This window comes from Toxotes jaculatrix, chromosome 12 (assembly GCF_017976425.1).
Source record: "Toxotes jaculatrix isolate fToxJac2 chromosome 12, fToxJac2.pri, whole genome shotgun sequence".
Lineage (NCBI taxonomy): Eukaryota > Metazoa > Chordata > Actinopteri > Toxotidae > Toxotes > Toxotes jaculatrix.
Genome location: NC_054405.1, coordinates 12,897,455 through 12,953,786, shown reverse-complemented (window position 1 = coordinate 12,953,786; position 56,332 = coordinate 12,897,455). Strand labels below are relative to the sequence as shown.

Here is a 56,332-nt window from a genome sequence, read left to right as displayed (position 1 = left end):
TACTTTCTGAAGTGGTCATTTCTTTGTACTAATTTCCTTAAGATCAGTTACCTTTGCAAAGAAAAAAGATAAACACATTTTCAATCAATGTGGAACAGCTGTTTGAATTTGCAAAATATACAGCAAATCCTAATATTCAAATACTCTATGGTACCATATGGCCTTATCAGGCTATGCATTTTCTGAGAAACACACATCTAAATGTCCCTTTTATAAAGTGACAGTATAATATGTACAAGCTGTTGGCATAATTGTTTGCAGCATGGCGGAAATTATACTGTTTCAAACCAAGGTTCAAGTATTACAGGTCGCATACAACAAGCCCAGTGGCCAAACAGAAAGGATAAACATACACAGTCAGAAATAAAAGTAACTGATCAGTCCCTCATAAGGCATCTCTACTGAAATTACATTTAAACATGATACAGTTAATGGAAATCTGCGATTGATAGTAATTTTATGAATTGCCCAACAAGTTAAAGGAGATGACCACAGAATACAACATGATGGACAGAGAAAAACTTTAACAGCACACAGTGTCTTTGTAGCTACAGGGCACACTTAGAAGTTGTTTGTTAAGCAAACATCTCTGCCCCAGTGCATTTCAGTCCTACAAATGAAAAGCCAGATATCTATTGATTGGAATCTATTTATATCTGATAGATTAATGTATCCATTAGCACTTTTCCTCAGAAACCCTTCACATAGCAAGGCACACCCACAGAAAACCGTTCAAATGACATGAAATTGCTGAGCTGTCAGTATTTTCATCACTAACACTACACTGAATCAATGGAATAATTGATGAAAAGGGCGTCTTGCCAGTGAAATTAACTTTTTTGAATGCAGTTATTATATATTTGCTTTCAAGTCCAAGTTAGTGATTCACTCTAGTCTGCAGCAAACATGTAGTAAAGTACCATCACTTGTGCTGATGCTACGATTTTCTTAATGTGCAATAACATTCAAGTCGACAGCTTTGGACTTATCTTTCTCAGTCACGTGCAGTTAGAAAGTCCCAGTTAAAGATAAAAAGGAGTAAAGGGAGTCACCTCATTGCCAAGAGAAGAAAATGTTAATTAACAATCTTGTGATCAGACCTCGCTTTGAATGATAAATCAAATATCAGTACATGCATGAATAGCATTACCTGGAAACTGAATTTTTGAAGTGTTACAAATTAGGCCGTCATGAAAATTAGATGGTCATGCCTTTCCCAGCAACACACTGAAACAGATTTAAAGACTTAAGAGGGCATGTGGGAAGGCAGAGGTACAAATGCAGTCATCAAATCTTTGAGCAGGCTTTATTACTCCAGCAATGGGACTGAACTGGGAAAATTAAAGGCTCTTACCAAGCTACTGTCAGTTAGCAATAGTGTTTTTTTTTTCCTAAATGTCTTTAATCAAAACCCTGATTTTTTTTCCCTTCACACATCCAGACACACTTTCTCTCCCTGACTCTATTTCACATGTGCTCATCCTGCACACACTTGTCCTTGTAACAAGAACTGGAGATTAAACAAAATCTTAATAATAATAGCAATTTCCATGATTAAATGCTATGTGATTAGAATATAGGAGATGTTTTGTTCATATTGCAAGTCGTGGGTTACAGTTCTTTTTTTTTTCTTTTTTTTTTAAAGTCAATTTCTATGGCTCTATTTCCATAAATATAGTGACACAGGGGCACATACTCAAAATGTGACACCCCATAAGTGTTTGCATGTGTGTGGGGAAGGAAGAGAGAGAGAGAAGGCAAGCGAGAGAGGAAGAGAAAGAGGTTAATGGACTACTGGATGCTAAGTTTATTTGAAGATGAAGGTGACATGCCAATGACCTTTGAGTCTGACATGGGACTGACAACACCCCCAATGAGGTTCTTGTTGCAGTCACCTATGTTGCCGTCTGAGGACAGTTTGGGGTAGGTGACACTGCCCGTCAGGTCCATCAGATCTTCCAGAGCGCGGGTGTTACTCATGCCACTGTGCTGGATTTCATTGACTGGTGAAAACTCTGGGATTGAAATCAGTTCTTCCTTCGAAGCTGGGCTGAAATATACCAATGAAAACAGCAATTACTTATGATATCCAGGTCCTTTCATTTGGCACGTAAAATCACTGGTGGTAAAACTATGTATCTATCTATCATCAGATTAACTTTTCCCAGTCTGGATCTTAACAAAAAAGAGTTACCTGATGACTCACCTGACCTCCATGGACTGCACCTCATCACATGACCCTGTCCCCTTAACATCTAGTGGCTCCAGTTTGATGACAGGCGGTGATGGGTGTCTCACCGGCAGGGGTGTCACTGAAGGTCTAATAACCTCCATCTGAGACCCTCCTTTGGCCTTTCCCTCAGCTGTTGACACATGCGGGCCTTGTTGTTTGCTTCCCTCAGCAGTTGGACGGCTACTCATCAAGGCACTTTCTTTCCCCTTCACCGCTCCATTCATCAAACCACCCTCCTTTTGGTTGACTTTGGCATCTGCTTTCAGCTTTGTTGGCTCTTTATTTATTTGGTCTGCGGCTTTAACATTTGCTCTGTGCTGCTTGTTTACATTCATTTCCTCCTCTTTTCCCTGCTGCTTGAGAACACAGGCTTTGCTTTCTTTGTTAAGTTGGCTGCCATGCTCTTCACTGGTTTGTTTGTTGTCCGGTCTCTGGTCAGGAACACCGTGCGTTGGTGTTACTTGGTGAGTGTTGTTTTTAACTTGCACAATCTTCTGACTGTTCATCTGTGCTGCTACTGCTGCTTCTTTCTTTACCAGAGCAGAGTCCTTTGTGTTGACCTGGACCGTGACCTGCTTCTTAACCTGAAACTCAACATTTTTGGATGCTTGCTCTTTCACCTGAGCATTAGTTTGAACAGTCTTTACATCCCCTGTGGAGAGTAAAAACAAAATCACAGCGGGCTTCACTTTATGTGGACTGTCCAGTTAACATGAACTGAATTTCAGAAGAAACTATTAATTTGCCCAAAACAAAGACTCAGCTTTAGCCTGCTCCTGCTGACAGTGTCACACATTACTAGTATTACTGGACAAACTGATACTAAATATTGACACTGACTCAACTGTAAAACTCAAATGAGCATATTAGTAGTAGCATATTAACACAGGACAGTTCAAATAAAGTGTTCGTGCACACTCTACAGAGCAATCCCATAGAGAGAGCACTGAATAATTATTCCAAGGGCATTTTCAAGAGCAGCTAATTTTACAGCCAGCTCCCATGGTACTGCTCTACAGTAAGAGGTGCCCTAACAGCACCAAGAGTATAGTCCTCTGCTGCTGTTCTATATTCCAGAAAATATTGCATCACCTCCAACAAATGGTTTTTAATGCACAGCCCAAATATAACAATGCTCAGTTTTGCTTGGTCAGAATAAGATGATTTAGACAAGGATCACTGCTGTCCATTCTTCTGAGAAGCCAAAGCCAAAGCATCTGAATTATTACATAACAAGACAATAACAAGAATGCTGGGAAAATAGTGGCTTCTGCCTCCTACTGGGATATCATACAAGCCAACCCATTAAAAATGTAGGTTTCTGCTGCGCATGCTCAAAATAAGCTAATAAATGAATCAGATCAAAAACCACACATGCCCTGTTTGCATTTTTACAGCTGCAAGGCGTAAGGCGAGGGGTGGAGCGAGCACTAACAGCAAGCAAACTGAAGTATTTGCAGGGTGACTGAACAACGTACTAACCTGGTGGTGAGACGGACTTCGTCTCCACCTGTTCTTCCTTCTGATTCGATGCAGAACAGAGATGATCAAGTCAAGGTTTGTGGTAATCAGGACACAAAACCAAAGTATCACCAACCATAGAATTTAATGAAAAATAATAACAACAGAAAGTTTTAATAAATTAAAGCTGAAAAAAAAAAGTCTTGGTCACATAATCAGCAGGTGCTTAAAGGCAGCAGGTCTACTGTATGAGAACAGAAGGTGTCTCTTACAGTACCTTCAAGTCAGCTTCACCCTTCCTAGTTCTCTTCATGATCTCCTCAATTCTCTGCAAAAATATATCAACACTTAATCACTGTGTGAACTTTCCAGATTTCCAGATTTTAAAATATGTCAAGTGCAACATGGAGTCAGCATGCAGTGAGTGTTTGAACTGTCCATTCTGAAGGTTTTTTATTTTTCTGTTTAAAATAACCTTTTTTCTTAGTTGTCTCTCCTCCTCTTCTTGTTGCGTCTGCAGTTCTCTGTCTTGCCGCTGACGCTCTGCGTCCCCTTGAGCCTGGACTTTGGCTTTTTCTCTCTGTTGAGATCAAAATGAAATCTATTTGTAACCAGAGACCGTAAGACAAGATGTTTCATTTAAAGAATCAGCAAAAATATAAATCCAATACATTCAGCATTAGGGCAAAAACCCACTTGGCCTGATCTCTCACCTCTTTGTCCATCTGGGTCTGTAGCTCCCTCTCCTGCTCCTCCTTCTTTTGTTTGTCCTCTTTTTGCTTCAGCCTTTGAAGATCTTCCTCATTTTTCCCCTTTTCCTTTGCTTGCTGAGCCTTCACCTCTTGCCGGCGCTGCTCCTGTGCAAGTTGCTTCCTTAGCTTCTCTTCCTTTAGTCTGATTGGCAGGTATTTGCACTTGTTATACATATTTAAACACACAAATCTCCCATTCTATTTAATGCTGTCTTTAATTCAGGATTTACTCATTTACTCACCTTTCTTCTTCCTCTTGTTCCCTTTTTTTCTCTTCTAGTTCCTTCTCAGCTCGAGCCTGACGCCTACGCTCTGCCAGCAACCTTGTTGCCTCCTCTGCATTTTTTGTGCCAGCTGCCACCTTCCCCGTGGACATGCACGATGCTGATTCTGCCACATATGGAAAGACTGGTTTAAGAATCATCCAAATGTATTAAAACTGAATGTTGAGTAAGATAACAAATACTCTACTGCCATCACCTTTTGTCTTGTGTCCATCATGAACACTGCTCTGTGTCTTCCTCTCTGACGAATCCACTTTGGGAGACATGTGGTCCTTTCTCTCCGAGGACTGATTTTTTTCAGATGTGTCACCTTTGAGGCATTTCTCAGAAGTTTCACCCTTAGGTGATCTTGTTTTAGTGATTTCATTGCTGACCACATTCTTCTCGGCTTGTGAAGATGGATTCGTGCTGTTAATGTTGGTATTCTTTTTCACTGGGGTCTCAGGTTTGGATTGTTCACTGTGTTTTTCCACCTTCTTGTCCTCGACTCTCCTGTCTCCATCACTTGACACGTTTGGACGGTGTCTTGTAGGTGAGTAATGGTACTGATGTGCATTGCTAGGAGACTGGGCACGTATCTTAGACGTCAGCCTGTACATAGATACAGATGCTTGGTTTAAGAATGAACTTTCATGATAGGAAAGAAAAGAGTGCTGTGGTCCTAACTGCCAGCCACCTTCAGCATCAGCATCAAACAAGTAATCTTACATGGAGGTAGAAGGGGAAGCCAAGTGCTTGTTGACACTAGCAGGGGATTCGGATCTTCTCACAGGTGATCCACAACCTGGCGATGCAGTTCTTCTTTCTCTGCGCAGACGCTCTTTCTGTAAGCAGAGTTTTGGTGAGTCATCTGAGCGATACAATTTTGTAGCTTGTATCCATTGAATGTTTGATTCTTACAGAATTTGTGTTAGTATGGTATGTCAAGGCACAGCACGTAATATGTGCAAGGACTGACCTTGGGGGTATTGGGAGTGGAATGAGAGCCTCCCTGAAGTCCAACTCTGCTGTGATCTGCAGGGTTCAGTGAGCTGCAGAAAGGTGACCTGTGAGGACTGCATGGCGCTGCAGGATGACAAACAGGATACTTATCAAATCAAATGATGGTGGATAAAAGGTGACAGAGGGATATTAATACAGCACCTGGGAGGCGGGGGGGTAGGGCTTGCCGGGACAGTGTGTGTTGCTTTCAACTGAAGTTTCCAGACTCATTTTTGCAGCTGGCAGAGGTGGTACTGCAGTACAAATTAGTAAGAGGGTCTGTTGTATTTTTTGCCACAATCTTTGACTTCACGTGTAAATATGTTACTGATATAGGCATACATGTTTCACTGAGTGATGCGTTCTGTTGTGGTAATCTGCTTTTGGTTTGGGCAGTAAATCTGCAAATTTACTGCTCATTCTCAAATGTAGAAAAATATTTCTCAGCATCAGATGCTATTTAACACTGTTTGTCAGCAATAGGTAAAAATACATGACGAACTTTGTCCAGGTCAACTCACAGTCAGCGCTGTCCTGTAAGACTTTCTGAAACTGACAGACAAATATGGAGGGAGACATTCTTGTTGTGAATCTGCCAGGAATTAGGTCACTGATTTCCCTTCATTAGATTAGACCTGACTGACGCCTAAGGCAGGGGAGGATATTGAACACATGATTGGTTTTCAACTGCTAGCATGACTGATTCAGCGAACAGTCTGACATAATGGAGTGTGTTAGCGCCACAGTTAGTCTAGTCATTTTTAGAAATGAAACCCTACGTTTCTGTACTACAATGCAGTAAAATGCAAGCACACACATACCAGCATGGTGGCCTTGAGCAAAAATCCCAAACCCAATTCCTATCATTTCTCACCGTGCCACTCCCAAAACAATAACAAACAATGAAAACACACACACAGACTTTGTACAAAAGCACAATCACAAAGGCAAAGGCCCTAAACATGGAAAGCATCGCACAACACTAGAAGCAGTTCTCTTGCCATCCCTTGTAACTTCTCATCCATCTGTCACCATCTGAAAAGAGTAATCTCTAAAGAGTGCAGCCATCTTAGTGAGGATGACTGTCTCAGCGTCTATTTTAGTGCACACATTCCTATTCTAGGTCATTTGCAATTAATCTCCAAAACCGTCTGCTCCAGGGGCCTGGAGTCAGCACCACCACTTAGCTGCTTTCATTTCGAAACTCCAATCCTAGGATATCAAAAACAAAAATGAAGTCATTTTATCCAGTGTCCTTTAGCCTGTTTGCAATTACTGACAAGTTCTTAATCTGTGGCAACTAATCCGGAGGGTTGACCTCTGGGGACTCTCCTCTGGGGAGACTTGAACATATTGAAAGTATGTGTTTATTTAAAAAAAAGAAAAAAACATGTCACATGGGAATACTGGGCTGAGGGTGGTGTGTTTAACAAGATTAAATCTATGAAACAGCTGATGCTGGTGCATTTTCCTATAGACCTTTACTGCATGGTGGTCCACATGAAGTCGTACCACAGAGCTAGCCTCTATAAGTGAGGAGAAAATAAAAATCCTCCCAGAGCATTAGGAAGTGCAAATGGGGGACTGCAAATGTTTTGGATTGGTTTTGGCTGAAAAAAAAAGGTTAGATCATATTAAGATCCCTATTTCGGCACAAATGTTTAGAGATATGTCAGTATAATCACTGTCTTTTTTTAATGATCGGTGATAAATGATATTATCACAGAGCACAAACACAGCAAACATAACAATTAAGCCTGCAGTACATAGACATTACTTGCCAGCGTACAGTTAGCACAAAAAGAAACCTCTTAAAAGTCTAACAACAGAGCAGCTTAACATGCATGAATCACATGAAGAGAACACATTTGCCTTTGGCTTAAGTTGAAGTTTCAGCCCGCCTTAAGGCAAACCAGCAAAGAAACATGGTATCTTGTCGGATGAACAGGGAGAGATATACATTTGGGAGGGCAAAGGAGGGGTTGGGGGGGCTTAACTTTACCAGATTCGCTGACAGCAGGAAGGGGGGAGGCAATGCCATGGGAAAAGGCGGAGGCAGCAGAGAAAGGGAGTGGGGCATTCTCACTGTCACCTATAGGCAGCAGGCGGAGCAGAGCAGAGCAGAGCAGATAGAGCATTATGAACAGTTCATCTGAGCAATTCTTCATCCAGCTGTAGAGACCTGGATGAGAGTTAACATACCAGCAGGGATGTTGTGATGTACTGTAACCAGTCTTTTTACTTTAGTGTGATTAAAAGCCAGCTTTAGAAATTTTTCAACTGTAGAGACTTGCCAGTGTTGATATCAGCAAACAAACTGTGGCAGATAGAAATGCGCTGTGTTGTTTTGACATTTCCGTTATTTCAGTTTAGTTGTACATAGACAACAGCACGGATATGTAACTCCATCCTGTCTCTGTGGGACACCAGGAACACGTGTCTGCTCATGCGTACTTCAGCAGCCAGGCCGTCAGCAATAATCAGGCCAAAGGAGAGGCTCTGTTACACACACACACACACACACACACACAGTATCTCACACACAGTAATACATTAAAATGCAATCTTTCTGAAGAAAAAGCACAATCTTTTTTCCATTCTCTGCTCTTTCAGGTCTTTCACATTTATCTGTAACTCTTCTCTCCTCCATGCATCCAAAACAATTTCTGCTTGCATCTATAAACTCTTTCCCTACCTGCTCCTGTAGGGCAACCCCTGCTCCAGCGTTTGGTCCTCTGTTCCAGCTGAAGGCTTCGCTCAAGAGAGCGTTTCATCAAGGCCTCCAACCGCTCCTGAAAGCACCACAGCAGAACCATCTTTTATTTGGCTCACAGTCCCTTCACCACTGGCTGTGTTTCTTTGTACTATCAGTATGTCACAGTCCAGCACAATAGTTTTTATGAATTTTGATTCATATAAAATGAGTCTCATATTAAAACAGATGAATTTCATAAATCTATATGTCTAAAATGTGAAACCAGCATAGATCACTGCAGTCTTGCACACACACACAGGACCACAACATTTTCACATCAGCTGACCCTCTCCTCCTCGAGCTGCTGCCTCCTCTTCTCCTCCACTGCAGCTCTGCGGAGCTCCTCTTTCTGCCTCTGCTCCTCCAGCCGCTTCCAGCGTTCCTCCACTGTGCGTTCATACTGCAGCCGAGATCTGCGCTCCTTCTCCCTGATCAACTGCTCCCTGGCCGCTGAAAGAGACCAGACACAGGTTCCCAGGAAAAAAACGAATGAGTTAACAAACCAATGTCATTCCCTGTGGCTTTTTGTTATTCCCTTTGTCTTGCAGAGTTTAGGATATAAACCACAGTAGAAATAAAAGACTCCAATCTCTTCTCAAAAGACTTTTTAAAAATGGCGCGTTTATTTTTTTTTTTCTTCAAAACAAATGCTCAAAATTATCATTACAATGTGAACCTGTGTGTGTGTGTGTGTGTGTCTATGTCTGTGTGTGTGTCTGTGTGTGTTACGGTGAATTTTATTTTGTCTGTAACACTGCAGTCAAGACTAAGTCATGAAGATAGAAATCCTTTGCAGGAGCTAGAGGATTAACTGTGAGTGTGAGACCTACTTTTGTAGACTATTCTATGTTACTGCCTCTTTCTCTCGAGTGACAACACTCATCATATCAGGAATTCAGTGAACTCAAAATGAATCCTCCGTCTATGTAGCCAATTAAACTGTAGACACACACAAAAAAAACTTTGCAAGCAAACTGCACAGGAACAGAATCCGAAAGGCATTTCAGTTCACGAAGTCAGGATCTTTATTTGCACTTGTGCCGAACAAAACCAGGACATCACCTACCCAGGCTTCTCTCCCTCTCCTCCCGTCTCTCTTTGGCTAATCGCATCCTGTCGTCTGTCTTCATGTAACCCTCCACAACTGAAAGATGAATGAACAAAAAAAAGGCAGTGGTAATGCACCCAAATTACAGGAAAAGAGAAGAGGCAGATTACTAGAAGAAAAACAGTGAGACTTACTTTGTTTACCTGCATGGTTGTTACTGGTGTTAGCTGCTAGGTGTGAGGGGGACGCATGTCCATTTATGTGTGGCTTCTTCTCTGTGTTAGATGGAGCTGGAACCATGACAGAGGGAGAGAGAGCACACTCAGCTTTGTCTAAAGAGGCATGACATCAGCACCACGGCACTGAGCCGCAGTGTTGCTTTCTTACCACCAGAGGGACGCATGTGTTCAGCTCTGCGATAAGTGCATTGTGTTGCAAAATGCCAAGCACAGTATCCCCATGCCAAGGGCAAACTGCAGCAATATGCAGGAGGGGAGTGGAAACTGTCCTTGATGTGACAGTCACTCCACATATGCTGAATGTCGCTTTTGGTTATTGTTGCTGAGATTTTCTTGCTGCTTTCCTAATATGTATAGGTCTGGCGAAATAGTCCAAATCAATGTGTAGTAAATGATTTTCATCCAGATGAAAGCACTTGGAAGGAAAGCGTAAACAGAGTGTGACAGTAACCGGAGAGGATTACTCACTAGTTTTTCCGGTTCGGGCTGGGGAGCTGTGACTGTTTGTCGGAGATCTCTTGTCAGGAAGTAGAGTGATGGAAGGTGGTGCCATCTTTTCACCTAGCACAGAAAACAAATAAAAGGATATGCAGGGTATTGATCTAAACAACAATCTCCTATTGTCACATCAATATCATAAATTGAAGTGGTTGTAAATGGAGAACTTTGTGGGTGTACAGCCAAGAAATTATAGTAAAAGGTGTGTGTGTGTGTGTGTGTGTGTGTGTGTGTGTGTGTGTGTGTGTGTGTGTGTGTGTGTGTGTGTGTGTAAGATGCGTGTCAAATCACTGATGAAGGAGGGAATGACACATCCCACATTAACTCATAAACTGCAACAAATCTATAATAAAAAAGACCAAAAGGCTCTGGAACACTGGAATGTTCTAAATTTAAACTCTTTTTGATGTCATATACTAATATTAATCAGGTATAGTCAAACAAATGTCTTATAGGCTATCAGTGTAATAGTTTAAATACACAAAATAAATAGATATGAAATAAATCTATAATGTAGTAAGGATGTTGAGAGATGACAAACAGTTTCCAAACAACTACATCTGCTTTTCGGCACCTGGAAAAGCTTCTTGGGTTTTTTTTTTTCTAAGTGAAAGGTGAACTACAGAGTTAAAAAGTTTTAATTCCACAAATTCACTGAATCAGTATGTGCACTGTAGGCCAAACTGCCAACACAAAGTCAGTCGCTTTACTTGATCAAGTGAATTACTCTCTTTTCGGTCAGGGCTTTTATTGTGCACTGAAACCTGGCAGACAACCCTGACTTCCACTTAAATGTGGTTTGGCAGTCAGGAGAGCTGCTGCTGCTGCTGTATAGGTCTTTGCTCACTTTAACCTAAACTCTCACGCTCAACTGACCTAACTAAACTTATTACTGCACCCATTCATCATGCTTAACATGCATTATGTATGATTTTCCATGATAACATATTTTATTGATCTTTCAGTGGCCACAGGGTAGTCTACCCCTAATGATCCGAGCTGTCCAGGCACTACTCTTGAAACCTGTTGTTGGTACGACCTTTAGAGTCCAAATTACGTGTACATTAAAATAAAAATTAAATGAAGATGGTGCAGCATTTGTCTTTATAGTATAGGTCTAAGATTAGCAACATACAGTGACCTGCATGGTCCCTGCAGCTCTTCCAGCACATTCTCAAAGAAGCAGTGAACCTCTATGACAAGGGAAAGTCTAGATCCCCTCATGCCATTGTATCACATTTGATCTGTTTTCTCTTCTTTCAGGGCGTGGAGGGTGAAAACTAAATAAAAAGATTAATCTTCATCCTGCTCCCCAGTCTTCAACCCATAAAGTCATCAAACAATGGTTTGATGCTTTTAAATATAATCCATGTGTCTGTCCTGTGTCATAGGCATCAATCCAGCCTCTCTACACCCGTTTGAACCCTTTTTATCCGATTGAGTCGCGTCATCTCCCCCCTCCAAAAAAAAAAAAAAAAAAAAAACACAAAACAAAACCGGCAACACACATCCTGATTTTGAAATGACCCCTTAAATCTGTAATGCTGATATCTACACAATGGACAGACACACACACAGAGGTGCCCCAGTTCTGTTTTGCTCACTTTCTCTCGTGATAAAAAACCCAGTGATTTGGTTTTATGTCAAAAGGAAATTTAAAAAAAAAAAAGGTTCCTCTCATGGCCTGTAGACCTGCGTCCACAGAAAACAACCTGCACAGATGTATTTAGCGAATAAACAAACAAAACGTGCAGTGAAGGCGGATCATCACTGCACAGCCAGCATCATGCACATAAAGCGGTGGAAATGTCAATTGCGTCATTCATGGGTCCGCTTTAAATCGCGGCGCAAACACAACAACACAGAGCCCGACGGCACCATGAAACATGGTGATACTAGCCCAGCCGACGTTACACCGAGCTTACCTGTTATTGCACTGGATGATGTGACTGTTTTCGCCATGGCAACTGCTACAAGCAGAATACACCCAAATGCAGGGACGTGTTGTCACCCCAAAACACTCTGCAGTGATTGCCAATGCAGCACAGGTATCCGTTTCTCTCCACAGCAGCAGCGGACAAAAAAACAACCAGACACCATTCAACTAAAGTGTCTGAAGGTCATTATGAAGGCTGTAGATGATGGACGGAGCAGGACAGGAGATTCTTGTGTGCCCGGAGGAGAGAGTAAGAGAGAGAGAGATGCTGGTGCGACTGAAGAGGAGATGATGGTGCGCACACAATCGAGTTTACTACCGAGCGACCACACCGTGCGTCGCAGCGTAAGCCCGCCCCGACACACAGGCTATCATCACATTACCGGTAGATGGAGGAGATTTCCTCTCTTCGCACAGCTCAGCCATGCGCAAACCAAATTCAGACGACTTGGCTGCAGTGACAGCAGGACAGGAGGAAGAGTCAGTGCATATAGTGTGCATCCTAAGAAGTGTGTCCTAAACTGAGTTTATTTCTTACACAAATAAATTACCCAGATAAATAATCTACTGTTTTACATGTCGTGTTGAAAGACTGGGGCCTGTTAAATTTGTGATGTTGGTACCCTCTAGCATTATTTGACTGTCTGATTTTGGACGAAATATACTATTGAAAATATATGGAAAATTCGAGTAGCTCCCTTTACTCTTAAATCTCTGCTTCCCAGCTCTTGTTAAAAAAAAAAAAAAAAGAAAGAAAAAAGAGGTTGTCAATATTTTGATGAAGGTTACATTAAAAGTACACTTGCTATTTTGCATTTTCTGTTTTTGTTTTTGAAATGATTGATCAGGAAGAACACATATTGAGAAAGGAGGGTTAGTGATGTCCACACAGATCAATACACTGCCAGGTACTGGTTTCTGTTGTCATGGCTATAAACATGTATCCCTAGTATTTGGATAGAGTCACACGTTGGATAACGGCTATCAGAATACAATATCTGATCATGGTGGATTAACCCACTATTGTGCCCTGGAACTAAAATTAGGCCTAGCTATGGGCCTCAGTATCCTCTCCATCCATCCAACTCTCTGTGCTCTCAGTGAATCTTACATAATCTGCCCATCAACTCTATTTTTCCTGCAGTTCCAAAAAAGAAATCCAGGTTAACTGTGGGTCAGAAAATAAATATATTTAAGAACATGCACCAATATAAAACTATTAAAAGCAAACTGGACAAATGGCCCTTCAAAATGATGATGGGTTGGACAGTATAATGTATAGTTAGAATTTGGATAACTGGTGAACACAAATGTTCAGGTCAAGGTCCTGGTGGTCTCTTTGACCGCTCACAAATATAACAGAGCAGGAAAACATGCTGTACATGCTGTTTTTTTGTTTGTTTGTTTGTTTGTTTATGACTTTTGACAAACAAAAAGAACATTTATTTGTTCAGGTATAGCCCATTTTACATGTTTTTTTCTTATTTGATGAAATAATAATGCTTCATGGTCATTTCTGTGTTTTGTCACCACACACCAAATGTGTGTGTGTATTTATTTTACTTCATTTAAAAACGAATCGCTCTTTCACCCTGGTGTTGTCATATTCGGGTCAGAGAAGAAGAGATGGCAGCAGCAGGTTTTTCCTGCCGGTATTTACGGCAGCGAAGAAGAACGAGCGGACCCGGAAGGACAGAGCCTGTCAGAAGGACGGAGCCGTGCAGTGCGGGAACTGTGGTGAGCTAGCTCGGGAAAGATGCTGACCAATATCTCTAATGTGCTGAGAGCTTGCGCCCAGAGAAATGTAAGTACACAAAGTTAAAACTTTCATAGCTAAACACTGCATTACAGTCTTCCTTAAATTCCTCCAGTGTTTACTCCAAACAGTACACTCATCTGGGTTCTGACCTTGTGAGGCCGAATGATAGCTTGTTTGGCTAACGCAGGGAAAAACTCCGCACAAAAATCTATACGACAGCTTTCATATGTTGGTCAGTGAAGGCCCAGCCCTTTAAATTTTTCCTTAATTTTACCTAGTTTAACTCCTTGGTTCGCAAAATACAGTTAGGGGCGGCCAGACATCTCATTCAGTGAAGTGTGGGGAAAATTGCATAACGTTTAAAGAATAGGCTTATTTTTATACCACTGGTCGTCCGTTCTCATACATTTTCCTGCTGAGATTCATTTCCTTAGGAAGACTTTTCTGAAATGTATAGTACTTGTAGACAAAACCTAAAACAATTATTCATGCCAATTTAAAACACTTTTATTACATCTTTTCTAAAACAGTCAGCTGAAGAGATCACAACACCAGCTGAAAGGTGCTTGAGGATTTCTAGAGATTATAACGGTTATAACTGAATTAACTACTAGGAGGTGGAGATGATGACCTGATGTTTGTCTGTTGTGCTGCACTTAAAAGGGAAAAAAACCCAATTGTTTAATTTACAGTGCTGGTATTTATTGATTTATTGGTATTTAATATTGATGCTTACACTTACTTTCTTACTTAGTTACAAATTTCACTTCTTCTAAGCGCATTTGAAATCTGTCATTTTTGAAATCTTCTTCTCTCCCATGTCAGGGGGCTGCAGCGGTCATATCAGCACGCACCTATGCTGACTTCACTACCCAGGCTACCTTTGAAATAAAGGTAAACTTCAAACACTAAGTTGTATTTTGAACGTATTTTGAAGCACGTGGCATTTTTTGTTGTGAATAATTCTGGGTTTTTCTTTTCTCTCCAGAAATGTGACGTCCACAGGCTGGATGAGGCCCCGGCCACTCAGGTGGTCATGACTCGCGATGAGGGTCTGCAGTACTACCGCATCATGCAGACAATGAGACGTATGGAGCTGAAGGCAGATCAGCTGTATAAGCAGAAGATCATCAGAGGATTTTGCCACTTGTATGACGGCCAGGTTGAGTGAACTATAATTTTCTCCAATCTATATAACAAAAATCACTCCAGCAAGATTATTAAATGGCAAAGTCTGGCGTTGTAATGCAGCCAGATACCACGCATCACCTTAAAACAGATGCTCACAGATGAGTAATGCATTAAAAATGATGCAGCAATGGAAATGCTTTTTTAATTTTTAGAGTACACCTCCACACGTAGGCCCACAGACACCATATCAAGCTGTTTGTTTTCTCTTCGTAGGAAGCCTGTGCAGTTGGTATTGAAGCATCAATTAATTTGACAGACCACCTGATCACTGCGTACCGTGCCCACGGCTACACTTACACAAGAGGAGGGACCGTGAAGGAGATCATGGCTGAGCTCACTGGTGAGTGTGCAATGCTGAGACAAAACCTCATGTTTGAGTTTAACAGACAAATTGTTCTCATGTTTTTCTTTCACCTCAGCATTTTTACCCCCATGTGTTTTGTTTTTAATATTCAGGCAGAAGAGGAGGTATCGCTAAGGGCAAGGGAGGCTCTATGCACATGTACTGTAAAAACTTCTACGGAGGAAATGGAATTGTTGGAGCTCAGGTATATGACCAAAGTCTAGTAGCAGGGTGTTTAACGCCAAACTTGCCAACTGGTCAGTCTTTATTCTGTTTCTTGTCCTTTGTGGTCAGTTATTTGTCACAATAAGTTAAAAAACTGGGCTGGACTAAACTAGTAAGACATCCAAAATATAAATGAATTAATATTAAATTTAATAAGAGAGAAACAAAACTTCTTTCTTTCTTAGCATCAACCTGTAATAAGATATGAGTGTCAGACTACCATATAGAGGCAAATCACGTAAAAGATTTAGCTTTGTACAAAAAAGTGATTTATTAACAACAAATATATCCAGTCAGGTAATTCTATGTGATGCAGTTGTCACGTGAAAACCCTGTAACTAAAACCTTTAAAACCGTTTTTATATATTTTATTTTATGACATCTATTGAAGGATTACATCCTTTGGGCTGATGAACTCACTGAAAAATGTTTGGTGATTGTATCAACATGAGACTGTATCAGTGTTGCATTAAGCATCTCCTTGTAATATGATTTAAACTAGTACTTTATGTTTTAAGGTCAATATAAACCTGACACATCTTGATTCTCCACAGGTTCCCCTTGGTGCTGGCGTAGCTCTGGCCTGCAAATATCAGGGCAATAATGAGCTGTGTGTCTGTCTCTATGGTGACGGTGCTGCCAACCAGGTATGGCCCAGAAATCACTGCAGTTTTTATCCTAGCTTTGTTCAGTTTACTGGTTGGGATCAATAGCAGCTTCATTTTCAAAGGTAGGGGACAGTCTTTCTCCAAAGATGAAGATTTCATACTACTTACATACTTCACTGACATCACTGTGAGTGCCTGTAAATATGACGACATTAGAATAGCAGCTTTAATAATAAATGCATACAATTACACTTCAGGTATGCAGTGCAGAGCTGCTACTGATCTTATAGAAATCCTGCAGCTGAGCTAACCCAGGCTCCTTGCTGCACACCTTCAAATTCAAAATGGCATTTGACATAAAATTTGCCATAAGGAGAAAAGATGGTCTCCAAGACACTAAACTAAGATGAAATAAGACACTTTCTAGCTTGTCTGTATAAACAGACTTCATAGCAACATCTGCTTTGTAATGTACATCTAATGCGAACTATCAAGATCTTTGGGGGAAAGAAAAAATCTTTATGCCACTTTAAAAAGAAATCCTTTGTGTACTTCACAGGGTCAGATCTTTGAAACCTACAATATGGCAGCACTTTGGAAGTTGCCCGTCATCTTCATCTGTGAGAACAACAGGTATGGCATGGGCACATCAGTGGAGCGAGCTGCCGCCAGCACAGACTACTTCAAGAGAGGAGAGTTCATTCCTGGTCTCCGGGTACTGTACTTCATCATTTCTCTCCACCTTTGTTGAGTGTTAGAGAGTAGTAGTCCTGTCCATATGATCAGTTTAGTATTAAATTAGCGTAATGTGTTTCCTGAAAGGAGCACATAATAATTCAGTGAAAATCTTGGATATTGTTTTTGTCCTCAGGTGGATGGGATGGATGTTCTGTGTGTTCGGGAAGCAACCAGGTTTGCAGCCGATCACTGCCGCTCTGGAAAGGTTAGTTAAAAATACAGAATAATATTAACCAGAAAGTGGGATTTTCATTTGCTCAGCTGAATCATTTTTCACCTGCTTTTCATCAGGGTCCCATCCTCATGGAACTTCAGACCTACCGCTATCACGGACACAGTATGAGCGATCCTGGTGTCAGGTAAAAATCACAGTTCCTGAGCTTTTGTAAACTTAAATTTGTTACAGCTTAAATCTTTAACTGATTGTCATTACTCTTTCTTGATGATCTTGAAAGCAGTTTTTAAGATAGTCTGTATATAGTGCAGTTCTTTATAATTTTAGAAATTAACAATATTAATCTGACCTACAATGTTATCCACACTGTGCTGCTGCCCCTCGCTTCTGCTGCTCTCCCACAGTAGTATTCGTGTATGCTCCTTCCTGCTGTAGTGGCCTTGCAATGCCCTGACCACAGCCAAGGGATGGACTGAGCACAGACACTAATATTGGTATTGGCTTTAGCAGACTAGCCTATATTGATACTGATATTTATATGAATACTGGTCCATAAAAGTAATTTAATGCTGGCAATCTGGATTTTCAAATACTTGGATATAGTGTCAGCTCTAACAGAGGATTGTAGTAGTGCATCCCTACAACATCCCTGCACCAATCTCTCCCCTTTCAGCTACCGCACACGTGAGGAGATCCAGGAGGTCCGCAGTAAGAGTGACCCCATCTCCATGCTGAAGGATCGCATGCTCAGCAACAACATGGCCAGCGTGGAGGAGCTCAAGGTAGGAAATACTTCTAGTTTGGAAAATGAAAAATAAAAAAATCCAGCCATGAATTCAGCTAATGACATTAGTAACAAGGCAAAAGTGTAGAGCATTTACAAAAACGCTTAAAAAAAGAAAAAAGCAATACAGCATTTAGAAATGAATTCAGTTTTCTGAAATGATGAAATTCAGTTTTATTGCCAGTTTTTGAGTCAGAAAAATGAATATTATATGAGTAAGTGAGCTTCATGGTTTAGCTACAGGGAAAGAGATTTGTGTGCTAGAAACATTACACAAATAACGTTATTGCTTAGTTGGTTGCTGATAGAATTAACTGCTGATAAATTCACGTAAAGACCATTTATGACACCAACATGTAGCCATGCATTTTAAGGTTATTGGTGGCTATTTCAAATGTTTCTTGAGGTTCTGAAGTGTGAAGTGTCTTCTTTGCCCAATACCATGCCACTGGCTGTTTGAATCACTTGTTAAGGAATATAATACGTTTTTGAGAATTCTACATTTTAAAACTTGTTAAAAACAAAGGACATGATATCTGCAGCTGTTCTCTTTTGAGGCACAATCATGTGGTGCTTTGTTTAAACACAAGAGGGTGCTGGTCTCTACTGAATTTAGCTTCTCCCCTTATGACCCCAGCTGAACTCACCACAGCACAAGTACTGTAGAAGTTGGCCTGAGGCAAACACAGAGGATAGGACTGTACAGTTATATGTCCAGCTGTTTAATGTTTTTAGTTTCCAGTTGAATTTGTGTACTGTATGTGTGTAATCTACTAAAGGTGCCTACTAAAAGTCCTTCTTGTATATTTTCTCATGTTAATGTACTATAATAATATATATAATTTTATTTTTGTTCCAATTTAACAGTACATTTGTTCAACCAAATTTCCCTCGCTGTGCACATGTACTGTATATGTCCAACAGCAAATGACTGTAATTCTCTGTCTTGCCTGTGTTGTGTCTGTAGGAAATCGATGTGGAGGTGAGGAAGGAAATTGAAGATGCTGCTCAGTTTGCCACCACAGATCCTGAACCCCCACTGGAAGAACTGTGCAACCACATCTTTTACAACAATCCACCAATTGAGGTGCGCGGCACGCACCCATGGTCCAAGCTAAAGTCTCTTAGTTAAAGTTTTTTTCATCACATCATCCATACTATAATATATTGACCCCCTTCACATATACGCACACATCATTCAATGTTTCAGAAACTAGTGCCTCCGATCCAAAGCTTAAAGCATCAGCAAGTAATTAAATTAAATTAAATTAAATTTCAGAGCTGTTTATTTCAACAGCTGGGGCCATATTCACAAAGATGTTCTGAGAATCAAATTAGCAAAGATTGTTAAGAGCATTAAATGGTTAAATCCTTTGTTTCAGTGTTATTTGTCTTGCAGTCCCTCCTCTTTACATTTTGTTTGTCCATGTCTGAATTCAGACACAGTCAGATATCAGGGCTCATTATTATATCTTTAAGAAGAGCCATTTACTGACATTAGCTTTTTATACATCCTGAAAAGCTTTCATCTTCCATAGTCTTGAACGTTGTTTTTTTTTTTCTTTTTGCTTAATAAATTGTTCATTAAATTCCCAGAAACACAAAGCCTTTCAGAGGGAAATATAAATCAGACGGACATGGCAGTAAGTTTTGGTGCTCAAAACAACTTCAAGTGCCATTGCGTTGTGACAATGAGCATTCATTTTATGTTTAGTAATATTAATCACCCTCCAAGACATTAGTGGGTTATTTAAAGTCTTCATTCCTCTCATGTATGAAGTAAAATTGTAAATTCATTTCAGGGGGAAGCTCCAGGAATTACTTAAGCTTCTGTATTTCTTAACATTAAGCACTTAACTTGAACTTCAGAAGATTTTGTGAATCTGGCCCTAAGTGAATAAGTTTAGCAGATTCTAAATTTGCTTGTTTGATGTTTATCTCGGGTCGTTTTTGAGGTGTAATTAAGCAAATGTTCATTCAAGACTCTTCATCTCAAAAAGAGACTGTCTGACCTGTAAAAATGGCTTTGTACTCTTTATACTTAAGTGTACATGATAAATAATTCAATTTGAGTCGATCAATTCTTTTTTTTTTAACCTCTTGTTACAAAGACATCATAAAAGACAGCAGGGTAAACGCTGTTGTTATTATCAACATTCTCAAAATGTCTCCCTGTTTTTCTTTCTATATACTGTATGTAAGAAAGAGTAAAGAATACCAAGGTTTGAAATATTTTTAATTTATCTTGCCAAACCAAACGCGTGCCTGGCAAATTTAGTGTTGTTTAGAAGATGAATGTTTTTTTTTGTCGCACTCCAAGCTGAGCAGGTGATTCTATGCATCTAAAAGTGAGATGTGTGAAGACAGATGTTCACAGAGTGCGTTTACATACATATGGTTACGTTGCAGATACTCAGGTGCCGGTATGAATTTCTTGGCACAAACATTAACAGCTCATTTACATGTATTTGGAGAAGCTCTTATTCCATTTCTGATGTACATATGTAAGAATATGTATTATTCAAAATGACCACAGTCGTAACCATTGGTAAATGTACACGTTATGACTTCGAATCTGAGTGGATACATCAGCTAAGCTTCGTTATTCCAGTTTTCCAAATCTAGGAGAGATGTTGGGTTAAGTGTTGTTGGTTGTGTAGCTCAGAAGGTGGCACAAAAATCAACTATAACTCAAATGTACAGGGATACGTGAACATTTTGAATTTCAGTCTGTTTTCTTTTCTGTCAATTTCTTGAACACACTATTGTGACAAAACTAACATCTCAAGTAGCAATAGAAAAAACAACCTGCATATCAGCATGAATTGCTAGCAGTGAGCTGCCATGTTTGTCTTCACACACAATTAGTGTCCATACATTTTGTAATAATCCTTGTCACCCTCTAAAGGGTACCAGAAGGGAAGGGTCTTTTCTCTGTAAAGTGAAAAGTTTTTATTTAACTAAGAAAACAGACTAACATTTAAAATGTCAGTACCTGTCTTAATACAACTGAAAATGCCTACAGTGAGTATTTGTAGTAAACTGTTACATTGAGAGTGGCAGACGGCAAAAGGCAACATGGAAAAACTGGTTCTATGTGTGATCCTCTGTAATAAAAAGACTGTAAGGTACTATATGTGCTTCCTTCTCTTTGTACAAACATATAAAGCTATATATACTTTTTCAGGAAACTAATTGGTTTATATATACATTATTCTTAGAGTGAATTTTTTTTTTACTACAAGTTTGTGTCAGAATAGCAGCAACATGTTCATAATTTTCAACTGCCACAGAGAAGAAAGTAGGCAGTGAAGGAAACTAATATAAAGAGCCAGACTACATCAGAAAAAAAGTCTAGTATTCACTTTCCTTCAATCTCTGGTTTGGTGCTTAACAACTGAAAACATTATCAGTCTCTTTAACTTGTTGGATTTTCTAATCTACAAGTGCCATCTGTTGACTTTGTTAGCTTTTTTCTTTGGGTTGTTGACTACCTGGCACTGGAAGTGACTCACTTGTGGTTTTATGGGCAGGGTCAGGGAGAGTGACTGCACGTCCCTGCTGCAGGAGCAGCAATGTTGCAGAAACACAGGTGAACTGATGCAGGTCAGAAATAATGTATTTCGTTTTGAATGGACATGTTTGCCTTTATTTGTTCGGTCAGTATAATATACACTTGAAATGTCAAGCATTTATATTTAAATTCCATGTTCCCTGCTTCGTAGGTCACTCAACATCTCAACAATGTTCATTTGTGCAATCAATCTTGCAGTACTTTTTACTGGGCTAAACACACAAAGACACACGAAAATTTATGCTGACCAGTACCACCTGTTGCAGGTGTTAGCAGTGGGTAGATTGAGTTTGTCTTTTGAGTGTTTTCACTCTCAGCAGAAATAAGTATGTTGAACTGTGGAGCAAGCATGGCAGAAAATAGTAGCCTGTTTATTTATCTACGCATTTATTTTATCTATCGTGTCACTTATTCACTGATGGAGGCTGGGACTTGTTAAATGGGAAGACTGTGGAGCAGGGAGTGGGAACCGTGAGCTTATTAACTCCAGAAGATGGCAGTAATGTGAACAAGGAGGACTCCAGCTGCTGCAGAACCTGGTTGGAGAAGAAGAAGAAGAGCAGGAAGAAGCCTCCTCAAATCCTACCTAAAGACTGAAACACATTATCAGTCAGTGGCTACGTGCTCTCAGAGGGACGGCACAATGGAGTTTCTTTTCCACACCGGTGTGAAGCAGGAGTTTTTCTGTGCGCTCAGCACCGCTCTCCTCCTCCTCCTCACCACGGTCACGTCTGCGGATGAAGGCGCTAATGCGAAAACTTCCCAGTGTCACAACTACGCGGGAGGACACGTCTATCCCGGAGAGGCTTTCCGTGTGCCTGTGTCCGACCATTCCCTGCACCTCAGCAAAGCCAAGAGTGAGTTTCCCCCAGCATCGTTTTCACCCTCAGTTGGCTAATTATTGTTTGCATATTCAAAATGCGCAGTGATTTCTTTTTCCTCCTGCAGCAGCTGCTGCAGCTTCAGCACGCTGATCCTGCTGTCAGGACAATAGAAACAAACTGACAGGCTCTGTCTGCAGCCTGTGATATAATGTGATTGACTGTGTCTTGTAGTTTAATTCTCAGTTGAGACTTTAAAATGTTACTTACATTGGGCCTAACTTTAAAATCAGGTGGTTTTTGTAGGACACGTCATTCTGTGAAATTCATTGGACTCAGGAGAGTTCCTCTCCCCGCCCCTCTGACACATGACGGTGCATGGCACAGCACCAACGCTGGTTAGTGCAGACATAATAACACGAGAGGCTGGACAAAGTATCAGAAACACTTGGAAACTATCAGAGGCATACATTAAACTCGTGGGGCCATGTAATATGCAGCCTTGTAAGCTGGTGTGAGTGTCTGAGTCAGCTGTTATAACCATGTCCTCTGCTCCTCTGTACTCAAAACTTTGACTCACTGTTTGTCATGTGTCGTCATGAGTTTTGAGACTTTACCCCATGCCACTGTACCTAATTTTGCAGTGTTTGTGCACCAGCAACCACTGGCCCCAGTGCTTGTTCCACTGTGTTGCTCATTGCAATTGAGAAACTGTGTAATACATGCACTGTTAAAGAAAAAGACATCAAAAATAATGATGCCATATGTCAGATGTGGGGATACGTGCTCTGGCACAAAAAGAGTCGGGGTCACCTAAAGTAAAATTTATTATTTATTACAGCCACATTTGCACAAGTGCTGCATGTAATTAAGTCTATTTTTTGTGTAGGAAGATTTATTCTGATGATTTATGGACCAAATGCTTATAAATGAAAAAAAAAAATCAGAGAATTAAACAACAAATAAAAATAATCGTAAGTTGTAACCATGGGTAAATACATAACAGCTCTGTGGTCTCAAAATTTATATTTGAGTAAACTCAATAAGTCTTACACTTTTTACACTTTTAGTCCTCTAAAAGTGTAAAACTGCTGAAGATTCACTGTGAGAGTCACAATGTGCCTCTGAAAAGCTAAAGCACTGCCGTAATCTGTCATTTTCCCTGAACATTTTTGCTTACATTACATTTAATCAAAACTCATGTCATGGATTGTCTCAAATTAGAAAAAAAAAATCCAGGTTTTATCAATCAAATGTTATTTTTCTTCCTACTTCAGTTTCAAAGCCGGCACCACACTGGGAAGGAACAGCTGTCATCAACGGTGAATTCAAAGAGGTGAAGCTGTCAGACTACAGAGGCAAATATCTCGTCTTCTTCTTCTATCCCCTGGACTTGTGAGTAACATCAGAGGCACATGTTACATAATCACTTTGTTTGTGCTGCTGGAATTGCTGCACAACAGAATATGTCCCTGTGTTTAATGTGCATTGCTGTTTCTTTTGCAGCACATTTGTCTGCCCTACAGAGATCATTGCCTTCAGCGATCGTGTGCATGAGTTTCGTGCCATCAATACAGAGGTGGTGGCCTGCTCAGTGGACTCCCAGTTCACCCACCTGGCCTGGTAAGATTGCCACCCCCCATTGCACCTACATGCTATCAGGCTTTAATGGCTGAAGACAAAGCCTAATAATAACCAACGTCCAATAATAGACACTGTAGTAGACTGACTGAAGTGGAATAATGATCCAAATATATTTGAAGTTCAGTAGATGAATTGTAATGCATCGGGTGGTGTTACATTTTATTTCTTCAGGAGATTGGGTGTTTTTTTGTTGTTTTTTTGTGTGTTTTTTTTGGTTTGATTATTTTGTGTTCCAGTTCTCTACTCTAAATGTTCCCTTTTAACAGGATCAATATGCCCAGGAAGCAGGGTGGACTTGGACAAATGAAAATCCCTCTGCTGTCTGATCTCACACACCAGATTTCAAAAGATTATGGAGTCTACCTGGAGGACCAGGGACACACACTGAGGTATAGTTTCTCATGTACATTTATGGCAGTTATCAAAGTTTTATAGGCGATCAACTTAATGAAACATGTCTTGTTATATAACACTGTTATGCCACTCTGCTTTTGGAGTGGATAATAGGTGAAAGGTTATGGGAACAACTACCGTGTATAAGTTCACTGTAAACAACCAACATGAAGTTATGCTTGAACCTCACTTGTCCGTGTATCTCTCAGGGGACTCTTCATCATCGATGACAAAGGCATCCTGAGGCAGATCACCATGAACGATCTTCCAGTAGGAAGATCTGTGGATGAGACACTGCGGCTGGTCCAGGCCTTCCAGTACACGGACAAACACGGAGAAGGTATGACAAGCTCATTAAAACAAATTTACTAATTTTTTTTTCATATGTAAATTACTTTAAATTTTAACATCTGGAATTCACAGGGTTTTTTATGGATATATTCTAGTCATGCAGCAGTACTTGGAACTTAATAGCCGGTTTTCAGTGTATTTTCTTTTTTTGGTTCACTGGAGCTGTTTGAAATTAAAGTGCTGACTGCAATTATGTCTTTTTTCCCAGTGTGTCCAGCAGGGTGGAAACCAGGCAGTGACACAGTAAGTATCACTGGGGTTGAGACGGATCCTTGGTTAGGAACTAGTATTGCCCTAAATGAGGATAGAAGATCTCAGAGAGGGTTCCATGTGTTTGCAAATCAGTCTTTTGCTGTCAGGCATCTACATTAGTAACAACCTGGTTTACAGCATATTCTAATATATTTATATAGTCTAGTGTGAGTCTTATTATCATTGTTGTGCTTACTTAACTTAATTCATTCTTTCCCACAGATCATTCCTGACCCTTCAGGCAAGCTGAAGTATTTTGATAAACTGAACTGATCTGCGTTTCTGTTTTCCCAGCCTGTAAAATCCACCACGTACTAAAAGTTCAAATAAAATGTGTTTTCTTAAAATGCCTGTCTGGTCTGTCTTTATCTGACAGTTTTAGCTCAGTTCATAATTTTCTTTTCTTTAGTGCTGAAAGTTTGAAAGCCTGCATCACACTGGGAACGCTGTCACTGATGTGAATTCACCCAGTGGCTTTCAGATGTTTTCTAACAACAGCTGATTACAAAGTAAGAAAGGAGTGTCACAATGATACAATAGCTGTTACACAGCACAGCATACACTCCTTGCCTTGGAAACTAGCCCCAGGCTCTGCACATCAGGCATAGTCAGGCAAGACTTTTTGCATATACTCAAAGGATTAAATAAGTTTGCACTGGGACTTGTCTAAGAGCAAACTAGACAATTCTAAGAAAATGATGATTTAACTTTAACATCACCTCAAAAATGATGGATTATATCACATCCTAAATAATAAAGTTTCTACATGCTGAGATCTTGCATGTGGAAACATTAGGTGAAAGTGTAGCTGAGTCATAACTGGGAGTAAACAGTTTGGTATATTCTGCAACTGAAATAAAGCAAGGTTAAAGAAAAGTAAGTGCTGGAGTGTATAGAAATTCTGAACATTCAGTCCAGATGCACTGATTTTGGAACAGGAATGTTGTGATTTATAGCAGCTATGTACAAATGAATCAACTTTAAATAAAAAAAAAAAGATAAATATTCAGAGTCTACTGCATGCAACAGGGCTTTGCAACTGCAATTGAAATGCAAATAAAACTTTGTGAGGGAGGTTTGTGGTTTGTTTGTGCGAGTAGCAAAAATGCTCTTGAGCAAGTCAGCCGAATGCAACTGCATGAAGCCTGAACAGTCAAGGGTTGGTATGACTTTATATGACTGTCAACAGGTGACAGAACATCATGTGCAAGGTCATTTGCAGTATCGAGACAAAGTTTGAAAACATCTGACTAAAAGATGCTTTCCTGGCTACACCAAAAGAAGTCACCAGGTCTCAGCCTTGTATCTAAGGTAGCACATCAAGAGGTATCAGCTATCATCTGCTCATTCCTGAACAGCCAAAAGCTCAATTCAGTTTCCTTGTGTTCTTTTTTATTGAGGGTACAACCCATAAACAACATATTACATAAATGGGACTATCAACAGATCAATAAAATATTTTTTTTCTAATCCTAGCAATGTAAATGATTGTTTGACTCTTTCTGTGAGTGAGTCTTTGCAGAGCAGAAGCATTCATGACCCCTCTGAAGAGATTAGATTTAAATGTCGGATTAATGAAAAACTTCACACTCGCTTTCACATGTGGGTCAGTCCTTGCTCAGCTCCAGAGAAACTGTGTAGCGATCGTGTTTTTTTCCAGGTCTGGTTAATATTTACCTTTTAAACAACATTCAAATGAAGTACAGTGGTCAACATAAAGATAAGGGGCCAACAGAACAGAAAAGGAAACAGGATGTAAGGTGCTGTTTGCCCATGTTTAGATCATAGATCATTGAACAGGTTCCAGGAATATATAAAAGAGAAGTCACTGAAGCTGCTTTACCAGTCTGTGCGACACAGCCAATGCAATTCAGTATATGCTGGTTTTCTATTGTCGGGGGGTAAACTCCTGAGGAGCGGATGAAGAAACAAATTTTGCTTTTATTCACATTCAGAGGACTAGTGAGTAAAGGGAAAAAGGGCAAAAAGAGGAAATGGCCAATTTCATATTACGGACAGCTGAACCCAAAGATGTGTCTGATATCCTGCGACTCATAAAGGTAAGCCAAATGTTAAAGCCTAATATACTAACAACCAATATTACATTTTGACCTTTTGATCCAAACCTCTTATCTCTGACCTACTATCGCTAATGTAGTTACAATCAAAAGCATAGATCGTCGGCTTTCTTGTCTCTTTGTCTTTTAGGAACTTGCTAAATTTGAAGAGATGGAGGAGAAGGTCAGGCTGACAGAGAAAGGTGAGTCAGTTTAGTCTACATTATGTTGAACTATAAGCATACATTTTATACCTATATTTACATGGTTTTTGAAAAAAAAAAAAACAAACAAACCCAAAAAAACAAACCCAAAAGTCTTCATACATTCTTCTAAATTCAATCTCCCACCTGCAGATCTGCTTGAAGACGGCTTTGGGGATCATCCATTCTACCACTGCTTGGTCGCGGAAGTCCCAAAAGAGCAGAGCTCAGACGGTAAAAAGATGCCTCTAACACAAAGCGCTTCACAGTTTATGAGTCATATTTATCCCCTTCCCTTTAAATTCAACTCATGGTGTTTTCTTTTAGGGTACACTGTAATTGCCTTTGCCATGTACTACTTCACATATGACCCTTGGATTGGAAAGCTGCTGTACTTGGAAGACTTCTTCGTTATGCAGGAGTTCCGTGGTAAGGCTGTTGACATGTGCTGTTATATGGTGGTGGTAAAAGTTAATGAGTCACAGATAACAGGTTTTGCAATATCAAGGGGCATTTTTTTTACACATACTCACTTGAAGTAATGGTTTTAATTACTCTCTGTACATTTAATCTTGCACTAGGTCTTGGCATTGGTTCACAAATCCTGAAGGTTCTGAGTGAGGTACGGCTGCCACTGTACAGTTATAGCGTCTTTGTTGACAGATTCATCTTAATTTCAACTGTATTTAGTACTTCATTTGTCCTTTTTCTTCCCCTTCCTTAGACTGCAGTGAGGACTCGGTGTAGCAGCATGCACTTCATCGTAGCAGAAAACAACACAAAGTCTATTGAGTTCTACAAGCGAAGAGGAGCGTCTGATCTCTCCTCGGAGGAGGGCTGGCGTCTGTTTGAGATTGAAAAGGAGGAGCTACTGAAAATGACTGCCAAATAGAGTATACTGTTAATTGACTTGTACTGGCTGTTGGTAATAGCAATAATCCTATTTGTCAGTGATTTGGCACAGTCAGAAGTAATATATTTACCAATCAGCTGTTGCCTTTTGATGATAAACTACTTTTGCTAATTTCATTTCATCTAAAATTCAAATCTCTGCTGATAAATGAATGTGCATTGAACTTTTGGAATAAACACGCTAACTATACTGAAGAAGATTTTGTTTCATTTGAATGATTCGTTTGGAGATTTGAGAAAAGTTACCAAAGTTACCAAGTTATTTTGTGTATTTGTAATTTCTATCTTTGTAACCAACACATGACCCCTCTGTTTGATCTTGAGACTCTGAGTAATTTGGAGTACTTATTTGTAGAAGAAAGATCAAAATGTAAAAATACTTCATTACATGTAATAGTCATATTGAAAATGTTGCTTAAGTTACTGTAAAGAGGTACTGTCAGCAAAATGATGTATAACTGTTATTATATTACTGATGTATTATGGACGTAACATTTTAACTGCGACTAATCTGAACTATTTTACATACTGTTTGATTTGAAACATGGATTGTGAGTTTTCAAGTAAATGTAGTAATGTAAAAAGTACAAAAGGTTCTTCTGAAATATGGAATGAAAGAAAATCACATTTGTGCCTGAGTAAATGTATTCTGCCTAAAAATTGCAAATGTGAATTATTTTATTTATTTTACTTTCTACCTTTACCTGCATCAAGAGTTTTCATAATTTTCCTGTAAACACTACAATCTTACAATCTTTAGCTTTTGCTTTTTTCATCCAGTAATGAACTTGCAATTTATGGGCATTTATATATATATAAAAAAGAAGAAGAATTCAAAGGCAACTTTTTACAGTATAAAATGGGGAGAACCTAAACTAAAGCCAAAGCAGTTGAGACTGTCATGAAGAAACAAATGGGTTCATGTACCCTGAGGATGAAACTGATACAGTGATAGGGTCTTTCACTGGAAAGTAGTGGGCGGTTTGCTGGGTGCTCTCTGACTGGAGGTCATTGTTTAATCACCTTTTATTGACCATCTCACTGCTGCATACGAGTCCGCTGTGTGTGTGTGTGTGTGTATGCGTGTATGGGGGGTGGGGGGCAAACTGGAGAAGTCCTCAGCCCATTATTATCTGTACCAACCTCGGAGTATCAACTAATTAGAATCAACTCTACCGTACACGTTTTGACATAACCCGCTTGAACAGTGGTCTTCAGATTATGGCCTGTTGGTTCCTGCCGGTCTGATTTCCACCGCAACCCTTCCGCATTTTCCTGCCGCTCTCGGGCTGTGACGTGTCGTGCTGACGGCGGCCTCGGAGCTGGAGGAGCGGGGGGCTGTAGCATGACAAGATCTGGCTCCAGACGCCCTGCTTTGCTTTCAGCGGAGCTCCAGAAACAACCCTTAACCCCTCCTTCTCTGCTCCTCTCCGGCCCGCCCAAATAACACAAAATTCCCGACTGAATCCTGCCCGAGTCTGGGGGAACCAGGCGGCCTGGGAAGCCGAGAAGCGGACAGAGGCCATCCCTGCAGCACAAATCTGGTACGCGAGTTATTTTTGATCCCGGGTTGCTCGTTTGCGGTGCTATGTTCGCATTTGAGCATGGCAGTGTCTCTTTGTATTTGCATGCATGTGATATTTTAATTTATTTCTTTATTCTCACCGAGAGGCCGCAAAGGGTTGGGCCTTTTCTTCTCGGGCCCAGGCCTCAATAGAGGCCGTGATTGGTAATTCAGGCCTATCCTGTTAGCTAGCCAGTCCTACTGAAAGTGAAGTGTTTTTTTTATTCGCCAGTCGTCGTTGGCTAACGTGATTTCTGCTTGATTATAGCACTTGATGTACAGTGTATCCGTCAGTAGAAGTGCAATTATAATTTCTCATCGCCGAAGTGTGTTTTTGTGTAAGTGTTATAATTAGCATTCGTACAGACATTAAGCTAACAAAATGGCGGACGCTAGTGTGATGAAAATCGGTTGTGGAAAAGGAGTGTGCGTTTAGCCCTCCTCCCGTTATGCTCAGCATTGTAGACCTAACGTAACCTCGCTTCTTTCTTTCCTCGTTTCATCTTACTGTGTGTGTGTGTGTGTGTGTATATATATATATATATATATGTCGTTGCAGTTAGCTGTTGCTAAATGGGTGTTTTGGCTGTGACAGTCGCCTTTTGCGTTGCGTTTAATCGTTGCTAACGACTCTCCAGTGGTCAGTTAAAGACACTGCCGTGAATCATCTCATCTGGTTTTTCTTTAGTGTTGCATGAATGAGATGCTGGCTTAGTCCGATCACCCGAGTATGTTTTTAACGTGTTGGCGGCATATTTCTGCACACCGGTGCACTGTGTTGCGAGCCGCATCTCCACACACCGTTGTCATCTTTTTTTTCACCTGGAGGTGGGGGATGGTACATTCATTGGAAATTAAATGGCACCCCGGCTGCATCGTCCACGCCACTGTTTACATCTCTGCACCCCCTCTGTGTATGTGATACCCAGGTTTCTGTCGTACATTATCCCGCCTTCATATCCATGATGAATGCAGTGTTTAAGGAGAGATTTTTGTTTGATTTTGGCAGCTGTAATACTGATGCAATTATGCCACTGGTCATTTTACTTTCTGTCCTTTGCCGCAGACACAAGCTAACACTGCAATAATCAGTTTCCTTAATTGTAATTTATTTAGTTACTGAGCTTTCCCTCCCAGTATTGCAGTCAGTTTGCCAGTGAGGTGAGACGTTTTTGCAGTGCAGTATTTTTTTTAAATATCAGGTGACCAGTGACCTTATCTTGTTGTTTGTGTGAATAAAATGTCAAAACAAATGAAGCTCTCTATAGAGAAACTTGTTTACTTTAGGAGGTACAACAAAATTCAACAAAGCACAATGGGATTTAAAACAGAGCTGTTAACAAGACTTCAAGAATAACATAGCATACAATCAAATATATCATATTATTATAGGTTATTATTTGAAAAGTTTATATGCAAGTGCTTGCTTGTGATCAAACAAAAGTATTGGGTTTGGTAACCAGTCCTATTTCTAATAGAGAATGTCTAATGTGTACAATGTTGTTGAGCCCCCAGAAATCAATATATATTGGATTGTCTACTAAACAACTGCCTTTTCAAGATGGTTATGTATTAATTGTTAAGGTGATGCTCAGGCAGCAGTAGTTGTGCAGCACCAGCTCAGTGTTCTCTCTGTCATGTGAATCACGTTATAATATCAAATTTACACACTGCATTTTTCTTCAGCAAGCAAAGAATAACAAGGTTGTTGTAGCTTTCCCTTGGAGGCATATCTGGTAAAAGAAATTACCTTGATTCTGTGTAGGTTAACATACTATATTACACTCATGTTTGAAGATCTATGTGATCTGGTTTGCTGTTATAAAATTCACATGGTTTCAAATCATATTAATGACCATGAACACTAAGGTGAAGTTTTTTTTTTCAGGTTCACAGTTCTGACACACAGCACAAGGAAAACATTTTCCAGATAGTTTTTAATGCATATCATTTTGCAGTCACAACAGTGTGTGAGAAAATGGACTTAGATTAACTGCAGTACATTTGTCCAATCTACTGTTAAGCAACATAGTGACGAGAAAATGTAGTACTGTAGTAGTGACAGACTTATGTAAGCCAGTAACAGCATGACAGTATAACTAATCTATCACTTGTTGACATTGCTGGGGTTTGCATTGTTCTTCTGTTCAACTGTTTCCAACAGTTTAGCTCATCAAAGATTTCTGTCATTTGCTTTCAGCTGTTCAGTAACAAATGCAGTGCGAGGACAATGGATGAGGATGTCACCAGGCTTGCAATACATTCTGAAGAGCCTAAAATAATATTGCACGGATCGGGTAATTAGCCATGCTTATATTAATTTCTGTTTTTATTCACTCAAAGAATGATTGTGGGTATGTGTCAGTTTTGATAAATGTGGTGAAATGTCTGAAGTGAGATGCTTGTATGATTTCATGATGTGTAAGAAATCAGTAAAAACATTTAATGCATCATTCAAAACATTCACACACAATTGCTCTTGACTGTTCTCTGGTTAACTGGGTTATCCTGCATCTTTCAGATGAGGGTGGTGCTGGCGGGCAGGAGTTTGTTGTGGAGCTTCAAGAGACTGTGTTGGTGTCGGAAGGTGAGGGGGAAGGCATGGCAGTTCACAGGTTTGCCCCAGACGAGTTAGTCATCCAGGATGCTGTTGAGGATGTGGTTTCTGAGTATGTACACTGCGATGAAGATGAAGATGTCGCTGTAGAAACCTGCGTGATGGCTCTGGAGGGCGAGGAGGAAGGTGTTGCCATGGGAGACATCCCTGAAGATGGGCTGGACCCAGAGCAGCAGGACGACGACCAAGATGGCTGTGGAGATTATCTAATGATATCCTGTAAGTTTACGGGTGCATACATTCTAACCAGATACAGATGATACACCCATCGTCTGTCTCCTCTGTCCTGACAACAGCAGCTGAAGGTCTGTTAAAATGACACCGAATTTAGCCAGTCCAGGTGCATTACCACCTGAGATGCATCTATGTGGTTATGTGTAGATGTCAGTGGTTAAGTGTAAATGAATGTATCTTAAATCTCATCTGGCTTTAAAATGACAGGCATAATTTGGGATTTATATGTTCAGATGTGGTATTGTGTTTACATGACAGAATTTCTAAACGTGCTAGTAATGGTTTTAAAACATTATAGGCTAGGTTACTGTGTAGAGCAGAGTGATTTTTATGTGTTTTTTTTTTAGCTTTGTTGAAAGTTCAGCTCTTATGCAAGATGTGTTAAATGTATTTTATGTTTTATTTATAGACCAAGACCAAATGTGCCAGCTTTTGCCAAAATATTAAGTACAAGATGTTAAGTATCTTATTACACCTCTGTTGAGGTGAAGAAATGCTTTTGGTTTTTGTTGGTTTAAGTGAGACAAAATGGTAACACTGTGTTGAGTCTGGTTACTGCATAGAGTTTTGCACAGCTACTAAGTTGCATACAATTTTAGACCATAACAAATTACAGATATCAAATTTTAAACATCTCTGATGCCACATAATTAGCACAAGAAGCCAGTTTCCTTTTTTTAATCTGCAATTATAACAGCAATTATGCAGAGCTGACTGCCCCATGGTACATTTTCCTTGTCTAACAACCCAAAGTGGTACTTTGTTCACTGTCTGAAGATAAGTATGAAATTGACTGTCATTCCCATTAAGTGATTTAACCTGAACTCACTGTGCACAAGCTTTGAGATTGTCTTTAGCCAGTGAAGCTTTAATGAAGGGATACTGATGGCATTTAAGAGGCTGTGGGGTGTGTGAGATGAAAAACATCTTGTGGTGAAATTTAAACTCAGTTTTGATTTGCTGGAGTATTTATAAACTGGAAAACATTCTAAACCATTATTTTTGAGGATATTTAATGGTACTGGATCTCAGAATTGACCATTTATCATGACCATTAATTGACAAGTAACATTTGAGGATTCAGACAAATGTATACAAAATTGAGTATTAAAAGCAATCAGCCTTATAAAATTTATAGATTTATACAGAAATGGTAAAGTCATATCCAAGCTGCATCCTCGCTGAATATAGATGGGGAGAGGTATTAAGCATTCATGTTGTGAGAATTAACACTGCCACCAGCTTATGGCTGGCAGACCCCACACACTTGTACATACATTAATGAACATTAATGAAATGTGATGTGTTTCCCCCTCATTAGTGGACGAAGCAGGTAAAATGGTGTCCGAGGATGGAACGGAGGTAACAGTGGAGGGGGCCGTGGAGGACCAGGAAGTGGAGAAGGATGAGGATGGGCAGGAGGTCATCAAGGTCTACATCTTCAAGGCTGATTCTGGGGAGGACGACATGGGTGAGCAGCAGTTAACCTTCAGCCTCTGCTTGGCTGTGATTTGACCCTTCTTTATTTCAGAGTGTTTTTGATTTCCACAAAATACTCTTATTAGATGAGTCTAATCATCAACCACTCACTGCAAATAATTTGATAGAATATTGCTTCATTTTGCAAAACAGTTTTCTGTAAATTATATAAAATCGAGGAGCTTGATGAGAGGATTTAAATGGTGTTTTTATCCTGCAGGAGAATCGGTTGACATCAGTGATGGAGACACAGAGAGTGTGGCATTAACTGAATCTTCAGGCCAAACGCTCAGAGAGAAGATGGTTTACATGTCTGTCGGGGATTCGCATCACAATCAAGGAAACCATGGTGAGTCGTCTACGTGCAAGGAGCGGGGATGACTGTCATGAAACTAAACGTCACTAGTTTTTTGGTTTTGTACATGTTGGGCTCATCTACAGGTGGGCCCAAGGTGACTGATGAGGTATATATGGAGGTGGTGGTAGGAGGTGAAGAGCCAGTTACTCACGACCGCTCGTATGACAGCGTGTCTCTAAGCAAGGACTTCATGCCTGTGGCCTGGGCAGCTGCTTATGGTCAGCACCCCTGTCTATTAAATTGCTTTTAAAACAACACTGGAAGCCTGTGCATCAACCACGCCTCAGCGCGTCTTGGCTTAAGCTTTACAGATGCTGTTTTATTTAATTTATTTAAAAAAAAAAAAAAAAAAAAGACTGTGTCAAAGACAGTCCTTTGCTCTCACAGGTGCGGACGATAGCGAGAGTTGTGAAAACCGCAACGGTGCAGCCAGTGCACTGCTGCACATCGACGAATCAGACGGGGTGGATGAGATCAATAGACAACGCAACAAAAGCAAGAGACGGTCGGAGCCTCGACAGGTCCAGACAGGTAAGGTCAACACAAAGGATATGGAAGTTGCCTTCTCAGGCCAGTTTTGCATGTAAATAATAAATGCTGTCCAGTGCTTAGCAGTAGCTGAATTGATGCAGTAAGGAGGAAAGCTGCAATAATTTCCATTCCAATAAGCAGTCAAAGCTCTGACACATTGAATTTAATTAAAAGCAATGTTTTAAGGGACTTGTTTATTTTGTTTTGTTTTTTTTATTTTTTCCCTTTTCTTTCCAGCTGTTGTGTTCCTCTAGTTTATCTTGATGATATGTTTTTTTTATTTTGAAGATGCCCCTGCACAATACATACAAAAACTTTACACAGTACTACTTGTGGTGTGGTGATGTGTCAGCAGGGCTGCATATCGGCACAGCATGTTGTTTCCTTCTAGCCCCCTCTGTGCCTTGTAGCAGCAGTTAAACTTGACTTATGTCCTTTGCACAGGCTTATCAGCAGTTTATATGTGTTCTTCTCTGGCAGTTACCTCATGTGAACAAGTAGTTTATAATTTACCTTTTTATGTTGGCCTTCAACAAGATTGTCTCCGCTTTCATTAAAAAAAATGTACCATGGTCAAGTGGAGCAGCAAACTCAAAAGTTATGGTTTTGAAAATCCCGTGCTTTATGAAACAACTTAATCAAACCACAAAGTCAGGACTTTGCCGGCACTGCAACTGGTTTTACAAGTTGGCAAAACTCTATAAATAATTTCTCAGATTCTTGTACTGAGGACCTCTAAAATGTTTTGTGCTGCTTTACTTTGCTGTTTGTCTTAATGTTATGTTTTTCTGATTTTGGCTTTCAGTGTTCATATATTTCCTTGTGCATATATTCCTTGTTCCATTAATTGTTAAAATTATTAAATTAAAGAATAAATGGTACTTCTCACCTTTTCAAATGAGTGATTAGAATTAAACACCATAATCAACAAAATGTTTACTTGAGAAACAAGAGTATTGCCATGCTGTCATGTACTTTTCCCTTTTGTCATTTTTCTCTCCAGCCATCATCATTGGTCCGTATGGTCAGCCTCTGACAGTTTACCCCTGTATGCTTTGTGGTAAAAAGTTCAAATCACGAGGCTTCCTGAAACGCCACACCAAGAACCATCACCAGGATGTTCTGACCAGGAAAAAGTACCAATGCACAGACTGTGACTTCACCACCAACAAGAAGGCCAGTCTCCACAACCACATGGAGGTGCACGCTCTGAGCAGCAAGGCTCCGTTCGAGTGTGAAATGTGTGGCAAGGAGTTCCACCAGCAGGCGGCGCTGTTCTCTCACAGACTGCAGCATCACCACCGAGAGCCCAAGAGCCAGCCGCCTCCACCGCCCACCAAGATGCATAAATGCAAGTTCTGTGACTATGAAACTGCTGAGCAAGGACTGCTCAATCGGCACTTATTGGCCGTTCACAGTAAAAGTTTCCCCCACATCTGCGTGGAATGTGGAAAAGGCTTTCGACATCCTTCAGAGTTGAAGAAACACATGCGCACACACACGGGCGAGAAGCCTTACTCCTGCCTGTACTGCGACTACAAGTCGGCAGATTCCTCTAATCTCAAGACACACATCAAGACTAAGCATAGCAAAGAGATGCCATATAAGTGTGAGCGCTGTTTCCAGACCTTTGCAGAGGAGGAGGAGTTAATGCAGCACGGACTGACCCACGAGGAGAATAAGACCCACCATTGTGCCCACTGTGATCACAAAAGTTCCAACTCCAGTGACCTGAAACGCCATATCATATCTGTTCACACCAAGGACTATCCACACAAATGTGCTGTCTGTGGGAAAGGCTTCCACCGGCCGTCTGAACTGAAGAAGCACTCAATGTCCCACCGCACCAAGAAACTCCATCAGTGCCGGCACTGCAACTTTAAAATTGCAGACCCTTTTGTTCTCAGTCGCCATATCTTGTCTGTCCACACGAAGGAACAACAGGCCTCTCCTGAAAAGAGTGAGGGTAAGAGGACAGAGACGCACACCCCTGTTGTGACACCTAAGAAGTCTGCACCTAGTGGGTCCAGTGGCTCTGGCCCTCCCGCTAGAGTCAGTGCAGCCAGTTTAGCCAGCAGTGTGACTGTAGTTATTGGCAAAGGACAGAAAGAACGGAGAATTTACCAGTGCCAGTACTGTGACTACAGCACCGGGGATGCCTCGGGTTTCAAGCGACACGTGATTTCCATTCACACGAAAGACTACCCGCACCGCTGCGAGATCTGTTCGAAAGGATTCCGGCGACCGTCGGAGAAGAACCAGCATATCATGCGCCACCACAAGGACGTGGTGCAGACAGAGTGACTCTGACCGAGCCAAATACTGTGCCACAGCATAGAACAATGTTGAAGCAACCATCACACCCCAATCACTGCACCCTCAGCACAACACCTTTCACATTGAAATAATGTGGTGCGTGTGCGTGCTGCACTTAGTCCGTTCTGTTGTTTTGCTCTTTTTTTTTTTTTTTTGACCCTCAGCCTAATGTTTGTTCAGAAATGTATACATATGTACATAACATTAATGCTCTGTCAGAGTTAGCAACAGAACCCCCTCTGTAGACTTGCACTTTTAACTGCATGTCCCTTGCTGGTGACAGTGTGCATGGCAGATTGTGCAGATTGTCTCTTTGTAGATACACATTTTTGATTTTGCAGGCAGCAATCAGTTCTCGGTCAGAATGGTCCTAATTATTTGTCTCAAAACTGAAGTATAGTTTGCGAAACGTTTGCGTCATTTTGTTAAAATGTACTAAACGCAGCAGTAAGGATTAGCAACTTGTTCCCAGTAGCACTTGCCATCTTGGTAAAGATCATGATAAATGCAGTAATCAAGTCATGTATGGCTATTGTGGGTGCGTGTGTGTGTGTGAGAGTGTGAGCTGGAGAGTGAGTGACAAGAAAGCATCTGTTGTGCTTCCTGGTGCTCTGACCCCACCACTCTGTAACATAATGCTCTTTGTTGTGTTAACAAAAACACAAGGCCGGCTGTGTACAGCACCCAGAGAACAAAAACCCTATCATTCTTAGTTTCATCAACAGGGGATCTGCGAACATTTAATTAACACAAAATACACAGTGAAGTAGTGGATGTGTCATAGCAGTGAATAAAAGTTCACATATGCACCTGTATCGCGATGCGATCCTTACCCCACCACTGGATTGGTTGTCACATACTTGTTCGATTTTTCTGTTTCAAGTCAGTAAGTGTACTGTAAATTGTTCAGAACAAGTGCCCAAAGCAGTTGAGGTGAAGCACTGACTGACAGTATTTTTTAATCCAGTAAAGCTACCTGAAGAGTGGAAATTAATTTGAAAAAGAAAATTTGCGTGACGATAAGCTGTTCGTACGGATGGTTTCTTTATCTATGAACAAATTTGCTTTTCATATCACAGAAAAAGCTAAATTTACAAGCATCAGTATGATACCAATATTAGGCTGGGTTTAAAAAAAAAACATTTACATTAGTGTCCCAATATTAACTGTCTGGCCTAAATACAGTATATCTGGTGCTTCTGTCATGAAACTATGAACTCTTAATTTTCGCCAACACAGATGTACTTTTGCCAGTAGAAAGGGAAAATGTATATCTTTTTAGATGCAACTTCAGAAGACGGGTGCTGGTGGTGTACTTGTACTATGGCTTTTTACATTTTTGTTATCACCTGTGATCATTTCTGTTTTTATATTTATTTCATTTACAAGTTGTTGTATAGTTAAGTGTATCTAGACTTCTATGGGACGTAAATTATTGTTTTGTATACAAATCTGTACAAAGCGTGTAGATGTAAACACTTGATAAAAAGGAAATCTGAACTGTGTTGTTATGGATGTACTTCAACGTATTTGTTAAAAAAAGGTAATAAAAGCAAAGTATTTTAGCCCTTTGTCTTTAGTTTGCTCACATTGTAAAAGTTCCGCTCTGCTCAAAACATGTTTCAACTATTGTTAGTTCTCTTGGATGTTTGGTTGTCACTGTGCTGAATGATGAATGTGACGAGTCTGAGACTGTTCTCAAAGTCATTTGCTGAAGATGGAAAGTTTCCCCACTCAGCTTCAATCTGAGTTTAAAGGTACCCTATGGAGTTCTTGTAAATAAATAAGTTATGTTTACATTTGTTGTTACTCACCAAAACAGTGTGTTTGCCCTTAGGTTCTGACAAATGCGTTGAATCCAGGATTCTTCTTCCTCATGAAACATTTGCATGTTTCTTCAAGGTTTGAAATCTGCATTGTTTACATTCGTGTTTACAACTTGCACTCTTCTTCTTCCCTGCCTTTGTTGGTGCATTGCTGCATTTCTTGGTGCATTACCACCTCCTGTAAATTATTGACACGGTGTGAAACTGTTGGTGAGAATGTATATAATGATGTGCATGTGTGTCGTTGTGTGCGTGCATGAAAATGACAGCTCCTTATAGTGCTACTGGAGGACGAAAACGCCATTTACATTTGTTGTTACTCACCAAAACAGTGTGTTTGCCTTTAGGTTCTGACAAATGCGTCGAATCCAGGATTCTTCTTCCTCATGAAACATTTGCAAAGCTGATTTTTCTTCAAGGTTTGAAATCTTTACATTCATGTTTACAACTTGCACTCTTCTTCTTCCCTGCCTTTGTTGGTGCATTGCATTGCTGCACTCTTCTTCTTCCCTGCCTTTGTTGGTGCATTGCTGCATTTCTTGGTGTATTACCACCTCTTGTAGATTATTCAAATGGTGTGAAACTGTTGGTGAGAATGTGTATAATGATGCACATGTGTGTCGTTGTGTGCGTGCATGAAAATGGCAGCTCCGTATAGTGCTACTAGAGGACGAAAACGCCACAGGGAACCTTTAAGACGAGTATGTGCAAGCATGATTTTGTGATGATCTGTTGTGGTTCAGTTTGCAAATTGCAGCGATGTTTGGCAGGTGGACACTTTAAGCCTCATTTAGTGGTTAAATCTTTGAAACAAGCAGTATTTCCACATTCAGAGATCCTGGATTTGTCAAGAGAAGGAAGAGTTTTAAACCAGACAATAGAAATTGTTATGGAAAAACCACATGAGACACATATTATTCAAAGTAGAGCATTTTATATGTCACAAAACACGTCTGGAGGGGGTCTTTAAAGATGGTGCTTAGTTTCAGGTGCAGGTAGAGAAAAGCAAAGTATTGTATATGGAAACCAGGTTTTACATCATGTTTATGGTATTACAACATTTGAAAGAGCAGAGAAAATAAACTGAAAAAAAAATGATATTGTCTCAGGTCTTGGCAGTGACTGTGATGGATGTAGGATATTCACAACAAAGGTTAAGGTGTTGAGACAGCATCGCTGACATGTGATGACCAGGGGCAGGAAGCTAAGCAGCTGGGCACTCGGCTAAAGGAGGGAAAAACAGAAAAAGAAAGAGTTAAAGAGTTAAGGTGATTAGTGTGTAACGTCACTTTTAATCACAGCTTATTTGACATAAAACCTCTCCGTTCATATAAGAAGTACCATTTTTTGGAAGGAAAGCCACGTTTTCAGGCAGGATGCCAGCCTCCAAGGAAAACTGCCTGAACTTCTCCAGCAGATCAGCACTGAGGTCCGTTCCGCGGCCTGCCAAACCACATTGTATTAATCTGCTGCGGTATTGCATGTCCACTGAACTTCTGTATCATGGCATCATTGCGAGTGAGGACTTTACCATATAGTTTGTTGACAACGGTGATTTCACCCCCCTTGGTCTTGATGGTTTGAATCAGAGCGTACTCGTCATACTTCACATCAACCACGCGCATGTCATTCTCATTCCTCCAGCCTGACAGAGGGGGAGGAAAATACCTTTTGTGAAAGCAGAAATACTGTGGAGGGTTGAACTGCAATTGTTGGATGCATGCCTCTGTGTCTTTGTGCTGCATTATGCGAGTGTGTGGTGAGTGTGCGTGTGTGTGGGGGGGTGTTGGCTGTACTTACGCTCACTGGTGTATGTGAACTTCCCAGGCACGTCAGTCTTCCTTGCCAGGTTGTTCATTCTCCAACAAGTGCCATCAGAGCTGCAGAGACAACATTCAAAGATGATTATCTGCATCATCACTGATCTTTTTTTTATCTCCTTTCTCCCTGTCTGTCTCCTCTCTCACACTCACGTGAGACTGGCGTATGACATGTCCAGGTCCCCATCGGCAGTTGGGGTGAACATGGTCGTGCCCATCTTCATGCTGGCTCTGCGGCTGACGAACCACTGGGCGTTAGTGGCAAATCCAATCAGGTACCACTTCCCAGCCATCTGTAGACACACACACAGAAGACAGGCATAGCAGAGATCATACAAAAATGCTCCCTGTAGTCTTCCTTTAAACAGTGTGCTTTAAATAATAAGTAATAAATTAAGGAATATGCAAATACACAACTCATTGAAGTACACAGTTGTTTAAGTACATTTTACAAAATAGTCTAAATGTAAACTAATATCAAAAGTAAATTATCTTTGTCTTACTAATCTATAGCTAATTTTAACAAATGAATAATTGACATTTGGCAGCCTATCACACTATCAGAAAGTCCTTTCCTCTGCCAGATGCTCTAGCTGCAGCTGACTCAGTTGTGAGAATGAATTAGATAAAATGCACACAGGCACCCTGAATTTACATATATATTGTGATTAAAATAAAAATTGGTAATAGTTCACCCAGTTATGTGTCTTACCCCCTGCAAATTGAAGTCTGCCTGGGGCATGACTTCAGACGAAACCGTCAAGGAGCAGAGCAGGGCTCCCAGCACTGTCAGCAGCAGGGTCATGGTTACTGAGGAGTCAGCTGCAGGGTGAGATGAGCCTGGATGAAAATCTGGAGGTCTGTTGTCAAAGTTCGGCCCAACAACCCTTTATATAGCGCAGCACGAGGTTACCTTCTCCCTCCCATCCAGCACACACCGACCCACACCCCAACACACACACGCACACATACCCACACCCACACAAACCCTGGAGCTGGGATGGGTTCAAACACGTGAAGCTTCAGACAAACACACGAACAGTTCCACAGCCACAAGGTAAGCTATTAGTCCTGCCAGGACAGAATTCAGTCAACCGTGCTAGAGGTGAATGCATGACAGTAGACCGTAGGGGGGAGGGGGAAACATGCCAAGAAATGACCTAGCATGAATAACAGTGGATTGATATGATACCCCATCTGTCACATCATTAGAGTTGGAAAACACAATATTTGATCATGGCATTTCATTATGCAGCTTTTCACGTGCAAGCATAAGCTTTAAAAGAACAGGAACCTAAAGTGGTAAACAAAGCTATGGCTGCCGTCCAGTGCTTTCTGTGGCAGAGACCACAGAATCAAATTCATCCGTCAGCAGTTACGATAGTAAAACAAGAGACAACACAAATGCCCTTGCAGATTGGATTCCTAATCATGCAACATCATGTGGTGAATTGAAAAGCTTTCCAGGGAAACTTTTCAGTCTCTTTTATGGGTTTAAAGTCAATAAATACTTTCCCATCCTGATTTGTCTTGCAATTACTTGAATTGCTGACAGGAATTAAAATAACAACTTATTGTGTATGCTTGCGGCTCCCTCACAGTAACTAAGAGAACAAAAACAACTGCTGTTTCCAGGGTCAACAGTCTCACAGTCTCTCAATCTCACGTCATGTAACTGTTCTGGAGCTTTCGATCACATCACGCCATCCTCATCAGAGGATGGAGCAAAAAAAAAAAAAATTTGAGCAGTAAATCACTTCAGTCTGTTAACTGGAAAAGTGGAGGTCTGTCAACTGACACTGCAGTAGCTGATACTGCAGTGTCACTATAGTGTTACGATAGACAAGTAATCTCAAGGAAATCATTTTGTGTTTTTCCCATGTGTCAAACACCTACACAGCTGTCCCAGCTGCTTTTCAAATGCATTTAAGTATGTATGTATGCAAATGTGTCTGCATTATCTCCATATGTCTAACTGCTATTTCCCCTACAGTATCTGCTGCTGCTACAAACCATACACCGTCCATGTTCCTTAGCTTAAGATACCGCTAAATGCCAGTGCTACTGCTAGTCACAGGCCAACAGCCACTGTTGTATTTCACAGTGTTCATTAAGCTTACGACCATTTCTATACACCAAACACTGGCTCCGTTTTCTCTGTTCCATTCTGCCCATTGTCAGATGGATTTCTAAACAGGCAGGAGACCTGCTTTGAACTCCCAGTCAGTTCTACACAATAGTAAATAGTAAACAAGTTCTTCAGTCCATGCACATGTTGTTGTGCATTGTGAAAATTTAACATGTAAAAAAAAAAGTTAAGAGAGAACTATAGCTGTTCTTCACCTTTATTTATCAGGGATGTCTGATTTTTAAAATCGTCTAGTCATGTACTAGCTCCAGCTCTGCTGCTCCTTTCCCTGCTGGCTGCTGTGGCCCAGAACCATCGCTGATGAATTGTAAAACAACAACAGAGGAGCCAAAAACAGCAACAGACTGAATGAAGTTATCCGTCACCCTTTGGGCAGTAGATTATTTCCCACGCTGTACACTGAATATTTGGTCAAATTAAACTAAAGTATACTGGAGTAAAAACACACACCATGACTCTTGGTGTATTGTATATTAATCTGGAGTTAATACAGTATATCTGAATATACTACATGTTTCGCTTCAAGTTGTTTATCAATGACAGACTCAGAGGTTGTGCGCAGTATATAGCAACATAAGTGCAGAACTGCAAAATTCAACAACTATAAATGTAGCTCTGCACCAGTGGTGGAAAGTAACAAAGTGCATGTGTTGCAATGTGTTTCTATATTGTAAGTAAAGTAAAAGATCTGAGTATTTTTTCCACCACTGAACTTAACTGTACAGTTGAAAACTTTTTTTCAGTACAGTTAGATTTGTCTGTAATTCTGATCTCTTTTAAGTCACTTTCATCTAAGTTGGTTACAAGACTGAACTCTTCTGAACCTGAACTCTGAACCTTTTCTCCTCTGCACGGATTCAAATCCAGAAGTGCTGATAAGATGAATTATTGTAATGAGTTGAAAACAGCCCGGTGCAGGCAGACACACGCCACAGTACAAAGATTCCTCCGACCTGCATACCTTGCCAGTTTAAACAGGTATGCCTTTTGCTCTTAGAAAACAAATATTTAAGGTAATGTGCCAGAAAAATATTTTACTTTTGCACATTTTATAAAGACAGCTTCGTACAAAACTGCTGCAGCTGCAGAAATCTGTTGACTAGTAATCATTGAATTGTCACACCAACCTATTGCAGAAAAGAAACAAATTCTTAAATCTAACTTACATTTAGACAGTAGATGATGGTAGATTTACTAAAGCCAAAGGTAACTGCAAAGGTTCAGCATCGGGGCGAAAATGAGTTCATGCCACGTTGGCAAAATAAGAAAAATGACAAATCCTTCTGTGATTTGAACTTTGGAAAATTCGCACATCATTCCAAGATTGTATCTCCACTGCTAGCCTTGTAGTCACACCATATAAAAGGCCTAAATAAGCAATTATGTTACATATCTGTAACAGTTCATTAACAAGTGAAACCAGATAAACACTGAAGCCTGTTCTTGGTGAACACAAGTAGCTGAATTAGAGTTAATACTGGATTTTGTTTCTGTGTCACTACTTGTGATGGTGCCTTATCAGCCATTTTCCCACCAGTCTGTAGACACCCCTGTAGTTCTTTTCACCAAGTGGGACATATTTATAGCTGTCAAAAATTCTCAGTATCTCTGACTTGATGTGAACAGTTTCTCCCACTCCGTTGTTCATAACTGGAGACTGAATGACACATTGTGACAGTGGCATTAATCTTGAAATGTGTAACTTCGGCTCAACACCTGGAGAGGGAAGATGTGGAAAGATGCTTTAAGGCAGAAGAGAAAAAAATGTATAAAATGACACATATGCAGTATGTAAGTTTCATACACTCACAGCTTTACCAGTGAAGGTATAGAAGTAGTTTGGCCTCTGGGGGGCACTAGAGGTATGTGCATGGATTCATGTTAGTCAAAAGAGTTTGTAGTCTTGGGAGTGAAATGTGCTGAATCTGCTGTTTAGACCATGAGATTTCTTGTTGATAAGGTTGCTGTGTTGGCCTGAGGGTGGAGCTACAGGATAGCTCATGGATGAAAAGGGTTTGTTTTTGAGCCGTGCCTGAAATTTCAGTTGATGCTGGTGGAAAGGTTTAGTAAAAAATAACATTAAGAGAGTCACTGGGCCCTGAATGTCAACAGCCAGCAAATTAACTGTAAATCTGCCCATAGTCTGCAATATACCTCGGCTATCAACACTAGAATCATTGGAACTCGTTCCTCTGGAGATTGATATGCTGAATATACCACATTTTACTGCAGTCTGGTCAGTGGTTGTTGCAACAAGCTTTGGAGAGACAAACCGACACCATCATCTTTAGGCACAGCCACTAGAGGAACAAGACTAACCACTGCACTGAAAAGGTGTTATGGGTAACCACTGAGTTACAATTAATGTGGTTACTCTTAAAATGGAAAGGAGCAGGAATTATTGTGTCAAATTTATTTTGTGGGAGAGTATGATGTTGTGATCAAGCTGCAACTCCTTTTGTGTACAATGTAAAAATATTACAACAAAAAATGTGATTAAACTGAGTTTAAACTACATCTGTACAACAGATGTACATCTAATGACAGCACTAATGGGGGACAATGCACAAATTGCCCTGAGGGTGGCACCAAAGGAAGGACCATTCATACTAACCAGCAGTCTCTGGAACCACTGAGAAGGAATTATGGGGGAGCAGAGACCTTTCAGATGAGTGATTTAAATGGAGGAAATGTATTGATTTAAACAGTTTGATCGATTGCTCCACCCAAGATGTGCATTATGAGAATTGATAATAATGGGAAAGTGTATGGAGGGAAACACTGCAGTCAAGACATCACAGGACAGTACATACACTTGTTTAGTTTGACATTTTTATTATACTATAGGAAAGATGATAGAAATGTACATATTACACACTGCAATGGGCATGATTTTTGCCTTCATTTTATTATAAATAAATAACATCTGCAATCGATTATTTACATAAGCAGCTCTTGCATGTCTTTAAATCTGTTGTGTTGGTCTGGGTGGTGTAAAAGGAGCCCCACTCACACTATGAGAAAGCAATAGACAAACACCATTAGATTAAAAAAAATCAATAACGCAGAGTACTGCAGAGAAAGAAGTATGAAGTAAATACAGGGGAAAACCAGACTGTATCAGACATAACAGTAAAGATGACTGAATCTGCTCCAGGAAGTTTATGACTGTACACCCACCATCCACGTGGGAGTGATAGGATGGGATGTACAATCTCTACAGCATCTCCTGGGGATTTCTCCTCAGGGAGGTGTCCAGGAGGAAGATACCCACTCACACCAGCTCATATGGCTTGAACTTTTCATTCATGAATTCGAAAAATGTTCCAGTCAGAGTCTGCAGGAGACATAACAGTTGTAGAGACAGTAACATGTACAGACTTATGTTAGCATGTCAACAATTTAATGTGCAGTTGTGCTAACTGAAGTCATGTTGCTATGTGCATTTACTTCATAGCACAGCAGAGTCAGATCTGAACCTGATAAAGTACAGCTTACTGATAAAACTGAGTAAGTGGGATAAGGTAGAAATGAGCCTGATAAGCTGAGGATAGACACTTTCAGTTATTGTTATAGCGTGGCCTTTCCTCTGGCGCCACCCCATGGCCAAATTTTAGATGTTTACAATGCTAGTCGACCTATATTATTTCTCCATTTTTCATCCATCCAGCAGTTTTGTTTCCTTACATGTAATGACTCAATAACCGCCTCACAGAGCTGAGAGCGTGGGGCTTTTTCTTCCTCTTTTGAATCCCAGAGTCAAAACCTCATTTTCTACAAGGTTTACATTTTAATTTAATGTTCTAACTGACAAAAATACAATGAAATCATTCAGAAAGCATAAATTCTGTTCACTTTGTGTAGGTAGAGAAAAATTGCGTGGTAACATGGCAGTTCCAACTATAAAACATGTATCAGTGTGTAATTCTTTTTTAAGGAGTAAACATTAGCACCTTTATATTTCCCTGCAACTTATTTATGAGTTAAATTAGTTTTTGGTTTTGGTATATTTAAGAAGCTGGAATGCAATAAGCGTTGTCATCAGCTGATATATGGTAAGAAATATGTGAATGAAATTCTTTGCACATGCCATATTAACAGTCTGTTTTCATGATGTTACTAGAAAGTATAAAGTGAAACTAGACCAAGTCAGTGAAGCTGGAGCGAGGAGGAACCGAGGCATCTGTCATGGTGAGGAACTCAACCCAGTTCTGATAGAAGCCACGTGAATACTCTCCTGTGTCGATGACGAGTCCCCACAGGCGGATCTGGCCCGTTTTGTTCCTCAGAGCCAGCTGAGCCTCCCGCTCCGTCACATTGAAGCTGATATTAAGAACTTGTGCCACTAAGATGTAAAGCAATCCACCTGTGACAATGCTGCTGTACCAAGCACAGGTGAAGCAAAGTGCTGTGCTGTAAACATAAAGAAAGGACGAATATAATGTTACAGCAATAAAACGTAGTAACGCATTTGCAAGTGCAACATTTTATTTTCTAAAACTTATTTTTATAGGTTAATAGCCCTTTTGGCCCCATATGTTGGAAAAATCATGTTATGCTATGTTGACTGTTCTTAAAACTTCTGTGCAATTGTATCAGTTCATAAGTATTAAGTCTTCATTCACTGTCAATGTGACACAGTCCAAAGCAAAAAAAAAAAAAAAAAAAAAAAAAAATTAATCTATAATTTATAAATAGGATCAACTTTAAATTCTTTCCCACAAGTACTGACTCATGAAACTGTACTAAAGATGAGACAGTAGAATGTATGTCCTTGCTAATGCTACCATTTACTAGTTTCTCTAATGTTCACTGGGAAATGGTTATTGATCGTACTTATTATCTAATGGCGATAAGTAAAGTTTATATTTAGATTTTTGTACTACTGTTGATTTCAAGAACTTTTACAGATTGGACCTCTAATCTGCTCTTACATTTACTTTCATAGTCACCTGTAGCTGTGGTGGAGACAGAATATATGAGGAGTGCTGTACCTGGACTGACTGTAGACGCCGGGGCAGTAGAGGAGAGCCGTCATCAGATACTGTCGAGGGCAGAGGCTGCAAAGCACCAAACTGATCCCGTACAGAGAAGTCAGCACGAACACAGAGAGGGTAAGCAGAAAGCTGCGGTGGTTCGCCTGTCCAACACAGCTGTTTATCCTACAACACCTCAACACGTGCAGACACACACACACAACACAGATGCACAAAACAATGTACCAGTTAGACCCAAATTGACCCTGATATTTTGGCTCCATATTAAAAATTTTGCAGTACAAATAGTATGTCCTGCTCATATATTTCATAATGTCCTTCTACACACATGTACTAAATTCCATTTCTCCTCCATTGTTTTGAGGTGACTGCAGAAATGTCAGCAGAAGATGTCTCCAAAACTGGCCATATAAAACCAGACATATTTGTATGGCTGGATGCAGCCATGGAGCCAAGGAGGAATATATGTTTTTATGATCTTTTGAAATGACCTTTAATGACTGATATGTGTCCAACCCAGACAAATTCAGGCTATTAAGGAGCCTCGGCTGGCCAGTACTGGTCTGTGTGTGCACTTTACAAAGGGGCTACTAAACCATAATGGTCCAATGGTTAATTTAACCCCTTCCTGTGGTAGAGAACAGGAGCTACAGTAGGAAGAGTCTTGGTTGAAGATATGAATATTTGTGTGTGATTACGGGGCAGTTACCTAATCCATCATAATTCTATATTCACTTTCATGATCTGGCGTTAATGCTTAATGCGGGGAAGTATAACAGACTTAGAGCTGATTCACAGGCCACATATGAAATATATAAAAATGTATGTTATGTCCAACCCACCAGACGCAGTGGTGATCCAGACGCTGGACGCAGGAGCCACAGGTTCGACAGTGTCCTGCCCGCGGGGGTCGCATTATTTTGCACACAGGACACTGGCTCCATTTTGCTGTCAGGGCCTCTTTTGTTGTCTGCAACTCTGCTGCAGTCGCTGTTGAGGAGGAGGCTGCTGATGACTGGATAGGTCCGTTAAGGTATGTAGAGTCTTTGTTTGCCTCCTGACTCCTGCTGTGTGCTTCAAGTAGGGAAGGGGTTACAAATCCTGGGCCTCTCTTGGTGTGAATAAGCAAGCAGATGGTCAGAATCATCCCAGTGGTCACAGTGCACACCTGCAGGTGGCTGACGTCCCCGAGAGGTAAAATCTCTGTGATGAAGAGGTAATACATATAGGCCAGAGAGTAGAGCGCAAGAGTGAGGAAGAAGAGGGTGCGTCTCTTTTTTCGGTGCGTGGCGTAGTAGTACCAGAGGACCAAGCCTGGCAGAGCTGTCAGAATGATGATGCCCAGCAGGTAGTGCAGTGCTGCAACCCGGAGGAGGAGAGGTAGCAGCACCAGGGCCGGGATCATGGAGATCTCTAGGTTCTCAATCATGGCCCCAAGAACAGGAAACTGACATCCACTTGTAGGTGGTTTGTCTTTGAGCCACCTACAGAGGATGTCATAATTACAAAAATTAGTCATTATAAATATGGCTTTCTATTGGTTGACAAGTAGATTTTTATTTAATTACTGTACGCTGCTTTTCCAAATTCAAGATTTTCAGTGTAGCTTACATTGATGCTATCATGGCGTTTTATTTTATTTCATTTTACAAAGGTGATATTTCTATGTGAATGACATTTAAGTCATTATGTATCGCCAGGCTCTTTATACTTTGCAGTGCAGCACCTCAGTATATTCTGTCTGTACTCATTACTGACTCTTTTGCCTCAAGCCCTTCATACCTGTTAAAGGCTTCATCCAGATCTTCACAGTCACAGCAACATCCGTACTGGTAGAAATCACACTCACAGCAACACATAGGATCATCTGGCTCTGGAGGCTTTAACTTCTCCCATTGCATAATGGCTTGCTAAAGACGACTTTGAAGTTTACAAGCTGTTGTTTCAACACAGAAGGCCATTATTTTAAAACATTGTTCTTTAGAGCAACGAACCACACCATAACAGCATAATAGGGAACACGGCGTACCTAACACAAAAATGTAATACCACAGCCAGCAGCAAACCTCATAACAAAGAGAGACCCTAACTCACTGATGTCTCCCTAAACAGCAAAAAGACACATGTATAACTGTAAAACCATAGAATAACATTACCGCATTGTTCAGATTACAGCAACTTATTCCAGACTCAAACTGTACCTGTAACTAACTAAAAAGATTTTCTATTTGTTATAAAAATTAATAACTTCCATAACCAGATGATTCTCAGTCCTGTTACATCCCCAAGAGCTTCTAATGTAATTTGTTGAAACAAGGCCACTGTGTCCACAGGGACAAACTATCTGGGCCAGCAAACCCAAGTCCTCAACGCTTTGAAATGTACTTGAGTTATTGTCAGTGTGAGTTATTATTTTAGTCTGGTTTATAACTTCTGTTACAGCATTCTTGTACAGTGTAAAGAGCCTGACCTTTATCTATACAGGAATTAACAAAGAAAAATATTCAAAATAAGGAGACCAAATTTACATCTCAGTCAGCGTTTGTCTGTTTTATCATAGTTTCCTAACTGAACTGTTTTTGTATGACATTATCTTTTACTAATCCCTTTTACTCATAAACAGTAACTTCTTCAGTTCTTAATCCAAATTTTCTAGCTGGAAAATCCTCCTCCAGAAAACCAATATAAATCATTTCTCTACTGACTTACCTGTTGTCTCTGCAACAAAAATACAAAACCATCAATACACGTGGGCTGTACTGTCAGATTTACTCTTTCCAGGTAAAAGTTGTGCGATCTTCAGCGAGATGAAAATGATTAAGACGATGACCCCTTGTCACCAAGCTCCTTCTGTGAGTGACTGAGAGGAAGAAAAAAAAAAAGAAAACAGGAGCCTAGTTTCTCATCAGTCATTTGTGTTGAAAAAGGAAATTGGCAGGTTTCTGCTCTGGTGGTGCTGCGGCGACACTGAATCAGAGCAGTGAGATGGTTTTCATTTCTTGGATTCCCACGGTGGAAGCGTTCCCAACAGAGGGCAACTTGGATTCCTCCTGACAAGTGGTTTGATATTGTGTTGCATCTGCCAGCTCACTTTTCCAAAGACTATCTTCCTCACATATCATTAAATAGTTCACAAGTCGTTCTCAAGCATGCTCAGCCCACTTCTCCTTTACAGCTTCTATCAGTTACCATTTTAGGTTTTAATTCTGGCATGCTTGGTAAATATAGGTGCTACCTCAACTGGCTGAAGGAGCCAGAGAGCCAGGAGTCTTTCATACCTCTTCCCACAGCTGAGGGGCTGTGTTGAGGTGTTCAAAAGCTGCGGCAGAAGCGGCACTGAGCTGGACAAGGGTAACTATGAGAAACATGACAGGCACTCATAGATGAGAGAGTGAGCAATGATCCACAGGGCAGCCCCACCCTCTGGGATCATATTTCCTCCCACAAGCAACCTGACCTTGCAACTAACACACAGAAAACTCTGGAAGTGTGTGTGTGTGTGTGTGTACTGATAGGCTCCTGTGATGATGTTACTATGAGCCAGTGTTTCCATACATTACACTCTTTGTTTGACTTTTGTGACAACATTGGATGCTAACAACGTCAATGTGATCCCTGCGGAGAAGTTTTCTTTTCCTCTCAACCCTCCTGAGGGTCAGAGCTCAGGGTCAAATACATATCAGCTGCCCTGAATGTGTTAGGAACTTGGATTCAGATTCTCGCTCATGAATCTGAATCTTATAAAGTAGTTAAGAGTCATTTTTAGAGAGGAAAACTGATGCAGCATTTGCAGGGGTCATAGACTACAATGTACAATAATTAAATCAACACTTTATGATTCTATTTCCTTTGAAGTGGCCAGATTGTGAGTTCACTTGTGACAAATGACAGGTGAATGTCGGCAATGGACACACAAAAGATACAAATGACACAAAGGCAGCGTTGATTCAGCATTTGAAGGCAGACAAAAGTTAGACACGGACTGAGAGTGATGGCACTTGCCCGTCTCCACTTTCACATGAGCAAACCCTTCTACAGTTTTGTTAATGTGCTCTTTACACACGCACCGAAAAGAGACACAGGTGCATTATGAGCCATAGGCTGGTATATTCTGAGACCACTGAAACCTCTTAATGTCGGCACTAGTGTGAGTCTGGATGGACTGAATCAATGCAGAGAAAAGATGCTGCTCTTGCTCCTGAGGGTTATGCTTCCATTAGTCTTGATGGAGCCCGGAACCCGAGATACCGACTCTAATCTATTTTGGAGGAATTAATGCTGTGAGCCGTAGACAACAGACCGAGCCAACAGCACATGAGGGAGATTACACATCGGCAAACTGCAAAGATGCCGTATTTGCAACGAACAAAGCATGGCGAGTGAATGTAGCGCAATGCAGATGGACACTGTATTTCTATAGAACGGCAGTTTTCTCACAGAAAAGTCCATGAAAAAAAGATTGCTCCTCTTCCTTTTCACTAGACCTCATTTCCCTATATATATATGTGTGTGTGTGTGTGTGTGAGTATGTTAAAACAAATGTTTCTGTTAATCTACTAATTTATCAGTCAAGTTAAACAGATAACATAAGTTTCTTTAAGTTGAGCAGTCTGTTTCCTAAAGTTGCATACTGTCGAATGGCTTCGGCCTTACTGTGATGATGCATGTATCTGTGTGTTTTCTGAGGCAGAGGCAGATCTTGTGTTTAATCCCCCTTTTTTTACCTTTAAATTATTTATGTCTGAATACTGAATATGTCAGGCTAACTTTTAGGGAGATAAGTATAAAATGACGACATGATGTTTACAATTTTTGCATCTGATGTGACAGTGCAGCCATAAAAAAATGTGGTGGTTCTTAAAAGCTATTAAAAATAAATCTATAATGAAAATTAGATTTCAAAACGTTAGTCAATAGTCACCCTGCAGCATTAGAGGAATGTGTGCACCACCTAGAGGTGAGAATCCTTTACTGAATATCTGCTGGCTCATGAAGCCGCAGAAGTCAAAGGTTGATTCTCCCACTCACATTCAGCTGCTTCAAAGGTAAAAGGAAGTGATCGTATAAATCACATAACCCAGTGAGTCATTTTTTTAACATTTATTTCAGACAACAGTAATGTATCATGAATATAATAGGGACACATCTGTTACATCACAACTCTAACACACTCATTCATTCACATTTTTATACATGATATCAAGTATATAGTCCACAACATCACTATCACACTTAAGAGGTAAAAGGTGGAAGAATGCTTTAAACCCCCTGATACAACACAGTGCATTTATCCCTTTACCCATGTGCATGTTCCCAGTTGGTTAACAATTTGTTTTTATCACTGTCACATCTGGGGGGGGGGGCGTCCCTTTCCACTCTTTGTTGCAGCTAGTAGTTGAGTGCAAGTGCAGCATCTGATCGGGGCCCCACTGATTTTAACCACAACACGATGGTTTAGTGATTTGTAAGTGCTCTGTAATGGGCTGTAGTGAAGCTGTACTCATATTTTCAAGATGTCTCAGGAGATTCCAGTGCTGTGTTTTTGATGTAGATGAGTCAAAAAAACAACAAAAAAAAGATTTGTCCAGGTCATGGAATGTTTAGGGGACGTAAACACAGAGGAGGAACACAGGTCACAGGACTGAGGCAGACACTCAGAACACGGGCCTGCACTATGTTGCACTGAACTGGGGTTTGGGATATTTGGGAGAGGAGCTTATAGAGTTAAGAAACTCATTCCTCCAGGGTCCGGAAGGCGTTCTGCATGTCCTCCAGCAGCTGGGCGTAGTCTGCTTTGATCTTAGCCTCGCCATCTTTCACAGGGTCCTTAAAGAATGCATTGAACACAAGTAGGGATTATGTCAACAGAGAAGAAGTTATTTATCCTAATATTAAAAACATAAAACATGATCCGCAAGATCATCTCCCCTAAAAAAAAAAGAAAGAAAAGGAATAGTCATGTACCTTGAACTTCATGGAGCTGATCTTGTACAGGATCTCTCCCATGTGCTCCCTGATCATGGCCCAGGTGATTTTGTTGTCGCTCTGTGCAGTGGACTCCACCGCGTGCCGGGCCATGTCGTAGAAAGCAATCATGTTCGAGAGGATGCCAACAGTTTTGTAGAAAGGGCAGAACCTGCATGTAGGCACAGAAGGATGTGTGAAGCTCACAGTTTGTGTAATAATCAAGGCAAAACAATGTAGAAATCTCTACTCTGATTAGATGTTGCTACTTTGCTTTATGTCAAACTAAAGCACCACGTTTGTTTTTCTATTGTTTCCACAGAAATCACTGCTGATGTCTCAAAGCGCCTCAATTTCTAAGTGGTGCAGCTGCAGGACAGTGATGAAAGCTGGGAGAGATGTTCTGTGTTCACCTGTCGTAGGGGGTATAGCCGTTCTGCTGCAGGAAGTCATCCTTAATGAGCTTAGCAACTTCTAAAGTGATCTTGTCAGTTTCAGCAAGGGAGGCCTGTTTAAAAAAAAAAACCCAATAAGATCAGATTTATATTTATATTTTCAGAGCCGGACAAAAGCCTCTTTTTTAAGGTTTAAGACATTACATACACCAAGTAAATGGCTATAAAAAAATAGACATTGTCATTGTCAGACTGTCACTTGTTATACCTTTATTAGAAAACATTTCAAGTCTCTGACCATCATCAGGTAAAATTTAAAACAGTGAAACTGATCTGATATCATATAAACTGTGTATATAAAAACAGTCCTGGAAAACCCCCAATCAGATGGACCCCGTATTGTTGATACAACTCTTCATTTACTTCTAAGGTCATAGGCTGTTCCATATCACTTAATATAATCTTAGATTCCCTCACCTTGCCTACAAGCTGCACAATTTCAGCCAGGTCCTCCTCCTCCTGTAGAATCTCTTTGGCTTTTGTACGGAGAGGAACAAACTCAGGGAAATGTTTGTCATAATATTCATCCAGAGCTCGGGTGTACTTGCTGTAGCTAATCAGCCAGTTTACAGAAGGGAAGTGTTTTCTCTGAGCCAACTTTTTGTCCAAGCCCCAGAACACCTGCAAAAAAGAGCACAACAAATACTGACACCCCCCCTAATGATGCGGCTGAATGAAGTCAAATGTTAGGATGCCCATTACTTACCTGAACAATTCCCAGTGTGGCTGAAGTGACAGGATCTGAGAAGTCTCCACCAGGTGGCGACACACTAAGAGGCAGTTACCATATTAAAGGTATTATATTAATGTACCTTGAATGCCTGGGTTAGTTTTAGCTTTAGAAATACACAGGGTGACAGCAATAGTAATAGCAGGAGTAGGTACAGGCATTTCAATATGTATATGTGGAAAAGAAACTGAAAAAAAGAGCTTGACATAGCGGCTACATTCCCTGTTTATACGAAAGTCAACTCACGCTCCTACGATGCTGACGCTGCCTTCTCTTTCTGGATTTCCCAGGCACTTCACACGTCCAGCGCGCTCGTAGAAGGAGGCGAGTCTGGCACCCAGGTAAGCAGGGTAGCCGCTGTCTGCAAAGGACGACATACGCAACTGTAACTGGTTCACAGCAAACTGTTGCAGCTACTGTCTGACAGTGAGATTTACAAAAAAATAATGTCACATGTAACCGACGAACTTACCAGCAGGCATTTCAGCCAATCTTCCAGAGATTTCTCTCAGAGCCTCAGCCCATCGAGAAGTCGAGTCAGCCATCATGCTCACATTGTAACCCATATCTCGGAAGTATTCTGACAATGTGATACCTGCAAAGGCGATTATATACAATACATTAAAAGTGCATTTAATGGATTCAAACAATTATAAAAAGATAAGACACAAGGGCATTTACTTAATATAGCTACTTCAACCACAGTCAAAATGGGATTTCAGGGTGTTTTAAGTGGTCTCATTGCTTATAAAAAAATAAGAAAGGGAAAATTTATTTTTTTGGCTCATTTTTAATAAAAAAAAAAAAAAAGAGACAGATGTTTATAATGTGAATGGTTGGTACCTGTATAGATGGAAGCCTCTCTGGCAGCCACAGGCATGTTGGATGTATTAGCAACCAGTGCTGTTCTCTTCATGATGCTCTCAACCTTGCCATCGACCTCCATAGTAAGCTGTTGGGCAAGATCAGTGTTTATTAATTATATAACTTGGTGCTAAAACTTTACTTTAAATGTGAAATTCTTTCCTTTCTTTACTTGTTTATTCTGTTTAAAGCTCAGAAGTAGCTGAATGTG

General features: G+C 40.5%; 7 protein-coding genes across 9 annotated transcripts in view; 4 read left to right on the top strand and 3 right to left on the bottom strand.

Annotated features, from left to right (window-relative positions):
- Positions 1-1,723: 1,723 nt before the first annotated feature.
- On the bottom strand, positions 1,724-12,492 carry map7d2a (MAP7 domain containing 2a). Its single transcript, XM_041051547.1, has 17 exons — positions 12,177-12,492; positions 10,222-10,314; positions 9,709-9,804; positions 9,533-9,610; positions 8,753-8,916; positions 8,407-8,503; positions 7,714-7,803; positions 5,689-5,795; positions 5,439-5,554; positions 4,927-5,321; positions 4,689-4,836; positions 4,408-4,588; positions 4,170-4,274; positions 3,972-4,022; positions 3,716-3,755; positions 2,207-2,885; positions 1,724-2,050 (listed from the first exon to the last, which is right to left on the bottom strand). Exons 1-17 carry the CDS (start codon positions 12,211-12,213, stop codon positions 1,792-1,794), a joined length of 2,736 nt encoding a protein of 911 aa, XP_040907481.1. The 5' UTR covers positions 12,214-12,492; the 3' UTR covers positions 1,724-1,791.
- A 1,366-nt stretch (positions 12,493-13,858) lies between these two features.
- pdha1a (pyruvate dehydrogenase E1 subunit alpha 1a) lies at positions 13,859-21,141 on the top strand. The gene is made up of 11 exons (XM_041051102.1): positions 13,859-13,991; positions 14,772-14,840; positions 14,935-15,108; positions 15,351-15,477; positions 15,594-15,685; positions 16,260-16,352; positions 16,873-17,028; positions 17,185-17,256; positions 17,343-17,410; positions 17,900-18,008; positions 18,978-21,141. Exons 1-11 carry the CDS (start codon positions 13,944-13,946, stop codon positions 19,140-19,142), a joined length of 1,173 nt encoding a protein of 390 aa, XP_040907036.1. The 5' UTR covers positions 13,859-13,943; the 3' UTR covers positions 19,143-21,141.
- Positions 21,142-22,127: 986 nt separating this feature from the next.
- On the top strand, positions 22,128-25,392 carry prdx4 (peroxiredoxin 4). The gene is made up of 7 exons (XM_041051103.1): positions 22,128-22,441; positions 23,683-23,800; positions 23,912-24,028; positions 24,316-24,438; positions 24,652-24,782; positions 25,002-25,036; positions 25,268-25,392. Exons 1-7 carry the CDS (start codon positions 22,228-22,230, stop codon positions 25,316-25,318), a joined length of 789 nt encoding a protein of 262 aa, XP_040907037.1. The 5' UTR covers positions 22,128-22,227; the 3' UTR covers positions 25,319-25,392.
- A 1,451-nt stretch (positions 25,393-26,843) lies between these two features.
- LOC121191255 (diamine acetyltransferase 1-like) lies at positions 26,844-28,880 on the top strand. The gene is made up of 6 exons (XM_041052420.1): positions 26,844-27,105; positions 27,254-27,305; positions 27,459-27,539; positions 27,633-27,734; positions 27,887-27,927; positions 28,030-28,880. Exons 1-6 carry the CDS (start codon positions 27,040-27,042, stop codon positions 28,195-28,197), a joined length of 510 nt encoding a protein of 169 aa, XP_040908354.1. The 5' UTR covers positions 26,844-27,039; the 3' UTR covers positions 28,198-28,880.
- A 420-nt stretch (positions 28,881-29,300) lies between these two features.
- Positions 29,301-38,881, top strand: LOC121190601 (zinc finger X-chromosomal protein). 3 transcript variants are annotated; one of them, XM_041051467.1, is made up of 9 exons: positions 29,301-29,761; positions 31,982-32,078; positions 32,303-32,368; positions 32,489-32,617; positions 33,954-34,103; positions 34,332-34,460; positions 34,553-34,687; positions 34,857-35,000; positions 36,004-38,881. In XM_041051467.1, the coding sequence occupies exons 2-9, from the start codon at positions 32,012-32,014 to the stop codon at positions 37,302-37,304; spliced, it is 2,121 nt and encodes a 706-aa protein (XP_040907401.1). In that variant the 5' UTR covers positions 29,301-29,761; positions 31,982-32,011; the 3' UTR covers positions 37,305-38,881. The 3 variants fall into 3 exon arrangements, with proteins under 3 accessions (XP_040907401.1, XP_040907400.1, XP_040907402.1); XM_041051466.1 differs by having other exon boundaries at positions 29,302-29,761; positions 32,303-32,617; XM_041051468.1 differs by lacking the exon at positions 34,553-34,687 and having other exon boundaries at positions 29,305-29,761; positions 32,303-32,617.
- Positions 38,882-40,059: 1,178 nt separating this feature from the next.
- Positions 40,060-50,024, bottom strand: LOC121191244 (palmitoyltransferase ZDHHC23-A-like). Its single transcript, XM_041052406.1, has 9 exons — positions 49,891-50,024; positions 48,951-49,592; positions 48,106-48,273; positions 47,287-47,524; positions 41,116-41,255; positions 40,943-41,022; positions 40,674-40,787; positions 40,484-40,585; positions 40,060-40,366 (listed from the first exon to the last, which is right to left on the bottom strand). The coding sequence occupies exons 1-9, from the start codon at positions 50,007-50,009 to the stop codon at positions 40,347-40,349; spliced, it is 1,623 nt and encodes a 540-aa protein (XP_040908340.1). The 5' UTR covers positions 50,010-50,024; the 3' UTR covers positions 40,060-40,346.
- A 3,459-nt stretch (positions 50,025-53,483) lies between these two features.
- Positions 53,484-56,332, bottom strand: part of LOC121191171 (V-type proton ATPase catalytic subunit A-like) — a 5,440-nt gene continuing 2,591 nt past the window's right edge. Inside the window, exons 8-15 of the mRNA XM_041052278.1 lie at positions 56,101-56,209; positions 55,730-55,852; positions 55,504-55,618; positions 55,234-55,297; positions 54,945-55,148; positions 54,486-54,580; positions 54,073-54,244; positions 53,484-53,934 (exon numbers count right to left, since the gene is read on the bottom strand). Coding sequence (XP_040908212.1) covers positions 53,842-53,934; positions 54,073-54,244; positions 54,486-54,580; positions 54,945-55,148; positions 55,234-55,297; positions 55,504-55,618; positions 55,730-55,852; positions 56,101-56,209 — 975 coding nt within the window. The 3' untranslated portion in view covers positions 53,484-53,841. The remainder of the gene's footprint in view (positions 53,935-54,072; positions 54,245-54,485; positions 54,581-54,944; positions 55,149-55,233; positions 55,298-55,503; positions 55,619-55,729; positions 55,853-56,100; positions 56,210-56,332) is intronic.

Coding starts and splice junctions, on each gene's coding strand:
- map7d2a (XM_041051547.1), bottom strand. CDS start 12,213: ATGGCGAAAACAGTCACATCATCCAGTGCAATAACAG. Junction 8,504..8,752: donor AGCAGCTCGAGGAGGAGAGG/GTCAGCTGATGT, acceptor TGGTGCTTTCAG/GAGCGGTTGGAGGCCTTGAT. Junction 7,804..8,406: donor GGGTTGCCCTACAGGAGCAG/GTAGGGAAAGAG, acceptor TGCTGCCTATAG/GTGACAGTGAGAATGCCCCA.
- pdha1a (XM_041051102.1), top strand. CDS start 13,944: ATGCTGACCAATATCTCTAATGTGCTGAGAGCTTGCGCCCAGAGAAAT. Junction 17,257..17,342: donor ATCACTGCCGCTCTGGAAAG/GTTAGTTAAAAA, acceptor GCTTTTCATCAG/GGTCCCATCCTCATGGAACT. Junction 17,411..17,899: donor ATGAGCGATCCTGGTGTCAG/GTAAAAATCACA, acceptor CTCCCCTTTCAG/CTACCGCACACGTGAGGAGA.
- prdx4 (XM_041051103.1), top strand. CDS start 22,228: ATGGAGTTTCTTTTCCACACCGGTGTGAAGCAGGAGTTTTTCTGTGCG. Junction 22,442..23,682: donor GCACCTCAGCAAAGCCAAGA/GTGAGTTTCCCC, acceptor TTCCTACTTCAG/TTTCAAAGCCGGCACCACAC. Junction 24,029..24,315: donor CAGTTCACCCACCTGGCCTG/GTAAGATTGCCA, acceptor CCCTTTTAACAG/GATCAATATGCCCAGGAAGC.
- LOC121191255 (XM_041052420.1), top strand. CDS start 27,040: ATGGCCAATTTCATATTACGGACAGCTGAACCCAAAGATGTGTCTGAT. Junction 27,540..27,632: donor AAAAGAGCAGAGCTCAGACG/GTAAAAAGATGC, acceptor GTTTTCTTTTAG/GGTACACTGTAATTGCCTTT. Junction 27,928..28,029: donor TCCTGAAGGTTCTGAGTGAG/GTACGGCTGCCA, acceptor CCCCTTCCTTAG/ACTGCAGTGAGGACTCGGTG.
- LOC121190601 (XM_041051466.1), top strand. CDS start 32,012: ATGGATGAGGATGTCACCAGGCTTGCAATACATTCTGAAGAGCCTAAA. Junction 32,618..33,953: donor AGATTATCTAATGATATCCT/GTAAGTTTACGG, acceptor CCCCCTCATTAG/TGGACGAAGCAGGTAAAATG. Junction 35,001..36,003: donor GCCTCGACAGGTCCAGACAG/GTAAGGTCAACA, acceptor TTTTCTCTCCAG/CCATCATCATTGGTCCGTAT.
- LOC121191244 (XM_041052406.1), bottom strand. CDS start 50,009: ATGCAATGGGAGAAGTTAAAGCCTCCAGAGCCAGATGATCCTATGTGT. Junction 41,023..41,115: donor ATGTCATACGCCAGTCTCAC/GTGAGTGTGAGA, acceptor TTGTCTCTGCAG/CTCTGATGGCACTTGTTGGA. Junction 40,788..40,942: donor GTTCACATACACCAGTGAGC/GTAAGTACAGCC, acceptor CCCCTCTGTCAG/GCTGGAGGAATGAGAATGAC.